General features: G+C 46.2%; 1 protein-coding gene across 1 annotated transcript; it reads left to right on the top strand.

The window, feature by feature from the left end:
* The first annotated feature begins 18,083 nt into the window (after positions 1–18,083).
* On the top strand, positions 18,084–66,415 carry LOC105717697 (heparan sulfate glucosamine 3-O-sulfotransferase 3B1). Its single transcript, XM_012453039.2, has 2 exons — positions 18,084–18,637; positions 62,359–66,415. The coding sequence occupies exons 1-2, from the start codon at positions 18,084–18,086 to the stop codon at positions 62,975–62,977; spliced, it is 1,173 nt and encodes a 390-aa protein (XP_012308462.1). The 3' UTR covers positions 62,978–66,415.
* Positions 66,416–71,596: the final 5,181 nt, after the last annotated feature.

The following is a 71,596-nucleotide window of genomic DNA, read 5'->3' as shown; positions in this document are numbered from 1 at the left end:
CACTTAATTGCTTTTATGACTTTGAGAATCAACAATTTGTTGGCCGTTTACTGTAGGTCTAGAATTGTGCCAGGCACTAGGGGCAGGATTGGAGGAGGACTTCAAAGAAGTGGAAGAAAACTGATCTTTAGGTTGTGAACTAAGATAGACATAGGGAAGAAAATTCACAGCACAGGAGAGGAATGGCTGTGTCAGTGGTGGTCTGTGGTCCACACATCTCTCTAAGGGGAGACTTAGGGAGCAAGAGGCTCTCATGTGGGTGAATAGTGACAGTGCTACAGTCTAGATGACCTGCACCAGGAGGTCACTTCACTTTGTGGAAAATTGATGTTCTCTTTTATAAAAAGGGATTTTTTTTTTTTTTTTTTGAGACAGTGTCTTGTTCTGTTGCCAGGCTGGAGTGCAGTGGTGCAATCTTGGCTCACTGCACCGCCTCCCATGTTCAAAGGATTCTCCTGCCTCAGCCTCCCAAGTAGCTGGGACTACAGGTGTGTACCACCATACCCAGCTAATTTTTGTATTTTTAGTAGAGACGGGGTTTCACCATGTTGGCCACTCTTGGCATGACTTGCCCACCTCGGCCTCCCAAACTTCTGGGATTACAGATGTGAGCCACCGCACTCGGCCAAAAAGGGATGTTTTGACTCTGTGCACACAGCAGTCCTTTCCACCCTAACATTGTCATTTCTTTTTGTCTTCAGGAACTATCAGAAAGGAAGGAACAGGAGCCAGAGGTTAGAAGTTGGAGTTCTGCTGTCTTAATCCATGATGCAGACTTGTGTTTGGCTCATACACGAATGGCTCCACAGCGCTTTTCAAATTTTATTTCAAATTTGCAACACTTAAAATCAACTCATGTTTAAAATTCAGGTGATTTCCATAACTCCCATTTTCCAGCTTTGCTGGAAGAATTGGATCTGACAACACCAGGCAATATCAGTCTGGAGGTATTGCCTATCTTTTTTTTTCTCTTTGGAGTCTCACCTGTCGCCTAGGCTGGAGTGCAGTGGAGCAATCTTGGCTCACTGCAACCTCCACCTCCCAGGTTCAAGCAGTTCTTCTGCCTCAGCCTCCTGAGTAGCTGGGACCACAACTGCCCATCACTATGCCCAGCTAATTTTTGTATTTTTAGTAGAGATGGGGTTTTGCCGTGTTGGCCAGACTGGTCTCGAACTCCTGACCTTGGGCCTGTTGACCTTGGCCTCACGCTTGTTTCTTACCTGGCCTGTCTGTGTCTTAGACCAAGTTTCCAAAACAGGTGTAGGGAGCAGAAAGAATTCAAAATGTATCCTGCAGGCAAGTGATTCTCAGGGGAGCATGTGGATATGGGTGTGGGTGTGGGGGTCTCCCCAGTGGGGTGAAACCTAGCAAGGTTTTCCAAGCCTGGAGGTTCTGATGGTATCCTCCCTTCATATTTTTAGCTGAGAATCACTGGGCGTCACAAGCGACAGCAAAGAGCATCCCATCAGGGCAGGTGAGGGGCATGTATTGATCATTTCAGTGATGATAGCAAGATCCAGTGTTCACTAAATGCCTGCATAGGACTGTCACTGCTCTAAGCCCTTTACAAGCATGACTGACCCCGTTTTACAGAGGAAAGGGAGGCATGGAGAGATTAGTAGGTTTCTAAAGAGCTCTGGATGGCAAGAACAGAGCTAGATAGTCTCACTTCAGATGAAACCAAGGTGAAGCAAGTTAACAGAAGAAGAGAGCTGGGGCTGGGCACAGTGGCTCACATCTGTAATCCCAGCACTTTGGGAGGCTGAGGCAGGCAGATCACCTGAGGTCAGAAGTTCAAGATTAGCCTGACAAACATGGTGAAACCCCATCTCTACTAAAAATACGCAGATTGGCCGGGCATGGTGAAGTGCTCCTGTAATTCCAGCTACTCAGGAGGGCGAGGCAGGAGAATCGCTTGAATCTGGGAGACAGAGGTTGTAGTGAGCCGAGATCGTGCCACTGCACTCTAACCTGGGCGACAGAGCGAGACTCTGTCTCGAAAAAAAAACCAAAAACAAACAAACAACAGAGCTAGATAGTCTCACTTCAGGTGAAATCAAGGTTGAGGGCCACAGATGTGTACAACTAAGGAGCACCCCAGGGCTTTGAGTGGGAAGGCGACAGGCAGAAATTGGTGCGGTGAGGATTGATCTGGATGGGCCGAACAGAGCCTGGGTACTACACACTGACTGAACTGTTGATAATGGCTGCAAAAGCAATTTCTTGCCAAGCACTTTCACCATTAACCTCCTCAAGATGAATTCTGAAGGAAACCAAATAAGAGGCAGCTCTGGGTTTTGTAAGTCAACCTCTTTTTTTTTTTGTTTTTTTTTTTTTTGTGTGTGTGTGTGTGGTAGATTCACATTTGTGCTTTTGTGCCTCCCAGATAGAAGCAGGGGTGAAAAGTGTGATTGTGGCCTCCAGAAGTTTAAAAGCTGGGCAGACCCCTGTGGAGACAAAGCATGTCCTTCAGTTACATAACTGATATATACGGATGGCTTATGAAAGTCAACATCATTATTTTATACTCACATGCTTACCTCACGCAAAGTACCCAGCATTCCTATTTCAAAAGGGTTTCCCAAAAGCTCAAAGTTTGGGGATTCATAAAGTGCTAATGGAAGTCAATGGGAAAGTCATATTCCTTGCCTGGCCAATTTTTCCATAATGCACTTAGCAAAGTGAAGGAGACAAGTCTAGCATTTGTGACGACGAGAGACTCACTTATCTATTACTTCAGCCTGTTTGGGGACTTCTGGGAATTGAAAATGAGGAATAGGTTACAAAGGTGATTTCCAGAGGGAGAGAGAGAGTAGAAAATGGAAAAGAATGGTCAGAAATGAAAGGGGAGAATGCATCAGCAGTGAGGTGAGTGTGGATGATATTTCCAGTGGAAATAAAGGGACAGTGACATCCAGCATGGAAACTTCTGGAATCAGCAGCCCTTTGGATAAGAAATGGAGCAAGGGATAGTAAGCTTTGCATTTATTAAAACCAGGTTGGTGAATCTGGTGAGTGACTATTCACAAAACAGGGTAGAAAACACCTACCTGACTGCAGGGAAAATTCCAGGGTGAACATGTCTCAAGATTTAGATGCAATCCCACATTATATTTCCATGGATTTGGTTTGGGAAAAATCCCTACATGACTTCAGCAAGTCTGTGGCTGTTGGTGGATCACATACAAGGGCCAATAACTTCTTGCCACTTTAAGAGGAATCGGATTGAAATGTATGCAGACCTTTGGGAGATAGGTTTTAAGAATCACTGATGCCCCCAGATACCTCGGAGGATTTTCTCTTCGATTAAAATGAAAAGGTTCCTTTTTAGCCAGTGCATAAGTAGAATCTGGTTCAAAGGCTCTCAAACTGCCACCTGCTACTTCAAAAGCTCTTTCAATTCCCCGAGCAATTTACTTCAGGGCAATTGAACTCCTGGGTGTGGTTTCTACCATTTTCTAACTGTGCTGTCTCTGTATGAAGGAAGAATTAGTTTCTGAAGGTAGGTTTTCAGCACAGACCTGTTCATGTAGGTGTTTGTTAGCCTTTACAGCTGTGATGGTGAAGGTGGAAAAAAGGTCCCATTTTGATGGCTGAAAAATACAGATAGGCCAGGATTTTAAGGGAATTGATCAGAAATTTGGATTTTCATCCAATTTTAAAAATTGAATGTTGAAGTGATTGAAAATTCCTCATCAGTGGTACTGCAGATGAGTTTGCAGTCCTCTAAACTGGGCTCAAGTATAAAGCACACTAATCATTAGGAAAACACAAATTAAAAATACAATGAGATACCACCCCACTTTCACTAGGATCATTACTAGTTAAAAAAAAAATACAAAAAAATCACAGGTGTTGGTGAGGATACAGAGAAAGTGGAAACTTGGTGTTCTGTGGTAGGAGTATAAAATGGTGCAGCCACTGTAGAAAACAACATATTATTTTCTCAAAAAATCAAACATAGAATTACCATATGATACAGTAATTCCAGCTCTGGGCATGTGCACCAAAAAAATTAAAGCAAGATTTCAAAGAAATAGGTGTACATCTATGCTCATACCAGCATTCTTACCAATAGCTAAACAGTGGAAACAACTCTAGTGGCCATCAATGGAGGAATAGATAAGAAACATTTGGTATATATATAAATGGAATATTATTAATCCTTGAAAAGGAAGGAACTTCAGACACATGCTACAACATGGATAAATCTTGAGGATATGCTAAGTGAAATAAGCCAGTTACAAAAAGACAGGTATTGTATGATTCCACTTGCATGAGGTACCCAGAGTTGTCAGATTCCTAGAGACAGAGTGGTGGTTGCCAGGGGTTAGGGAGAGGGAGGAATGGAGAGTTGATGCTTAATGAGTATGGAGTTTCAGTTTTGCAAGAAGAAAAGAGTTTTGGAGACTGTGAGTATGAACGGTGTGAATGTACTTAACACTATGAACTGTAAACTTAAAGACAGCTACCACAGCTAGAAATAAAAACTAAAAATAAATAAGAAAGAAAAGGAAAGGAAAATGCTAACAGGGTGATTCTCAAACTTGAGCACACAGCAGAAGTCACCTGGAGGTCTTGCTCCAGTAACACCAAGTGCTATAACACTGCTTTTTGAACCAGTTCCCAGGTGATGCTAATACTGCTGGTCCAAGGACCACACTTTGAGAACCACTGCTTAAGGGTTCCATAAAGTGTATCTTTTCTCTTTCAAAAACAAAGGGAACTTGCTGGATTTTTTGCAAACAACCCATGATACCTTTGTAGAAATAGCCACATTCTACAAAGTGAAATTGAATTATTGCTGAACTTGTGCAATGTATCAGGCATATTATTAGGCACCTTACACATACATTTTACTTTAATTCTCCCAAGCTAGTCTATTTATTCGACAAATGTACATGGAAAGCCTGTAAGCAGGTATTTTCCTAACAGAAGAGAAAGATGATCCAATGAGTGAGCAAACAAATAAAAACATTATTAAATATTACCAAGAGTACTGGGAAGAAAAAAAAAATGGAATTGAGCTGGAGAAGACCTACCTTTAATAAAATGATCAGAAAAGGACTCTGAAGAGTGCTATTTAAACTGAAACTAAAGGTTAAGAAGGAGACAGTCATTCAAGATTGAGGGAAAGAGCAGTTACAAGGAGAGGAATTAGCAGTGCAAAGGTCCAGTGAGGAGGAAAACACTTGGGATATTTAAGGGGTTGAAATAAGGCCAGTGTAGCCGGATTGTAGTGATCAACTAGAGTGTTGACGGGATGAGTTGGGAAGGTCGGTAGGAGCTGGGGCATGCAGACGTTTGTAAGCTGTGACACATTGTGAGGACTTGAAGTATTTTGGGAAGACACTGGAAACTTATAAGCAGCAAAGCAGATATGGTGAGTTTTTTTAAAGCTCTTGGTGGCTGTAAGACAGCTGGTAGATTGGATATGGAAGGTGGAGGGAAGAAGGAAATCAATGATTCATCCCAGGTTTCTAGCTTGAAAACTTATGAGAGATAAGGATGAGGGGAGCAAAGTTAGTGTGAAATCAAGATTCCTATCGTGACTAAGTAAAATTTGATGTTTCTGTGAAATGTCCAAGTGGAACTGTTAATATTCATTGGACGTTATGAGTCTAGACCTCAGAAAAGAGGTCTGGGCCAGGCGTGTAGTTTTGGAGTTATCATAATACGGAAAGTATTTTAAGCCATTGGACTCAGCATCATCATCTAGGACCGAGCTTCTCAACCTAGGCAGTTTTGACCTTTGGGGCCAGATAATTCTTGGTGGGGTCAGGGAGGAGGGCTGTCCTGTGCATTGTAGGATGTTTAGCAGCATCTCTGACCTTTACCCTCTAGATGTCAGTAGCACTTTTCCCAGTTGTGACAACCAAAAGTGTCTCCAGGTGTTGTCAAATGTCCTGTGAGAAGGGGGTGAAGACAAAATCGCCCCTGCTTGAGAACCACTGAGCTTGGAAGCAAGCAAGTATGGAATATGCAGAGGAAATGAAGATGAGACATAGTGAACAGTTAAGTGTCTTAACTTAAAAAAAAAAAACAGAAGCAGGGCGTGGTGGCTCATGCCTGTAATCCCAACACTTTGGGAGGCCAAAGCGGGCAGGTCACCTGATGTCAGGAGTTCGAGACCAGCCTGGCCAACATGGCGAAACCCTGTCTCTATTAAAAGTGTAAAAATTAGCTGGACATGGGGGGCAGGTGCCTGTCATCCCCGCTACTCAGGAGGCTGAGGCAGGGGAATCACTTGAGCCTGGGAGGTGGAGATTGCAGTGAGCCGAGATGGCACCACTGCACTCCAGACTGGGTGACAAGAGCGAGACTCCATCTCAAAAAAACAAAACAAAACAACGCAATGTTCCAACATCATGCCCCAATGCACAAGTGCTTCTTACAACTCCACTTGAGTCATGATTGCTGATGTGTCATTGGACAAATCAAGGCACATGGTCAAACCTGTGTCAAACAAAATTAATATGAGAGATGAACATGTCGGGGTATAAATGCCAAGTGGTGTGGATTAATAAGGTCCGTTAATATAACCATCTACCACAACCTCCAGAAGAATATAGATACCATCTATAACTTCCAAATCAAGAAAGAAACAAAGGGTGGAAATTTGGAAAACACAGTTCTACACAAGATAGGAAATTGGGGGAAAAGAAGCAAAGATAAAGGGTGGTAAATAAAATGGTAGAAATAGGTCCAATGATTTTATTATTTGAAATATAGAAAGGGATTCAACTCTCTCTGTAATACTTTATTTAAAAATAAGTTAGGAAGGCCAGTTGCAGTGGCTCACACCTATAATCCTAGCACTTTGGGAGGCTGAGGCAGGCGAACTGCTTGAGCCCAAGAGTTAGAGACCAGCCTGGGCAACATACTGAAACCCTATCTGTACAAAAAGTAAAAAAACAAAATTGTGGTCGTGTGCCTGTAATCCCAGGTACTAAACAATAAAAATAAATGCACAATCAATCCCTGAATAGAAGACATAGAGGAACTGTAAATACACACTGCTGAATGAAAGAAACCAACCTGAAAATGCTATATATTGTCTGATTCGAATCGTATGACTGTCTTTGTTCACTTGTGCTGCTATAACAAACTGCCTGAGACTGAGTAATTTATAAGGAATGGAAACGTATTTCTTATAGTTCTGGAAGCTGGTAGTCTAAAATCAAAGTGCTGACGGGTTCGGTGTCTGGTCAGGGCTGCTGTCCACCTCTGTGACATTGCATTGTTGTTGCATCCTCTGATGGGAAGAACACTGTGTCCCCCATGGGAGGGACAGAAGGGATAAACAAGGACAAGCTCCCTGTTCAGCCCTTTCATAAAAGCACCAAGTACCATTCATGAGAGTAAAGCTCTCACAGCTTGATCACCTCTTAAAGGCCACACCTCTTAATACCATCACATTGGCCATTAAGTTTCAATATACTGATTGGGGGAACACAATCAGATCATAGCAATGTCATTCTGGAACAGGCAAAAATATGGAGACAGCGATTGCCAGGGGTTAGTGGAGAGGGAGGGATGAATAGTCAGGGCACAGACAATTTTTAAGGCAGTGAAACTATTCTGTATGGTGGATACATGTCACTATACATTTGTTCAAACCCCTAGAATGTACAATACCAAAAGTGAACCCTAATGTAAACTGTGGACTTTCGTTAATAATAATCTATCAATATTGACTCATCAGTTATAACAGATGTACCACACTAATGCAATAAGTTAATAACGGGAAAGAGTGTGTGTGTGTGTGTGTGTGTGTGTGTGAGAGAGAGAGAGAGAGAGAGAGAGAGTGAGAGAGAGAAAGAGAGATGGTTTGGCTCTCTCTGTGTCCCCACCCAAATCTCATCTCCAGTTGTAATCCTCATAATCCCCACATGTCAAGGGAGGGACCTGGTGGGAGGTTTCCCTCACGATGTTCTCATGATAGCAAGTGAGTTCTTGTGAGATCTGTTGGTTGTATAAGTGGTTTTCCCTGCTCTCTTCTCTCTCCTGCCACCTTGTGAAGAGGGTGCTTGCTTCCCCTTTGCCTTCTGCCATGATTGTAAGTTTATTGAGGCCTCTCCAGCCATATGGAACTGTGAGTCAATTAAACCTCTATCCTTTATAAAGTACCCAGTATCTTTATAGTAGTGTTAATACTGTGTGTGTGTGTGTGTGTGTGTGTGTGTGTGTGTCAGGGAAGATATATGGAGACTCTCTGTACTTTCCACTCAATTTTTATGTAAACTGCTCTAAAAAATAAAGCTTATTACAAAAAAAGTGATGAGAAAGAATAATAATTCCCTAATTCTCAAAGAATTATGAATAACCTGACCCTTCTGAAAAACAAGTAAGATTAAAGAATAGACATGTTCATATGAAATGCTAAAAACAACAGAAGAAAAAGAAAAGAAAAGCAACCTGTTGACAAATGTCAAAAAAGAGTGAAAGAGAAGAACAAAATGAAGAAATAAAAAAAGAATGAAAATAATTGAATTTTTCAGAGATCACCTAGACAGGCTAAAGGAAATGATACACACATTAAAAATTGGAAAACATCTAAGATTTGAAATTATTATACAGAAAAGTATAAGCATGGAAGACAAAGGAGATATATTGTGTTCATAATTAGAATAGTCTTATGCTGCTTAATGACAGGGATATGTCTGAGAAATGTGTACTTGGCCATTTTATTGTTGTACAAGCATCATAGAGTATATTTACATGAACCTAGATGGCATAGCCTACTACACACCTAGGCTGTATGGTATAGCCTATTGCTTCTAGGCTGCTAACCTGTGCAGCATGTTACTGTACTGAATACTGTAGGCAATTGTAGCACAAGGGTTAAGTGTTTGTGTATCTAAACATGGAAAAGGTACAGTAAAAACACAGTATTATACACACACTGGGGTCTGTTGGGGGGAACAAGGGGAGGGACAGCGGGGAGTGGGGAGTTGGAGAGGGATACAATGGGGAGAAATGCCAGATATAGGTGATGGTGAGAAAGGCAGCAAACCACATTGCCATTTATGTACCTATGCAACAATCTTGCATGTTCTTCACACGTACCCCAAAACCTAAAACGCAATAAAATACATATTTAAAACAAAACAAAACAAAACAAAACACAGTATTACAATCTTATGGGACCACTGTCTTATATGTAGTCCTTTTGTTGACCAAAAGGTTGTTTTGGAGCACATGACCATGTTCTGAAAAATAGAACAAAACAAGCAAAGTAGAAAAAAAAAACCTAAAAATATACTCCTTAAGTGGTGAGTAAACCATACAGCTGGAAAGGCATATTCTGTTTCAATTAAAATTGACATGGAAAAGCCAACATCAAACTATAGGCTAGTGAAGTTATTCAGCTTTAAAAGTAGCGGATAACTTGAGTCAAAGTTTTGGAAAAGCATGTTTTGCAAGCTTCTTCCCTTCAATTCAACCGTACAGATGCCACAGAAGCAAGAGATCCCAGACTTTAGGGTGGGGAAAACACCAGAAGCCTTAGGAAGGTAGGTTTTTGTATTTCATTGTGGGGAAGAAAAATTGTACCTAGAGTAGAGGGGAGCCAGTTGCCACAATAGGAAATAGGTCAGGGAGGAGCTCTGTTTCCCCACCACCTCCTCTACATGTAATTACGATTGCAAGCAGCAATCAGAAATTACAAAGGCTGGCCGTAGCTCACGCCTGTAATCCCAGCACTTTGGGAGGCCGAGGTGGGTCAGGAGATCAAGACCATCCTGGCCAACATTGTGAAACCCCATCTCTACTAAAAATACAAAAATTAGATGGGCGTGGTAGTATATGCCTGTAGTCCCAGCTACTTGAGAGGCTGAGGCAGGAAAATCAATTGAACATGGGAGGCAGAGGATGCAGTGAGCCGAGATCACACCACTTCACTCCAGCCTGGGCAACAGAGGGAGACTCTGCCTCAAAAAAAAAAAAAAAAAAAAAGAAATCACAGTATCATCTGGGGTGTGGTAGCTCACATCTATAATCCTAGCACTTTGGGAGGCCAAGGCAGGAGGACTGCTTGAGTCCGAAAATTAGAGACCAGCCTGGGTAACATAGTAAGACTCTTGTCTCCACAAAAAATAAACAAAATTACCTGTGGTAGCACACACCTGAAATCTCAGCTACTGGGGAGGCTGAGGTGGGAAGATTGCTTAAATAGAGTTCAAGGCTGTAGTGAGCCATGATGGCACCACTGCACTCAAACCTGGGTGACAGAGTGAGATCCTGCCTCAAAAAAGAAAAGAAAAGAAATAATAATAGTACCCTGAGCTCAGGTACTTACAATTTCCCTGACGGCAGAGTCATCTGAAGTTGGTGGGAAGAAGGTTCTATAGGCAGTAGTTGAGCCCCATTGACAACTCTGGAGTTCCTGTTACCCTAAAAAGCACATCGAGGGGGCACAGGCCACAGCCTAGAATTTTTGTCCTTCCCAACTAAATGTGATCTAAATAGCTGATAATCCCCAGGAACATGAGCTCACTGAGAAAAAATAATTGACAATTAAGGCATGCAAACTAACAGTTAAAAAAAATCGAAATACTAGATATAACACGTGCAGTAGTTGAAATAAAATATTCAATGGATGTGAGAAATTACAGAATGAATACAAAGAATGAACTAGCAACATCCTATGCCAGTAGAGAACAAAACAAGTTTCATTCAATGCTAAGTGGAAAGAAATAGGACATCATAACCTAAGATTTTCTACTCTGTCAAATTTTTTATCATGTATTAACGGCAACAGACAGACATACTCAAGCAGGTAAGACATCAAAAAGCACAGCATCCACGAATACTTCTCAAACAACAATGACCAATAACCAATCATTCCATGAACTCCAGCCAACCATAGTGTATCAAAAATGAAGTTCTCAGATTTCTTGGCTCCTGTGGGTCACATAAACATAAAACTAAAAGTAGAGGACTCAAGGAATTGTAGTTAAGACTACAAATATTATTAATCTTGATTGAGTAAAATAAAATGTACACTGCTTATTTTTTTTTTAAGTTGGAGGAATAAAAATAAATATGTATGCTAACTTACCCATTTTTTAAAATTGAGGAGTGAATAAATACTGTCTACAAGGAAAATGTGTAGCTTAAAAAACGACTCCAGACACAGGCATTGCACTGGTTTTGGGTTTTTGTTTGTTTGTTTGTTTGTTTGTTTGTTTGTTTTTGAGACAGAGTCTTGCTCTGTCACCCAGGCTGGAGTGCAGTGGTGCAATCTCAGCTCACTGCAGCCTCCACCTCCCAGGTTCAAGCGATTGTCCTGCCTCAGCCTCCTGAGTAGCTGGGACTACAGGTGTGCGCCACCACGCCCAGCCAATTTTTTTTTTTTTTTTTTTTTTTTTTTTAGACAGAGTCTTGCTCTGTTACCAGGTTGGAGTGCAATGGCACGATCTCAGCTCACTGCAACTTCCACCTCCTCGGTTCAAGTGATTCTCCTGCCTCAGCCTCCCGAGTAGCTGGAATTACAAGCATGCACCATCACGCCCAACTCATTTTTTGTATTTTTTAGTAGAAACGGGGTTTCTCCATGTTGTCAGGCTGGTCTCTAACTCCCAACCTCAGGTGATCTGCCCACCTTGACCTCCCAAAGTCCTGGGATTACAGGTGTGAGCCACCATGCCCAGCCTCTAATTTTTATATTTTTAGTAGAGACAGGGTTTCACCATGTTGGCCAGAATGGTCTCGATCTCTTGACCTTGTGATCCACCCCTCTTGACCTCCCAAAGTGCTAGGATTACAGGCGTGAGCCACCGTGCCCAGCCTGCACTTTCTTCTTAACTTTGGAGGTACCATTTAGAAAATCATACTCCAAGGGATAGAGAGACATTTATAACTTCAATCATTTTTAAATTGACATTACCTGTAATCAGTGTTCTTAAGAAACATACACTGATAGAGAGCAATCACCCATATGACAGAACATTGCTCTTTAATCCTGCCATTTGGGAAAAGAAAGGAGAGGAGGAGGGGGATGTATACATTTTTGCTTATTGCAGACAATGTTTGGCAGTTTGGGGTCAGAGAGAGTCACATTCTGTATTTCTTACAGAATTTGATCCTTTTCGGGGCTTGGATAAAGTTTTCATCATTGAAGAAAAAAAAACTAGCTTAATAAAAAGAAAATGACAGGTGAAAGGTTAAAAACTGTACATATATTTTGCCATGAAGAGAAGCAAAAAAAAAAAAAAAATAGGAATATGTTTGGATGCTGATGGGAACCATACTATAGAGAAGGAGGGGTGCAGGCTGGGTTCCTGGGGAACTGTACAGGAAGCATATAAACCGATGCATACAGCACCACACCTGTGGAAGAGAGGAGGAGAAAGCAGATGTGGGCATGGGGAGAACGCCAGCTGTGATGGAGCGCAACATCCTTTGCCAACCCCACGGGAAGCTCTGGAGCTTGGACAGCCCTTCAGAAATGTCTGAAGTTAGGCTGGAAAGAGCAGGCCTTTAGTTTCTAATCAGTCACTGGCTGGGGCCACCTGAGAAGCAGCATACCTACCCTCAGCCTCACTGCTCTCTGCAATCCTGGAGAGGAGGAGGCAGGAGGCTGTGTTGACAGCATGCCAGCAACTGGGGCAGCAAGTCCTTCATTGATCCAGTGCTGGTGGCCCATCAGTGTCCACCACAGGGAGATGACTCAGGAACGAGGAGACGGCAAAGGCTGAGAAGCAAAACACTACTGGGGTTCACAGTCTCATGGAGCTAGCCTGCAGCTTCCTTCACTATGACAGGGGTAGAGTGCCAACTGGTATGGAGGTTTGGTGGTGGAAGGGATATATCGTCCCCTGTTAGCATCTACATACTCAAATAAACTTTGAGAAATGCTATCTCTGGCAGAAGAGAAGGCTAAGAAATGTTTGTCTCAGAGACTGGGAAAGCAGGCCTCCTGGGGACACTTAGGAGAGTTGCAGGGTACCTTTGTATGTCCATAGGAGTGGGAAAGTTAAAGCAGGACCAGTCATTTCTATCATGATTCCCTCCGTCAACTCAGTGGCTCAGATCGGGAAACTTGAAGGCAGAATTGTCCTGGAGGATTTCCAATGCTGGCAGAGTATCCTGGAGGAAGAGAGGGGCTGGAGGTATTTGTAGGAGAAGAGGACAAATGGAGGACGTCTGATGGCTGGTGGTATTGAGGCTCAGAAGCATTGTACAGCTTGACCAGATTCGGAAAAGCAGTGCAGCTGTGCTGTATCATATGCCAGGGTCCTGGCAGGAAAGGCATGGCACCCTCAGCTGGGTAGAGGAGCATGTGACTTACAAAAGAGCTGGAGGAGGAGAGGACACCAGGAACGGCCTAGTGCCTTGGCTTTGGAGCTGTCTTTGCTGTCCTAGGGCTGAAGCAGGAGGAGAAAAATCATAACAGAACCGGGTGACTGCCAGGCTCTGGGGAGAGGACTTCCCAAGAGGAGCCTGGACTTCCAGGTAGGGGAAGCAGCCAGCCCTCCAGGAGACAGCCAGGAGACAGCCTGCCGAACAAGGGCCTCTCCCTCAGTCTACTCATCCTCCCATTCCCTGTCTCATTCTCTAGGAGACAAGGGGGTCTCCGGCCCAGAGCAAGATGCCTTACTCCCCATGGCACAAGTCATCAAACCAACCTGGGCATCAAAATCTTATTTATAAGCTAAAAGCCGTCATCCTTCTCGTGTGGTTTGCAGAGGACTCCTCATACATGGCAGCGCTTCCTGCGACAATGCCCGAGGGTCCAACTGGGACTGGAGAGTGCACCATTCCCAAGGCGCAGTGGGAGCTCGCTCAGGGAAGCGTTTCCTCCCTCTCCGCGGAGCCTCCAGCCACTCTTACAAAGAATTTCTCCTCCCTGTGGTCGGCTTGGCCAGCGGCAGCCGCGGAGCTGCGCCAATGCCTGCCTCTGGCCAGGGGTTCAAGCGCGCAGAGCAGCGCCCTGGGCCCTTGGAGGAGAAGGGGAGATCGCGGCGCCCGGGACATCCAGGAACTCCGACGACCGCGGCCTCCCCGCTAACCCCCAACGAAGGTACAGCGGGAGTCCAGGCCGAGATCAAGTTCCCTTCCCAGTGCGCGGGGGAGACAACTGGCTGTGGCTGCCCCCGGCTCCGCTCTCGGCTGTCCCGCAGCTGCGAGGCCGGGACCAGAGCGCTCCCTTCCGGGCGGGCATCGGAGCCGCTGCGGCGCCGACCGCTTTGCACGCCCGCGCCGCTGAGGAAGGCGGAGCTCGCTCGCAGCTGCTATCCCCCGAGGGGCCGCCTGGCTGGCGAGGGGCGCGGGAGGAGGGTCCGGATTCCGGTGGCAGGAACTGGGACTCTGGGCCACGGGTTCAGGCGGCCCCAGGAAATGCCTGCTTTGCGGTCCCGCAGCGGGTAGCGGGGGAGCTCGGCCCCGGAGGGCGGCTGCTGGGGAGGTGGAGCTGGTCGCGGGGCTCCAGCAGCTGCGGAGCCTCCTATACCCAGCCTAGAATCAGGGGAACTTCAGGCGGAAAATACTGCGGGGACATTTTGGCTCAAGTCTCCCATTCTACAGATGTAAAATTTTAGAGTGACCCGATTGGGGTTATACAGAGAGTTGTTGGTAGCAGGACCTGGGGGAAGAGGGAGAGGAGAAGGCCCCTGTGGCGGCCCTGCCCTGTCCTAAAGGAGAGTGGATGCCTCCCAGATTAGAGCCCTCAGAGGCCCTAGCTGAGCGCCCGCCGTTAGGTAATGCCAAATAAACCAACCCAAATAAAACATAAACCTTAGAGGCATGCTGAAATAGAATTCTCTCTCTTCTACATTTCCGAATGCAAACATTTTGAATGAGTTTGTCAGAGGTAAACGTTTTCCTCGGTTTTAGTGGTAGCATTTTGCTGATGCCCAGGCTCCAAGCGTGGGGAACCCCGCAAAGGTTAAGGGCAGACGCTCAAACTGGGTTCACGGTTAATTTGGCTACCACCTCTGTCCAGGTTTGAGCCTTGAGTTCTGCATCGGCGGAATGGGAAGCTGGATGGGAGAGATGGCGCTTGCCAAGGGTGGACCAAGAGCGACCGCGCGCATGGGAATTTCACCGCGCAGCCTGTGATTCTCGAGCGCAATAAGAGGATCAGCTGAGTGGGAAAAAGGGCCAAAGCGTCGGTTCGCCGCCCAAATCCTCCTCTGGCGCCGTTTCCCATCCCGTTCAGGCGCTGTCCAGGCCCCAGACGACCCTCCGACTTTGCCCAGGGAAGGCCTCGCGGCGTGGTGCGCCTTGTGAACTCCCTGTTGTTCTCAATAATGGGAATTGAATGGACGCCGGGTGGGCCCGGCCAGAGACTTAGCTGTGGGAGCTCAGCTCTTCGCTGCACTCAGAGCAATTTCCGACGCCCACATCTTTACCTCCACTCCCTCCTTCCCTCAATCCGCCCCCGGAAAAAAGGAATGCCAAATGTATTCAGCTGGCTAGATTTGTAATTGCTCACTTATTAGACTTCACTAATCCTCAGGATAGGGACCTTTTTTATTGGGATTATCAAAATCCTTAAAACACTGAAAGACTTACACCCAGGCAGGCCTGAAGTTAGCCACGTGGGAGCTACAGTTCGCCTAACACACACCTATACAACATGAATTTTCACCTAAATAACATAAAATTTGAATACAGCCCCTACGGAGACACTATTTCCTCTTCACATTTCCAAGTAGAGTCAGGCTAGTGCTCAGAAACGTATTTGTTCTCATGTTTTAGAAGATTAAAATAAATTAATTAGGTTTAAAAATTAAAGGCGAAGAACAAACACAACGGTGAGAGAGGGAAAGAAAAGCTAGAGAGAAGTTATTGCTGAGAATATAAAAGCAGGAGGGTATTCCTCTGCATAATTTATTTCTCCCGCAACAGTTTAGTAAGGAAACGTCTTGGGCTCATAGTAGTTACAAAGAAGTCACCCGTAGCACAGCCGGGGCGCACGGGTCCGGTGGAGACCGCTATGCTATCTGAATCGTCTCTGACCATTACTGCTGCTCAGGCACATTTTCAAACCAGAGGTGCTTACGTTGTCAATCTGGCTTTCTCATCTTGCTTCCAACGGTGGGGGACCGGACCCAAGGTGGGGCTGCGTAAACTCGGGGACACTTAGGAACATTTACTCAGGAAGGGAGAGTGAGAGGGGCCGGTTGCTGGCGGCTGGTCCTGGATCGCGTGGTCGAGGGACCAGGGCTCAGGTCGGTTCCGCTGCGCCCGCCTTCGCAGTCAGTGAAGTCCAGCGCGGGCGGCGGCTCCCGGTGAGTCACTTCGTGGGTGACAGCCCCGGGGGTCGCTCTGGAGTTGGAAGGAATGTTCTGTCCCCGGAACCGCTTGCAGCCAGGAGTTGGAGGCCCTCTGGCCCCGCAGAGGCTGGGTTGCAGGCATCGAAAACTTCCTGAACACGACCAGTATGAACTTGATCCCGAGCTTCCGAACTCCAAACGCCTGGGCAAGAATTCAGCAAAGCGCCTCACTGTTCACTCGCACTTCCCCCAGCTGTTTCTTGGAAGACAGGCTTACCCGCCCCAGTCCCGGGTGGGTCATTTTGCCAAAGAAAATGGGGTTGGGGGTGCCTTTGAGTAGACTTTCACTATTAAATAAGTGCACTTCAGTGATGGATTTGTTCCAAATTGATGTTTGACTTAAAAAAAAAAAGCGGTAGCGAATGGCAGCACGAAATAATCAGTGTCACAAGCCAGCAAATCAAACTGTCTCCTAAATTAAGGCAAATGTTGACTTTATATCTATTCAGGAAAAAGGGGAAGATGGAAAATTTTCTCAAACCTAACGTCTCCAACAAACTCATATCAGATAAAACTTCCTACACGTGACTCCCACGCACACGTTTCGACCAGGAAACTTTTGTTTACTAGACTCTCTCTTCCTGTTAATTTCTCCGGTCTCTCCTTTCCCTTCCCCAACTTATTTTCGGCAGTTTGGAAGGCTGGAGATTTTTCTTAAGGACACTTTACACTGATCCCAGTTAACCGGCAGGCCAAGGGAGAGCAACACCTGGCAAAGAATAAGAAACACACACACACACACACACACACACACACACGAGTTGACAGCGATTTGTACTTAAACTTCCGTGCCCATGCCTGCCCCAGACAGGCCTCCGAATGAGTCCCCGGCGTGGGTTCGGCGGGTTCGAGTGCCTAGTGCATCTCTGCCCCTGCTCTCCCCTCTCCAACCGCCTCCCTACACTGCAACAAGTAAGTATCATGAAACCGCCTGTGAAACATCTGGATGGAGACTCGCGTCCCAACATCTGGGCAACTACAGCCAAGGTTGGCTCCTAGGGAGAGAGTGCGGAAATGCGTGCGGGTGCGGGGACGCACCACTCTGTAGGGTAGGACCTCTCCCAGCGCTCGGTCACTGCAGCATTCTTCCCATCATCTGCTCCTGTCACCAGCCCCTAACTCCGCCCCTCTGGGCCCGCCCCTTGTTCTGCAGCCAATGGCAATCCCCGACCGCCCGACACCGCCCAGAAGCCTTTCCACACCCCCACGTCCCGGGAGCGGGTTGGCTGCTGAGCGCTCGGCGCAGCGCCCGTATTTGCATGGTGTTCGGGGTTTCTGGTAGGTAGAGCAGCCCGTCACTCTGGAAGGCCAGGACCGCCCACTCCACCTCTGTCCCCAGCTCTCTTCCTGCGCAGTTCGCCTCCGCAGCCTCTGCTGGGAAGTGCCGGGGCTGCTCTCGAGGCTCAGTTCTTAGGACTGCGAGGAGGCAGCCCCGGCGTGCGGCAGTGCGCACCGTCTAGAGTGGCCAGGGCGCGGGAGTGCAACGTCCTCCTGGCTCCAAGCGCGTCGTCGCGCCCCAGGAGCAGATCCTCCGCCAGCGGTTACCGCCGTCCCGACTTTCAGTTCCAGTTGCAGCTCCTGCCAGGCAACATGTCAAGAGCCGCCGCCGCTACAGCTGCCGCCGCCACCTGGGGAAGAGCAGCAGCAGCAGCAGCAGCAGCGGCGGCCGCGGGCACGCGGGGGCTATAAACCGAGCCGCCCGGGCTTCCAGTGGGCCGGGAAACCCTCTCTGCGCTCACTGCCCGGCGGGACCCACGCCATGTGCTGAGCCATGCCCCTGGCCGCGCCCGCGGGCAGCGTATGGGGCAGTGCCTGAGTGGCGGCCGATCTTGCCTCGATGTCCCCGGCCGGCTCCTACCGCAGCCGCCGCCGCCCCCGCCACCGGTGAGGAGGAAGCTCGCGCTGCTCTTCGCCATGCTCTGCGTCTGGCTCTATATGTTCCTGTACTCGTGCGCCGGCTCCTGCGCCGCCGCGCCGGGGCTGCTACTGCTGGGCTCGGGGTCCCGCGCCTCACACCCCTCGCCAGCCCTGGCCACGGCTCCAGACGGGACGCCCCCCAGGCTGCCGTTCCGGGCACCGCCAGCCACTCCACTGGCTGCGGGCGAGGAGATGGCCGAGGGCGCTGCGAGCCCGGAGGAGCGGAGTCCTGAGGCACCGGACTCCCCAAGCCCCATCTCCAGCTTTTTCAGTGGGTCTGGGAGCAAGCAGCTGCCGCAGGCCATCATCATCGGCGTGAAGAAGGGCGGCACTCGGGCGCTGCTGGAGTTCCTGCGCGTGCACCCCGACGTGCGCGCCGTGGGCGCCGAGCCCCACTTCTTCGATCGCAGCTACGACAAGGGCCTCGCTTGGTACCGGTGAGTTTCCCCGCCAGGGGCAGGGGCTCCAGTGGGGATTCCGACCCTGAGCGAAAGGAAACCAGGAGAACGATAGGGAAATGGCATGGTTACAGCTTCGGACCGCCGGGGGTGGGGCAGGGAAACCACCGCGGATTGCGGCCCGGTGGCGCCGCGCATCCTGTCCGGGTGCAGTGCGGGTTGCGCCCCGCTCAGTTCTCGCCACAACCCACAGAAAGTTCTCGCGGAGCGCTGGCAGCTCAGTGGTCTATGGTGCCCTTGAATTAATCAGGCGACCTCGCCGCAAAGAAGAGGGGCAGCAACTGAGACCGCGCTCGGCAAAGCGAACCACCCTCTAACCATGGCGATACCGAGGCTAATAGTATTTTATGACTCAGTTTTAATTTTTCCTCGCGGAGCCGGAGACGCTGGGAATGTTCTGCGCCCCTCTGGTCGGTCTCCGCCCTCAGCCAACTTCTAGAGCAGCTTCTGCTTCCCAGATGGGGAGAGGGGGTGGGGGCGACGGCGTCCCGTCCAGGCCGCTGAGTCTGTTAACTTTTTGTTACAGTCCGCTTGCTTACCGGAACCCCAGGGGGTTCAGACCCTCTTCGCTCGCGAGCCGCCTGGGCTCGGGAGGGTGAGCTGGGCGGGTGGCCGGGCACCTCCGCCAGGCGGGCGGCGCGCGGAGAGTGGAGCTGTGCTGGTCCCTGTCGGGCAAAGGCGCGCACTGCAACCGGCAGGAGCGGCGCGCGGCTTTGAAGGCGTCCAGGCCCCCGGGCACCACCGCCCGTTTCCGCCTCCCTGGCCTCGGTGCTGGGATAGCGAAAGCAAGGACGCGTGTCTCCGCGGGGATTTTACACGTCCGGGGCAAAGAATATTCGGGGCCCATTGATTGAGAAATGAGGGTTGCTTCGAGGTCGCGGTTTCCGGAAATTCTGTTCTCGAGTCGGGTTGCAGGTCATGTTCCAAAGGGACAGCGGCCCCGGGATCATAATCGCACCCCTGCCCACTGCTTTCCGCAGCTCCTGGTCTTTGGGGGTAAACTCTTGGGTTGCCTGGGCTTCGGGTAAGGCGCGAGTGGGCAGGAGGTCTAGACTCCGGCCTCGGATAACTGTCTCCGACTAGGGGCCCAGGTACCGGCCCCCACCTCTTCGTTGGGGTCTACACCCGCAACCCCAGCCAGCACGACGTTCAGGCACCCCTCCAGGCCCAATTAGCTTCACAGCAGAGGCTCGAGACTTGGGAAAACAAAAGAGGAGAAAAGAACTGAACCCCTCCCCCGTCCCCACCCCACTATCGGGACCTGGGTGGGATGGAGAATAAAAGTGGGCTGACCTCGCGGATTAAAACCGCTCTTTTCCCAGCCTTGTCCTACCCTGTCCCCTTTGTCCTTAATGTTTTATATTATTGTCAGGAGTTGCCTAAGTCTCGAGGTTTAACCAGCCGTGACAGTCACCCTTCCCACCGTTCCCGGGCTGTAACGCATTCTCGGGACACTGGTGGATAAGAATGCGGACTCTGGAGTCCGACGCCTGGATTCATGTACTGGTTAGTCGCGTGAACCTCGGTTCTCTCATCTGTGCAGTGGGAATAATGCAGATTCTGGGCAGGGATGGGGAGAGTGAATAGGCTGGTAAGGTCAGGTGCCTCGCAGGCACGTGAGGGCCGCTCGAATTGTTAGCTATTGTCATCAATTGTGTTGTTATTCCCACCACCACTCCCCACGTCCTGGGATAGTGATTCCGGGGCCGGGTGGCAGGCTATAACTAGCGCCCTTCCAGGTGGAATCCGCCAGAGCCCGGAGGCAGCCTAGGCTTTTCTGAGATCAGACACACTTGGGGCCGCGTTGGGAGGAACTGGCAAGAAAAGGATTGAACCCTTAATATCAGGCAGTTTTGAAGCACCTGGGGCAAGCTATGGAAATCCCCATAGGAAAACTCACGCAGTCTTTTAGGAGGCTGCCCTCCACCTGCCACTTCCCTTTTGATTGACTCAAAAACGCTGAATGAAGAACGAAGTCGCATGGAAACCCTCGCCACGCGCCTGCAGCGGAGAGCGCAGCCCGGGAGGTTCGGGTGGGGACTTCCGCCCGGGGGCTGCGCGGCGAGCGGCCGCGCACCGGGACTCGACCTGGGAGTGGGGGTGGCGCCAGGGTTTAGCTGGGACGCGGGAGGCGGGAGGTTTTTCGTCCTCCCGAGCCATCTCCCTGAATTGATAAGCGTGACTCCCGAGACCAGGAGGCACAGGGCCCGCGGCGGTGGCCCGGCGGACCCGGCTCTGGGAGCCCACTGCAAGTGCCGCAACTGGCCCCAAACACTGCGTTCTTGTACTACACCAGCAGTGCCCGGTGCGGCCGCAGGGTTGATGGATATTTTCCCAAGGGGGAAAAAAACTTTTAAATACTATCTGTTTACTTAAAATTTTTAAATTTAGAATAATTGATGGATGTCTGGGCAAAGGTACGGACGTCACAATGATTTTGATGGCGGCCTTTTTAACTTTAAATAGACCACGCCAGGAGGCGACTCCTGACCTACAGCGCTTTACCTAAAATCTGGTGCCCAGAGTGCACCCTTCGCCCTCGCTGGAGTTCCCTCCTCTCTGCCAAGCTTTGCTCCGTGCCAGAGGTGTGCTCCATTGTATCTCCGCTCTGTCCCTGCAGTCAGGCAACCAATGGGAGAAGAGTACAAATAGTAATTAACCAGGGAGAGTTGCAATTTAGAAGCCTGGTACAAGTCCTCAAGAACTAGAGAATTTGAGAGTGGGGAGACATTTTGAAGGCATTAAGGACAAAAACAATGGGCACGGATGGTTGAGTCTAAGGATCAGCATCGTAATCTGTTAGAGAACGAGGTCGTGGCTGTCTCTGTGAGTCGTTAATGGGTTTAATTGGTTGATATACAGCCCTGCTAGTGGCCTAACCAGTAGCTCAGGGCCTGGCGGATTTGCAGGACATCTCGGAATTTGATTGCTCTTCCTTTCACTTGGCAAAAGGAGACACCATTGGCCGGATCCGGAGGGGTCATGGTGAGATGGAACCCACCGAGGCGGTGCTCAGAGCTGCCCTGCCACTGGTCAAAGTGTGGGAGCCTTTCCACCTCCTTAACCCTGCAAAAATCAAACGTGCTAGTACGGACTGTCCATCCACACTGGATCTCCAGTTGGCTTTAGTCTGCGAGGAGGACTCTTCTGGGTTGACTTTTCCAATTCATTATGCAGCCCTCTTGATTCAGGCCTCCCAAACTTAGCAGGCACCGATGGAGACCCCACAGAGCGGCTTATCAAGCAGGCTGATGAAACTGGCCGTTTCCTTCTGTTCCTTGGCCCTCATAGTGTTTGAGAAGCATGGGGCTGTGGTTCAGAACTTCACATGTGCAAAGGTGGAGAAAACACCTGCCCTGTCCATTTAGGCTTGGGATGTCGATTTATACTTTGAATGGTCAAAAATTAAATCTGTAAGTTTTAAAGTTTCTCTTTGTGATTTTACCCCAGTGTTGGTAGACATTCTTAAATTTCAATGTCCTCAGTTTGGGAATGAAGTTAGCCAAATATCATGTAATTATTATTTGTTATACAAAAATATGCCTTAGACTGTACAGCGGGAGAAACTCTCTCTCCCACCTTGACTCCCCTTTCCGTTCTGGGTTATGCAAAATCAGCTGACAATTTAATGCTGTGGCCAACATTAAACAAAGTATTGTGTGTGTGTGTGTGTGTGTGTGTGTGTGTGAGAGAGAGAGATAGTAATGGTGGTAGCTAACACTTACCGAATGTGAATGTTTTCCCTATGTGCCAGGCACTGTTTCAAGTTTTACAGGATTAGCAGATTTAATCCTCATTACAGTTCCGTGAAGTAGGTACTTTTACAGATGAGGAAACACAGGCACAGAGAGGTTAAGCAATTTGCCCAAGATCTCACAGCTGGGAAGTAGCAAAGCTATATACCAACCCAGGCAGTCCTGCTCCAGAGATTATTCTGTGCTTCACTTCTTCACTTAAGTGATTGAAGCAGGGTATTTATCATATAGCATGGGTCCCAAACTGCGTTTGCTTTAAAAGAGTTTGACAGCTTTCTGACATGACTTTAGTGGTCTCAGTGCACGTTGCAGATTTTGTCATTCGCTTTAAAAGAGTATCAGCCCCAAACAGGCTAATTGCTACATCTAACACTGGTTAATAACTAATGTGAGGATAATCACACCAACTGTGGCTGTTTCATTTTTGTGCAAAGGACGGTTAGAATCAAGGGAGTCACTAAAACGACCAAAAATCCCTCAAGCATCCAGACAGAGAAAACATAGCGAGTGTCCCTCTTGAGATTTATTCTCTGCCATTTGCCCTTTTTAAGGCTGGGAGGATGTGGGGTTAAATGATGTGTTCCAGAACTTCTTGGAATTAATTTATTTGTAAAACGTAGAGTGTCCCCAAATCAAGTTCATGAATAATTAACTTGTACTGATTAACCAGCAGAAAATTATAGCTAACACTTTCAGCAGATTCCTTTAGAATAAAATTAAAAAACGCTGTAACTTCAGAAATCTCTCTCTTGAAGGCTAATACCTGAAAATAGCAATTTTCCCTACATTTTAAATTTAACAAATGCTGAGAAAACAAAATTGCCCCCTATTTTTCTAGTCTACTTCAGAAAACCTAGCAAAGACTGTTTCTGTCTTCACTGAGGGAAATTTAAGAAAAGATCTGATTGGGGATAATCCATTTTGAAGTAATTGCACTCTCTCAGTCCCAGAGTTTAAACCAAGTATGTAACTCACTTCCAAGATGCTGGGTGAAGATAAAAAAAAAAAATCTACATTTGTATGCAACAATTTGAAATACAAACCATCATGTTACAAAGCTGTCAAGATTTATTAGCAAGACAGTGGAGCATGTGTTGAACTCTGTTTTTAATTAGGCACCTAAATTAGAACATAAAATGGTTGATTAATCTTTTACAAGTTGAAGGGAAAATATAACATAAATTAACCTAATCATAAGTGTTTTCCCAGATGCTCAGAGTTAATAAAATAGTCAAAATTTAATAGCAACCCATTTGTTTTAGATAAATATAATGCTATAATATATGAATTAGATTATACTTGTTATCTTCCAAATGATACATTATTATGGAACAGTCTCTAAAAATTAGGTTGCAGTACATGTCTTAAAAAGTGTTTATAAAAATAGAAAACTGCAATTCAGAATTACATGTTGGCTAAGCTAGATTATGTTTTTTAATGGAAACTGATAATTGAAAATTTATAATTTAGCATAGACTAGCATCTGTGAAAGATATTTTTCCAGCTAAAGTTGTGTTGCTTGAAACTTTAAAATAACCTGTCACAGCTTCTGTGTTTCAAGTTTGGTGTTTTAGTCTGAAAAAAAAATTTATTTTTAGTATTTCGAAAAGTCAATGTGTCACATACCCTTAGTCCACATATGTATGCTAATTTATCTTTTTGTTGATAATATGTTGTAGGAATAAGGTTTTCTGGTTATATGAAATGACTTTTTGAATCACTAAAATTATTTGTAATTAAAAGCACACCAGGAATTTTTAAAAAGACAAACTCACCAGTTAGCTAGTTTTCTGAATCAGGGGAGGTGGCATTTATTTAAAGCTTCAGAACTGAAATATGTGACTCAGGCTGCTTGCCGACTGGTTTCTATGTCAGTAGTTTTTTGAATACTTTATGTTCTCACTCTATGAACATGGAAATTAAGTTGATTGACAGAAACACAAAATGCCTACTCTAAAGGCAGAGCATAATGAGCATTTCTTTTGCTGTGAATAGAGTTAGTTTCCAAATAGGACGCTACCTCTCTCATTTAACAGTCGATGATTTCAGACAGTAAGAGAAATTTCAATCCTAGGCTGTTGGGATAGTCAGGAATTCCAGCAAAATGAATCCCCCAAGTATGTGGCATATTTTCAAGGGTAATGAAAACAATATGCTGCCTACCTCGAATGAAAACACTTGCCATGACCGAAAAGAAATGAGATACTGATATCTTTGAAAACTAATTGTAAGTAGAGCATGAAACGTTTTATACATTTAAAACATTACCTTGTTGGAACTCTTAGATTTCTTTCAAACTCTGCCAAAATAAAACTAACATCAAATAAAACTGATGTTAGTGCATGTTGATTTTTATTTCTGATTTTTCTTGTCAAGAGATTTGGGGAAAAGTTTAGGATGTGAGAACCAATTACCATCTTAATAAAATGATAATAAATAATTTTTATTGCAGCCAAGAGTCTGTATGTTAAAACACTGTTAGTGCTAATAAAACCCACCATTAATTTTATTTGTACATAGATAAGAGTGGTATTAATTTCCTTTGTAAGTTCTTTTAAATGTAAATTTCAAACTCATTTCTGTAACCTGAAAAATACTGAAAATAGCTTGTTACTGGGTCATTCAGAAAGTGTACTTCATTGTGTCATAGATGAAACATACTTAAATAGCAAAGTTGTAATGCACAGTTTTTGCCCCCCAAAGATTGCTGTTAGTAAAAAGTAATAAGAGCGTCTCTTTGGATTTAGAGCTGGTTAAAGAGGACTGAGAGTTTATATTTTCCAGACAGTAAAAAAAGTACATACACCATACATCGTTGGAGTAAGATATTTTTGTTCTTCATGTGGCAAATGTGAAAAACTAAGACTGATTTAATATTGAGTTGATTGTGTTTCAGCTCAGACTCTCTCGCCAAGAGGTCAGTATTTTGAACGCCATTGCCTAGAAGGTGAACGATTCCATGTGTGTCCATGAAGCACCTTACACGTAGGATTCAGAATCCCTGTTTTCTCCCAAGTCTTTGCCCCACACTACTTAACGCGGTTATACTTGCTTAGAAACCCATAAAATGCTGAAAGATGGTTCTGGGCACTATGATGTTTGAGAAGCAAATGGAGAGTGAAAAAAACATTGGGAAGAGCAGTGAAAATCACAGTATTGATTTAATGAATGGAGCTTGGAGGAGAGCCGCCCCCTTTTTCAGATCTGGGGACGGAAGTGTCCAGCAGGGCCCCAGCGGTCCCAGACGTTGCCACGTGTCCGCTCCTTTCGGCAGCTAGAGGGGCGCTGGCTTGGACAGCCCGTTCTAGAAGGGTGGCCGGGGGCGCTGCCACCGGCGGGGGAAAAGGCTCCGGGCGCTCGGCCTCGGGCATCAGTCGCCGCGGCCCTGGTGTCGCGCGGGATCGCCTCCTCTAGCCTGGGGGCCGCTGAGCCGGAGACAGATGGCGTAGCTTCTCCGTGATGGGGCAGGGCCGGCGGCTGGGACTGGGGCCGCTTTCCCCGCCCCTCTGCCCTCCGGGTCGTCGGCCGTGGCCACGTGACCAACCCCGCCCTCCGGCCTCACCTGTTGGGCTGGGCCCGGCAGAGTGGCCCGCGCTCGGGGTGGGTGGTGCCGGCGGGACCGTCTTCGCGCTGATTGGGTGGAGGGGCTGCGGGGAGCCCAATGGTGTTTCGCCTGCGAGGAGAGCCCCGCCCAGAGAGGCGGACTGAGCGGGCGCGCCCCGCCCCCGCCGAGGCTGGCCGGGCTGTTCCGCCGCTCAGCTTCGACTCCGTGCTGCTGATTTGGTCCTGGGCTGCCTTCACTTTCCAAGTCGAGCCTATCAGCTGATCTATCGTGCTCTCTTCCTTTCGTTCCCCTCTCTTTGTCCTGTCTACACCTTCCTGCACAAATCCTCCTGCCTTCTAGAGCGAAGATGTCTGTTCGCTGAACGTTCGGCTCTCGAGTCCTGCAGGGAGCCCGCCTCGCCTTCCTGCAGCCCCGGCTGTCGGGACAGCGGCCCGAGCGGATTCTTTACAGCCGGAGAGGACACCCCGGCTCTTTCGGGCCTTATTCTGGGTCGGGGAAGCGGGAGGGGTTGCTGGCAAGAAAGTGAATCCGTTTGCGACGAGCACGTTTCTTTTCTCCCTTTCCCCCCTTTTCCCCGCCCCCTTTTCTCTTAGGGGAAAGAAATGGATAATCCTCTTTCCAACCACTTCTATAGTGGGTGCCTGTAAGGCGGTTCCGTAGATTCAGTAGATAACAGAAAATACCTTCATTTCCATAATGTGGGCCATTAAATGACAGAATAGAGAGAAAATGGGAAGGACTGGGATGGAAAGGAGAGGAGAAAAAGGAAAAGGCCGGTGACTCTCAAGCCCCCTCCGATTCCTGAATCTCACCTGGGCTCAGACCGAGTGCTCCGTCCCCTGCCCCAGCACCTTCCGCGCTGCTCACACACTCCAGGCCCGTCCTCCTAACCCTAAGCCCTGAGCACAGGACCCTGCAGCCGCTCCTGCCCAGAGCAGGGGAAGGAACGCTCCCCTGGACAGCCTCAGAGGAGAGAGGGGATATCTCCTCGTGGGCACTCACAAGCCCACCAATTCAGCGCACAAACGCCCCAGCCTCTGCGGATAGGCTTCCTCCGTGGTGGCGACAAGAACTCTCGTGGATTTGAAAGAGGCAACCTTTTCCTTGCATTTCTAAAGGCCTGTGTAGATGAATGACCCGTATGAAAAGGGCAAGGCAGGAAGTGCACAGAAGACGTTGCACGTTGCTGCATGAGGTATTGAAGAAATACAAGATTTCTTTCTCACTTCCATTAAAACACAATCTCCCTGGGGAGAGACACACAGAGCACACAATTAGAGACCAGTAATTCTCTTCCAGATCCCTCCTGGTGCCTTTTCCTAGCTGAGCAGCCTCTCCCTACCGGCCTGGCCTTGTGCACCGGCAACTCTCCAGGCTGGGTTCAGCCCTTCCTCTTGATGTGTTGTTGGGCTTGTCCCTGGTGCCCTCTCCTCTGATTGTTCCAGTCTGTCTCCAGGCACTTAGCATATGCTAGTGCTGCCAGTTGACACAGATTCACAGAGTAAACATCCTGTTCCCACTGAAGATCCCCAAGTGGGTGGGTGGATGGATGTGGGAAGAGATGGGGTAAAGAGAGAGAGTAAGGCAGTGATCATTACCTTATCATTGATTTAAAATACTTATTAATGGAGGAAGCCAAAGGTGACCATTTAAAATCCTTTTCTATAGTCAATGAATAATACATTCATATAAATTATGTTTACTTTTTCATTCATCTAACAAAAATTTATTGAGCACTTTTTAAATTTTTTTTTAAGACAGGGTCTTGCTCTGTTGCCTAGGCTGGAGTGCAGTGGCACAACCTCTACCTCCCCGGCTCAAGCAATCCTCCCACCTCAGTCTCTTGTGTAGCAGGGACTACAGATGCACACCACCACGCCCGGCTAATTTTTTTTGTTTTTTTTTTGAGACGGATTTTCACTCTTGTTGTTCAGGCTGGAGTGCAATGGCTAGATCTTGGCTCACCACAACCTCCACCTCCTGGGTTCAAGCGATTCTCCTGCCTCAGCCTGCCAAGTAGCTGGGATTACAGGCATGTGCCACCTCGTCCGGGGAATTTTGTATTTTTAGTAGAGATGGGGTTTCTCCATGTTAGTTAAGCTGGGTTAGAACTCCTGATCTCAGGTGATTTGCCAGATTCAGCCTCCTAAAGTGCTGGGATTACAAGCGTGAGCCACCATGCCTGGCCCACACCCGGTTAATTAAAAAAAAAAAAAAAAAAATTTGTAGAGATGAGATCTCACTGTGTCGCACAGGCTGGTCTCAAACTCCAAGGCTCAAGCAATTTGCCCTCCTAAACCTCCCAAAGTGCTGGAATTACAGGTGTGAGCCACCACGCCAGGCCCAGACCTTATTTTTAGAGCAGTTTTAGGTTCAAGGCAAAATTTAATAAAGTACACAAATTTCTCAAATACCCATCACTCCTACATATGCACAGCCTCCCACTATTAACATCCTCTACTAGACTGGTACATTTGTTACAATTGATGAACCTGCATTGACTGACACATCATCACTCAGGGTCTGTAATTTACATTAGGGCTCACTCTTGGTGTTGTACATTCTAGGGGTTTGGACAAACGTGTAATGACCTGTATCCCACATTATAGTAGCATTCAGGGTAGTTTTACTGCCTCAAAAATCCCATCGGAGCACTTGCTCTTATCTGGTGCTCTTATCAAGTGTAAGCAGCACTTAAAGCACTGAGGAAGTACAGGAGCCATGAACTTGTCCCTGAGAAACCTGTCTTAGTTGGTAGACTGAAATCTACGGGCTTGAGGAGATCTGCAGGCAATTTAAGTCTGATTTTTAATTTTTATTTTTGAAATCATTTGTCCTACTAAATCACAGGTAAATCTAAAAACCATTTTAGGAGGAAGCGGAAGCATGAGATAAGATAGTACAAATTGTAAAGTGTGATTTTGCATTTTACATTTCTAGGAGCTTTCCAAAGAGAGCTAAGGAGATAAGAAGGGGGCCAGAAAGTCAGTGACTGTGTAATAAAAAAGGAAAAAATATGTCAGCCTCAGAAAGCCTCATCCCAGGGCTTGCTGTGTGCAGGCGAGTGGGCCAGGCGCTTACTTAATCTTAACAGCGATGCTTCCTGTGTGATTTCCCTTACTTTCCAAGGGAGGAAATGGAAACTCATAGAGATTGCCTAAGGTCATACAGCTGTATCTGTAGGTGGCTCTACCTCCTGGACCTAAGAAGAAGGGAATGCCTCCCTGAGGGCCCTTTAAACTCCACAGCTCCAGGCTGTCTGCCTGGCTGAAATTCAATGCCATGTTCCTTCTGGACCAGTTTAAGCCATCTCTCCTGTTGTTTCTTTCCTCTTGACTTTTCCACTTAAAGCGTTTCTGAGATTTGATTTTTTCATCCCTTTTTCTGTCTCTATTCTCTTTTACCCCCCACACTCGTTCCTGGCCTGTCTCTGTTGCTCTGATGTCCATGTTGATGGTGGCAGTCTTCAACCACGCCAGCACTTTCCTGCCATCCCTGTAGCCCTTGCCCCAACATCTGTGCAATTGACTCCCCATCTCTGACCGAGGTCTCCTCCCATCCCCTCATCTACCAACTCATCCCTTCTCTCCCACCTGCCCCACAACTACGCCACTCAGATTCTCAGCTCTTGGGATCACACTGACACCCCCTACACCTTACACTCTGTGGCCCATTGCATCTGAGCTGCATCGTCCAACACCGTGAACACCCCGCCCCCACTCCTCATGGAGACACCGGGTTTTGTACTGTCCCCAGTAGGTGTGCATGAAGATGTGTTATATAAAGACACCTGGCCCACCCTGACTTTATGCGCTCCATGGAGAACTTGGCCCTTGCTTGCTCTGCAGCTGCTGGCCCTGCTAGTCGCCACCCCTTACCTGTGCCAAGAACGCTTGTGTGCATTGGTTCTCTGCAGGACATACTTTTCCTTGAAGCTCCAGTTAATTGAGCTCTCCCTACACACAAGGAGAAACCTCAGAGATGACAGCATGCATATGAACACCACTCCCTTAACCACTTTTAGACATGGCTTTATTTTTACACCTTCACCAAGACTTCCCTCCATCATTTCTGATTTTTTTGAGATGGAGTTCTGCTCTTGTTGCCCAGGCTAAAACAGGATGGCACGATCTTGACTCCTGCAACCTCTGCCTCCCAGGTTCAAGCGATTCTCCTGCCTGAGCCTACCAAGGCATGTACCACCATACCCGGCTAATTTTGAACTTTTAATAAATGTGGTTTCTCCATGTTGATCAGGCTGCTCTCGGACCCCTGACCTCAGATGATCCACCTGACTGGGCCTCCCAAAGTGCTGGGATTAAGACGTGAGCCACCGCTCCTGGCCCCCTCCATCATTTCTAAGGAGGTGCTGAGTTATCTCTTTCCAGTATTATTTGAAAGAAATTTCAGACATTATATTGTTTATAAATCTGTGGGGTTTGAGTTTTTATTTAAATTTGTTACATACTTATAGATAAGTGTACAAATCAGAAGTGCAGAGTCTGATGACTTTTCACAAAGCAAACACACAAGTATGTCGTTGGTAATAAGCACCAGGATCGAGAAGTGGCAGTTCAAGAACCCCCAAAGCTACCTTTGCATCCCCTTCTGGTTACTGGCCCCATCCCAAGGACAACCACTGTCTCACCTTCTATCTCTGCAGGTACTTTTGCCTGTTGTTGAACTTAATATAAGTGAAGCCAAGAGTAAATACTCATGGGGTTTTAAAACATGCAAATTTGGCTGGGTGCGGTGGCTGACACCTGTAATTCCAGCACTTTGGGAGGCCGAGGAGGGTGGATCACCTGAGGTCAGGAGTTCAAGACCAGCCTGACCAATATGGAGAAACCCTGTCTCTACTAAAGATACAAAATTAGCTGGGCGCGGTGGCGCATGCCTGTGGTCCCAGCTGCTCGGGAGACTGAGGCAGGAGAATCGCTTGGACCTGGGAGCCAGAGGTTGCAGTGAGCTCAGATTGTGCCATTGCACTTCAGCCTGGGCAGCAAGAGAAAAACTCCGTCTCAAAAAAAAAAAAAAGCAAATTTATTGGCTATGTTGGCAGGTTGGGAGGTTTCACATACAAATCCACATTTCCTGGTACTTTTATAAAGGATCTGATTGTGCCATGCCTGCCTTTCTCAAGGCGATGAATGGCTGGACGTGGTGAGCTCCTGGGCCTGTGGATGGGGCATCTTCCCGCATTCCACCCTCCCTGGCCCTTCCTGTCTCACACTTGGCCTGCTTCTCTCCTTTGTTATCAGAGCGGGGAGCTGCAAACGGTTTTCCCACTTTTTTCAGGTATGCCCCTTTCAGGATTAAATTTCCTCAATCCGGTTCATCATGAACATTCTTGTTAGAGTTGGCAGGAGCTTTTATCTATTTGACTTTTTCATTTTATACGCTTGTGGGGATCCCAGATGAGTCTGTGTGCAGGTCTGCTTAGCTGGCTGCCAATTAAAATCAGAATCGCTGTGATGAAATCATTTTCAGTGACATCCTTCTCCTATTTTTTACTTTTTTAGTTCCCTGACTGTCTTTTCTTTTATCGGGTTTCCCAGTTGGCAAATCTTAGGGTTAGCCTTTTGCTGTGGATACTTTGTGATGTGTCCTACTCAAGTCACTCTGTCATTCTGGTGTCAGCAGAATACCCGACGTATACCATAGAAATTGGACCCAGCAGTGTTTCCTACACCAGTGCCCAGCCAACTCTGCTGTAGGACCAGGTTTTTCCAAATCACTGTGGCTCAATATGTTGTCCTACTGCGTGTGACAAGCACACAGATCATGCCATGTGCCTCCTACTGCACAATTAGCAACACACACACTGGCCAGTGAGCTCATTGATCATGGCCTTGGATACTGTCGCAATGTCAAATTATTTATCATAGTTTTAAATGCTTCCTCTCAGGTTTTGCATGTATCTCCTCCAGGACAGTTTGGGGGTCATCTTGCAGACTACATGAGATGCACTATTCCACTATTCCAAGTTTTTTCAGTGAAGAGAAAGTTCTTCTGGGTGCAGTGGCTCATGCCTGTAATCCCAGCACTTTGGGAGGCCAAGGTGGGTGGATCACCTGAGGTCAGGAGCTCCAGACCAGCCTGACCAACATGGCGAAACTCCATCTCTACCCAAAATACAAAAAATTAGCCGGGCGTGGTGGCGGGCGCCTGTAATCCCAGCTACTCGGGAGGCTGAGGCAGGAGAATTGCTTGAACCTGGGAGGTGGAGGTTGCAGTGAGCCAAGATTGTGCCATTGCACTCCAGCCTGTGGGACAAAATCGAGACTCCATCTGTCTTTAAAAAAAAAAAAAGATTAATACTGTAGCTAAAAGCAAAAAACAGTATTTATAAATTAAAGTAAATAAGTGTTTGTTTTAGGCCAGGTGCACTGGCTCACACCTGTAATCCCAACACTTTGAGAGGCCAAGGCGGGCGGATCATGGGGTCAGGAGTTCGAGACCAGCCTGACCAAAATGATGAAGCCCCATGTTTACTAAAAATACAAAAATTAGCTGGGCATGGTGGTGGGTGCCTGTAATCCCAACTACTCAGGAGGCTGAGGCAGGAGAATCGCTTGAACCCGGGAAGCAGAGGTTGCAGTGAGCCGAGATTGCACCACTGCACTCCAGCCTGGGTGACACAGCAAGACTCTGTCTCAAAAAAAAAAAAAAGGAAAAGAAAAATTAATAGGTATAGCGGTATAGTGTAGAAAAAAAAGAGTTCCATGTTAGCATTTTAAAGACCCTGAGAAATACAGTAGCTAAAAGGAGATTATACATTAAATAAATGTGTGTTTCACCTAGCATTTTCCCCATGAGTACAGAATCCTCCTCTCATTCATACCTACCAGCATTCTGAGCCACTGTGTCCATCCAGATGCCAACTTGGGCCATATTAGCCAAATAGGACTCTGAGGTTTCTTGTAGTTCTGAGAGTTTGACCCTGATCTTGTGCTCCCGCTCTCTCTCTATCCACCTTTACCCCTTAGAGTAGGCCTCCCGTTCCTGTAGTTTGAACTATTCATCTCCCACACATCTCCCACTGTGATGCCATCTCAGACCTAATATGGCCGCACACTCCCCCGGCCCCAGATGATTGCTGCCAAAGGAATAAAGAACAAGAACTGGAGTTGTCGTACATCAAGGGCCCTGGATAAAAAGTGGCTGAGGCTGAGGGTGAGGCCAGGAGAACAAACTCGCTGATGAGGATTTCAAGTCGGGTCTTGCCGAAAGCTGCTTTGGTAGGCGTCCTCTTGCTGCTAGTCTGTAAGCTGGCTAATTGCAGGTTCAGCTTATGTCTGTGTTCAAAGGTAAGTGTTCTGTGTCGGTGGTGTTTACGGAACAAGATGTTTGATGGTGCTGGAAAGGGTGAAGCTTTTTTCCACCCTGCCTGGCATCGTGTAGCCCTTGTGGTCTGTGTATGTTTTGTGCTAGCACTGAGATGATTGCTCACCCTGGGTGTAATGTGGAGATCTTCACTAAGTAACGTGAGTGCCACATGTAAACATTGGCTGCCTTGGGCTGAAAACAAAGCCAATAACTTTTTTAAAAAAATGCCTTTTCCCCCTCTTGTGTGGCCAAGGGGGACACTTAAAAGTGTTCTGCAGTTCAAACAGCACCGGAAGCAAAGAAACTTTCAGATTAGGTGTCACTGGGAAAGGAGGCGAGTGGAACCTTTTAAGAGAGAGAGATGGGGATTGATTTACCTGTTTGTATAAAACTTAAGTTACAGGGGTATCTGGATTTCTCCTGCAAGCACTCTAAGCTTGCCGTAGTTATCTTAGTATCACCTACACTTGCCATAGATCCTCCATACTTGGGGAAATTCTAACACCTGCGTGGATCACCTGCTCACCTCTACCTGAGCCCTTGCTGAGCAGGAGGCGTTTGCCAAGGACATTTCACATGATCTGCAGGTGAACAGTTTCACACCAGAGGGGGATCCCCTATTGTATGTACTCGACTAGCTTTTCATTCTTATCACACTTCCCTTCCTATAAAGTTACTTATCTCTTAAAGGGAAATTTAACACCCACCTTCTCTTTCTGTGCGGCCTTGTGAAAATCAGGCAATAACAAGAGCAGCCTTATTGCCAGGGTATGAACAGAGCATCTAGATGGCACTACTAGTGGAAGATAGTCTTGTCTGCCATTCATTCATTCATTCATTCATTCATGATTTTGTCTACCAGACAGTTTTGGAACACCTGCGGTAGGCAGGCATTTGGGAAAACAAAGTTTTAAGCCATTGTCCAAATCCTCGAGGAACTCACCATCTTAGTCGAGGGGCCATGGAGAGGGGTGTATAGAACAAAGTGAGAAATGCTCTAGGAGCAGAGAGAGAAAGAGGCCCAGAGAAAAGGCCACCAGCCGGCTGGGTTCTGAAGCATGGATAGGAGCTTGCTGGCTGTTTGTCCCAGAAGGTGATAAAGACATTCAAGGCAGGGAGGTTCTGTGTGAAAAAGGCCCAGAGAAGCACAGAAGAGCACTGCAGCTTGGGCCTGGGATTGGAGGAGAGAGGATCCAGGAGGCTGGCTGGGAGATGGAGAGGCTGGAATGTCACATTAAAGGGAGGATTTATTCTTTTTTTGAGACAAAGTTTCGCTCTTATTGCCCAGGCTGGCGTGCAATGGCACGATCTTGGCTCACCGCAACTTCCACCTCCCAGGTTCAAGCGATTCTCTTGCCTCAGCCTCCCGAGTAGCTGGGATTACAGGCATGCGCCACCACACCTGGCCAATTTTGTATTTCTAGTAGAGACCGGGTTTCTTCATGTTTGTCAGGCTGGTCTCGAACTCCTGACTTCAGGTAATCCACCTGCCTCAGCCTTCCAAAGTGTTGGGATTACAGGCATGAGCCACCATGCCCGGCCAGAGAGGGCTTTTATCCTACAGACAAGGGAGTCTTTCAATCTAGCAGAGCTCCTACACCAGAGAAATTCACAAGCTTTATATAAGTTGTGAATTCAAATTATTTTCAAGGAAAATTAAAATATTTGTTATTTCAAGACAGAGAAAGCAAGAAAACACGTAGATGGTTTACTAAGATGAACCACGTTTAACCATGCTGGGTGATTCGAGTAAGGCTCTCAAAGGAAAAAACAACAGTTCTTGATGGTGTTTGCAGATATAGCTGGGACATGCTTCCTCATCCCCACTCATTGCCCTTGCAGAATCCACACATCCCTCTCTCTGCTGCCTCCCTGCATAGCCTGGATGACTGTCCTAAGCGCCTTCATTCTGTGGTTTGAAGGACTGAGGGAAAGAGAGCCGTTCTTCTCCAACTCCTAGCTCGGCTCCCCAGGCCAGCTTCTCCAGCCCAATGGTGTGTAAAGGCAGGTGGTCTGCAGGGTGGGCCCTGCCACCTCTCCTGTCCCTTCATCAGTCCTGCCGAGAGAGGATCCCTGTCATTCTTTGGGAGGGGCATGCCAGCAGGCACAGCGGGAGAGGGGATGAGGGGATGCCACGTGGCCACTGCTCTCTGGCTCGACCAGGAAGGGTTGGAGCGAACCTTCGCCCTCTGTCTCAGAATTCCGAGCAGTCTAAAGAAACTTTAGACTCCTGCTTGCCAGCACTCTCAGCCTGATTTAGTCCTGTGCCCATCACTCATTGTGAAGGAACTCATTTAAGTTTGGGAAACTTCCATGTTAGCATATAAAAGCGATTGCAGTTATTGATCAGCTCTAGCTCAGAATTGGGTTGCCCTGATCAGATCCTATTTCTGTTTGGAGGAGAGAGAGAAGAGAGGCTGAGAGGTAGACTCAGGAGGGCACAGCCAGGAGGCAGCTGGTTAGGGGCTGCCAGTGTGTCTGGGGAGCCCCCTGCCCTGGCCGTGTCTCCTTCCCATCTGTCTCCTCCAAGGGAATGTTCAGTCTTTCGCTGTTATTTTTAGGGTGGTGTTTTCTTCCAGTCCCAGCTGGAACAGAAGTACAGAACAGACCCATGACTATTTTGTGTTCTGTGAAAAGAGCATTTGCCAGGCAGCAGATGCACTGGCTTCCTCAAGACTGAAGCTGTTGTTGGTTTTGAGGACTTTAATGGAAGCCACCTCATTTTACCCAGATGGTGTCTTTTGGGGATGTGGGTTTGGGGGATGGGAAGTGCAAGAGCACATCGGCGAGGGCGTGAGTTGTTTGTGGTTGATCAGCCTCCAGATGTGGCCAATGGATCGTAGGTTCCAGAAGCTCAGGCATGGAGGGGGACACTAGCAGATCGTAGGTTCCAGAAGCTCAGGTGTGGAGAGGGGCACTAGCAGACAGCAGCGGTCTGGGCTGCAAGTAGAGATGCTCTCCAAGCGATTGCAAGCTCAGGTTCAGTGGTGGGCTTAGACTCTGTCTCACATGTGACCTCCATCAACAGTTTTCCAACTGCTTGTCAGTTACATTCTGGTTTGGATTTGTGCTGTTTTTTCTCAGTTATAAAATCCCTTGGCTTCTCTTTACTCAATAAGAGTGTATTGAGAGGACAGGCATCGTGTACCCTCCTCCCGGACGAAACCATCGTTAGGGCAGCCCCTGAGGATTGATTATATCCTCAGGAAACCAGCAGTGGACACAGGGAAGAGGTGGAGGAATCAGGTTGATCCCAGTTAGCTCCTGGTTTCTCTGTATTTGAATGTCCACTGATTTTACTTTTGTTCCTTAGAATTTAAGTACCGACTTTATTAATTTATTGAGCATCTACTCTGTATCAGGCTCTGGGATTCAAAGATTTGTTCATTTCACAAATATCATTGAGTGCCTTTTTTTTTTTTTTTTTTTGAGACGGAGTTTTTCACTGTCACCCGGGCTGGAGTGCAGTGGTGTGAGTCAGCTCATTGCAATCTCCGCCTCCTTGATTCAAGTGATTCTCCTGCCTCAGCCTCCTGAGTAACTGGGATCATAGGCACGTGCCACCACTCCCGGCTAATTTTTTTTTTTTTCTGTAGTTTTAGTAGAGACAGGGTTTCAATATGTTGACCAGGCTGGTCTCGAACTCCTGACCTTATAATCCGCCTGCCCAAAGTGCTGGGATTACAGTCGTGAGCCACCGCGCCCAGCCTGGGTGCCTATTTTATGAGCACTGTGCCTGCCCTCCTGTAGCTTACATTCTAGTAATGAGATGGGCAGTAAAGAAATAAACAAGTAGACTAATAAAAATATAATGTCACCAAGAGTGAGGGGGATAGACAGTTTTGTGGGAGAGGGCAATGGGAGAAAAGGGACACTGTAGACTGGAGATTGGGAGGGCCTTTTTTATTTCAATAGTTTTTGAGGAATAGATGGTTCTTGGTTACATGGATACGTTATTCAGTGGTGATTTCTGAGATTTTGGTGCACCGGTCACCTGAGCAATGTACACTGTACCCAGTGTATAGTCTTTAATTCCTCACCACCCTCCCCCCGAGTCCCCAAAGTCCATTATATAATTCTTATACTTTGGGGCAGGAGGGCCTTTTTCAAGAGGTGAAAAGTAGAAAGATAAGGACTGAGAGGGTCCAAGAGTCAGGTCTTAGTGTGAGACACCAGTATATGTGAGGCTCTGTGAATGGAAAGGACAGGACCTGTCCTACATTTTAGAAAAACCCTGACTGCTTTGCAGAGACAGACGGTAGAGCCTGAGAATAGAAGGAGAGGGTGAGACGGCTAAGTTCAGTCGGGCATGATACATGCAAAAACAGAAGTAGTTCAAAAAACACAGATCCTACAAAGGGAGAATTTTAGTCTGTCTAGGCGGGGAGGAGCTGCGCTGGGAAGGCTTCAGAGAGGAGGTGACATGGGAGTGAAGTTTTGATGGATGAATAAGAGTTCATGTGCAGATTAGATGGGAAAAAAGATCTTGGCGGAAGGAATGCATGTGAAAAGGCAAGGAAGTTCCTGTGAGAAAATACGGTTGGTGCAGGGAAGAACCAACAGAAACGAGTGACAGCATGAGGGAGATCGAAGATTTTGTAAGCAAGGCTTACCATCATGGCATCAAAGGGTAACTGTACAGCTTATCCTGCGCCTTTTTTTTTCTTTTTCAAGTATGTCAGCACAGAAGTGGGAATTGTAAGATGCTGTTTAATAGCATTAAACAGAAATTGCTTTTGCTGGTGATCAAAAAAGATGCCACCCAGAAAACAGGGCCAGGGCTGGAGATGCTGTCAGGATGTGTTCCGGGATCCACGTCCTCAAATCTGGTTGCTTTCTGCCTGTCTGGATGGAGGCTTTAATTAGGTTGAAGCCATGTAATTAGAAATTCCACTTCTCAGCTCCTTGGACCTACAATAGGAACAGCCCCGTTGGCCGCTCAGTTCCAGCATTCAGTTCCAGGCTGCCGGTGCCAAAATGCCAAACCTGGTAATTAAGAGGTGGCTCTGCAGGCACACACCTGTTCTGAGCGTGCAATTAGTGCCTGCCGCCCTTCTTACTGAGCTTAGCCCTCTGCACAGACCATTTGCAGGGATGGTGGGGTGTACGTGTGCAACCTTCATTTACTGTGCTTTATCTGATCATCAAAGTAAGAAAGTCTCACTCCTTTTGTTGTTGTTCAAAAGAGAAATTGTAAAGGAAGACCAGGTTGGAGTGCCTGAGGATGGAGTTTGGGCAAGCATTTGGTGGTGGAGTTTTTTCCCCAGGATTGCTCACTCATCAGACGCTTCCCCGTCTACATTTTGGGTTTATAGCTAGGCTAATTTAATTTCCAGCTGAGAGGCTACTGCCCAATATGATGGTAATCTCAAATAGTTAATGAGCTAGAAGAGGAGGCAGCCTATTGGACTGATTCTGGCTCCTCAGCTCAGTGGTTTAGTAGTACTAATTTATTGGCTTGTTTGTCTCCTGGTTTGAGAGGCTTGTTCAGCCTGGCACAGCTTCATGTATCTTCCCTCTTCTAAAGATGGATTGAGCTTGACTTCTGGCCTCTGAACCTTTAGAATCAGCTCTTTTTTCCATTTACGCACTTGGTTTATTTAAAGGGAAGGAGGAGAGCAAAGGGGATACCCTGGGTTAGTTCATCAGCCCGCGATACCTGTAAAGCACATTGTGAAATTCCAGTCTGTTCCTTCTTTCCAGCTGGGTCTGTATCACCAGCAGAGCCTTTTAGGTGAGCTGCCTCGAGCAACTCTGGCTTGTAATATTCCAGGATTTGGGCAAGTGGTGTTTTCCTTCCATAGAACACTGATGCCATTGAAATAAAATACAGGCTGAAGTATGTAAAACAGAATAAGAATTGAGACAGAGGAATGAGGGCTGTGGTTTGGAGAGGCTAATCTGGTTATTTTCAGTTTCGTGATCATTTCTTTCAGTGGGATTGAGTGAAAAATGAACTCCTAAAATAAAGGAATTAGTGTGGAAGTGCAAAGAATCAGTAGGACATTTATCTTCCACTATCTAAATTAATTTTTCTCTCATATATATATACACACACACACACACACACATCATCATCATCATAATCATCTATTTTATATATGTATATATCAAGTGCCATTTATCTCATTATAATTTATAGGCCCCATAATTCCAAAAAATTAATTTAAACCCAAACCTTTTTTTAATTGTCAGTAAAGGAAGATGAAAATCTCTTTAGAAAGAGGGTGGGTAATTAGAGATGAGTGAGAGGTGGGTGGTTACTATATTTGAGCATTTTGATCTAGGAGGTTCTTAGAAATGTAGAGAAGTGGGATGAGCATGAGACTCAGAGTTTTACATTCTGGATTCAGAGTCCCTGCTTTGCAGTCGCCCAGTAATTCATCTGGGGCCACTCAGTCTCTCCTTTCTCAGCCTCACCATCCCTATCTCTAAAGTGAAGGAAACAACCCTTCATTCCTATTTACATTGAGCCAATGAGATTCTGAATGTCTAGTCCTTTGTGGTGGGTAAAGTGCTATGCAAGTCTTAGAGCCGACATCACGATGGCCAAGGCAGACAGAACCATCTTCTGATAAAAGGGAAGACTATTTATTCTTTCCAAGAGGCAAACTTATTTTTCTGTAGCATGAACTTTGAATATTGGGCTGGACAGTATCTTTGTGACTTCACAAAACTGTGCAGACTCATCATTTCAGTGCTTAATAAAATACAAAAGCAGATCTCGTGTGTATAGTTCAGGCAGAGTGTTTGGGTGGGCCTATGTGTTATGCTAACCTACCAGATAGACGAAGTCTAGAAAACCTAGAAAAGTCCATGTCCTCTCTCCCCCATTCGCTGACCCCGAACACAGATCATGTCAGCCAGGCTTTTGACCAACGGAACAACCAGTCAGTGGCTGGTGGACAGCTGCTGGGCTGTGCCGAGGCTCTTAATCTGGGTTCATAGTTTCGCCAGGGTCTGTGAACCTCTTGAAGTTGAGAACTAAGAATCAAGTCTATGTCTATTCCCAGGCTGGAGTGCAATGGCACAATCTCAACTCACTGCAACCTCTGCCTCCTGGGTTCAAGTGATTCTCCTGCATCAGCCTCCTGAGTAGTGGGATTACAGGCTTGTGCCCAGCTAATTTTTGTATCTTTAGCCTTTCTGGACCCAGAAAAAGACACGAAAATTGCATCTGTCTAATTTTTGTATCTTAAGCCTTTCTGGACCCAGGAGCCCTTTCCTAGCCTATAATCTGAGGTTATACTTACCTTCTCTCAATTTGATCTGTTTTTACACATGGACACAGGATTGAAACCTTCATTTGTTTATAACATTTCTTGGATGAACACCTAAATCTAACAGAACTACCTGGGTTGCTGCTACTTCTGTGGGTGAATGCAGAGCACAATAGTATAATGTCCTTGATCGACTTTGCTTTAAAATCGAGACCATGTTGGCCAGGCTGGTCTCGAACTCCTGACCTTGTGATCCACCCACCTCGGCCTCCCAAAGTGCAGGGATTACATGCGTGAGCCACCTCACCCCACCGTGTATATGTCTTATATCTACGTTTTGCCGCACAGAGGGTCTATCCCTTTACTTGGATTCTCTGCAACCCCTAAAAACTGCAGAGCTCTGCTCCTTGGGTACTGCACTGTGGGATTTGCATACCTTTTTGCAGTCAGCAAAGGTAGCATTCTGTTGTAATATTTAACAAGCCCTGTTTCTGTTCTGAACAAGTGAAGAATCATCTATCTTCAGAGGAAGGAGGAGCCCAGGAAAGGGGATCCTTCCTTGCATAGACGTATTTGTCTCATAAAGAAAGCTATTCCAATTCCAGATTCATTGAGATACCTTCATATTGGGGGTAAAGAGGGTGATGACTGTGCCAGCTTTAAGGAATCTTTGTAGTCAGTTGGTTCCGTTCCTCAGTTTGTTACCTGATAGTCCTGACTGTCTCCAAGTGACAAGTGAATCGATGTATGTTTAGCAAACCCAGAAAAACACTGTCTTTGGAGAGGTTTGAGCTTGAGTAATTTCCAAAACGTGCTAATGGGGCGATAGAGACCCCGGCTCTTGTTCTCTCCTTCAGGTGGTGTTTGCTTATGGGCTTAGTACCCTGTATTCCCAGCCCAGGGAACTGGAAATTGATTCATTTGGGAAAGTAGCAGCTTAAAGGTCTTTATTTGATTTTGTTAGAGAATAGAGAATACCACTGAACTTTTCAGAGACAGGCAGTAATTATTCTTGGTGCTCCCCCAACCCCTGCCCCCAGCCCCAACCTAGGCTGACTCATCTGCCCAGAATTAGCCTTTCTGGACCCAGGAGCCCTTTTCTAGCCTATAATCTGGGGTTATGAGGACCTTCTCTCAGTTTTGATCTGTTTTTACACATGGACACAGGACCAAAATCTTCATTTGTTTATAACATATCTTGGATAAACACCTAAATCTGCCACCCCAATCCCTAAAACTATCTGGGTTGCTGCTTCTTCTGTGGGTGAACCCAGAGCACATTAGTGTCATGCCCTCAACTGACTTTGCTTAAAAATCGAGGGTGCTCCTTGTCTCCACTTCTTTTTCCACATCTAACCTGCTACTGGCTTTTCTTTTTATCTTCCTTTAAAATATTTATCTGATTATTTATTTATTTTTAGAGATGAGGGTCTTGCCATGTTGCCAGACTGGTCTTGAAGTCCTGGCCTCAAGCAATCTTCTAGCTCCAGCCTCAGCTTCCTGAGTAACAAAATGTTTGGAATGAGCTGCCCCTTCTTTTATATCCCCACTGTCCCCTCCCTATTCAGATCTACATCATTTCCTTTATTTTTTTATTTACCTTTGTGAAAAAGTACTTATGGTAGTTTTTTTGTTTTTGTTTTTTGATTTTTAAAAATATCTTTTAGAGACAGAGTCTTGCTCTGTTGCCCAGGCTAGAGTGCAATGGTGTGATCATAGCTCACTGCAGCCTCGACCTCCTGATCTCAAGCGTTCCTCTTGCTTCAGCTTCCTGAAGAGCTGGGACTACAGGCATGCCATCATACCTGGCTAATTTTAAAAAATATTTGTAGAGCTGGGGTCTCCACAGTGTTACCTAGACTGGTCTCAAATTCTTGGGCTCAAGCAATCCTCCCATCTTGGCCTCCCACGTTGCTGAGATCACAGGTGTGAGCCGACATTAAGGTGGTTTTTAAAAATGATACATAAAGAACAAAAGGCACATAAAATATGGCAATGAAAGAAGAAAACCAAAAGTGGGGATATAAGATGGACTTGGGAATTGTCCTAAGAAATGTACCTCAAATGACAGTGGATCTGATTCACAGATTTCTCACAGCCTTTCAAAAAAGGTAAACCTTAATTACACAAATCACAAAAGCAAGCTGTTTGCTCAAAGGGAAACATGAGTGTTCTCGGTATTAAAATGGCTACCGACACAGATAGAGTCCCTCCATGAAGCACGTGGTTAATCCAGCCTTTTTGCTAAAGGATACTTTTCTTAGAAGAACGTAAAAATCGTGACTCTCATCGAAGTATACAATGACCAGGTTAAAAAAACCTTATTTCACTCATTATGAATGAAGGAACCAGGCAAATGTCACCATTGGTTCAAAGAAGTCAAAAGAATACAGATTTACCTGGACTTAAATTGACAAACAGGTCAGAAACTGACTTCTTCCACGGAGCAGAGCAGGAAGTGAGAAGAAAGTCCCTAGGACTCCCACCAGAAAGAATTTATTTGTATATCTCTGGTCAAGAATCAAGAATTATATTGGATTGCTATATTGCTGTCTGTATAATTTAGAAAGTTGCAGAGTCTCTCAAAGGCAATAAAAGGCTGGAGTCAGATAATCAGTGAGCATGTACTAAACAATGCAAGCTTTCCACTGGAGATACCCAGTAATCTTTTTTGCTTATTCCAAATTTGCTTATTCCAAATTTTAAAAATACTGGTCTTCTGCAGGCTCGCGGAGTTGATCAGCTCAAAGCTTAAGGCTGTTTAAGATATGCTGCTGGTTAGCGCCGGCTCCCTGACACCTAACACAGATTTTCATGTCACTAACCTCCTACATTTGATGTGACTTCTCATTGCCTCAGAGGTCAAATCCAAATTCTGTCTAGCATTTATTCTTGAATTTATTTACCCTTCCTTTATCTAGCAATTGTTTATTTTTGCCACAGTGCAAATAAGTCACAGTCCAGTCCTCACACCCCCCCGGAGGACTGCTGTAGCAGATGGATAGAGGTTATGATGACTCTGTGTGTGTGTGCGTGTATGTGTGTGAGTGTGAGTGTGCACACATGAGTGTGTGAGTGTATGTGTGTGCATTTGAAGGATGTTGGGAAGGTAATAGTTATAGTTATGAAAATGGAGTGTATAGAAATGTATTAGAAGGAGGAGGTCCAGAAAGAATATTCTGGGAGGAGGGAAGTCCATGGGGACCAAGAAACCTCATGACCCACTGGAGGAACCACGGGCACTTGCTCATAGCTGGAGTAAAGCAGAATTGGGAAGAGGGTTGGAAAGAGAGCGAGGGAGGAACTCAGAATTCCCTTGGAGTGAATTCACATGTGCCCTGCCAGGGAGTTTGCAGATCAGCCTCAACACAACGAGAGGCTATGAACATTTCCAGATTTGGCTTTTGGAAAGATGTCTGTGGAAGCAAGGGGTGGAGGGATGGGCAGAGTGGGTGAGGGTATTCTCAGCCTGTTTTCCAATCCATCTTTCTAATCTTATTTGCCATCATTTCTTAAAAACAAATACAAAAACAAAAAACTTCAGGCTAAGTGGCCCAATGGCTGTCTCATTGAGTAGGCTTCGTTCATGATTCTGAGTAGGAGCATCTTTTGTTTCTGATGTCTTCACTTCCACCTACCCTTGGGGCAGACACAAAGAAGCTTCAGTTGTCCCAACCCCAACCTCTGGGTGCCTCTTTTTCTTTTTCTTTTTTTTTTGAGACAATGTCTCGCTCTGTCGCCCAGGCTGGAGTGCAGTGGCTCAATCTCAGCTCGCTGCAACCTCCGCCTCCTGGGTTCAAGCGGTTCTCCTGCCTCAGCCTCCCTAGTAGTTGTGATTACAGGCACGCACCACCACGCCCGCTAATTTTTGTATTTTTTAGTAGAGACAAGGTTTCACCATGTTGGTCAGGCTGGTCTCGAACTCCTGACCTCAGGTGATCTGCCCACCTCAGCCTCCCAAAGTGCTGGGATTACAAGCGTGAGCCACTGCGCCCCTCCTGGATGCCTATTTTTCATGTTTCTCATTTTTGAGTCAAGTATATCTCTTGGTAAACCTGTGTGTGGAATTTCTCTCTACATAAACAGGAAGCCCCTGGAGGGTAAGAATCATCCCATCAGCAACACTTACTGGCCATATTACTGACCCATTCATCATCATGACAAATAGGAACTTAAATTCAAGTTTGCTTTTCTCTTGCTGCTACCTAGGAGACATTTGCCATCACTTGAGGAATGCCTGGGAATGCAAACTATCTTTAACAATAATTAAGGCAAAATAATAAGTAATAATTAACACAAATCTGCTAATTAATGCAATTTTTCTCATTGTTATTAACTGTAACCATTTATTAGTTTGAACAGATGTTGATTACCGGCCACCAGAGGTAAAGCATCCCAAGTTCAAGGGGGAGATGGGCTCACAATGTGCTGTAAACCACAGGTAAAATAAGGAACTCTGATCTTATCCCATTTATGGTGTGTTTTTGCTTAGCATTTACGTTTAAGACCTTTATGGGTATATCCACTTAATGTGATTGCGTCACTTAATGTAATGGATGTGACAATACATGTATGTATCATCTTTGGGCATCGGGATACTGGGACCATCACCCTTTTGAAGCCTGGCCCCACCTGTTTGTTATTCCAAGTTGCCCTCGATTCACCCCTGAGTCTCCTGACATATTTGCACCATGACTTCCAGTCATTAGTTTTAAGCCTTGCTAGTCGATTCCTTTTCTTTCATTCATTTATTTGTTCATTCAACAAATACTTTGACGTGCTTGCGATGCCTGGTGTTTTGCTGTTTTTCTTGTTTTTTTTTTTTTTTTTTTTTAAGACAGAGTCTTTAAAACTCATAGTCCAAACAAATACAAGGCAAAACAAGGAAGGCAGTAAGTTTCAATTAAAGATTTTGTTCTTAGAAATGGTCACGAGGCTTCAAAATAGTCACAGCGTCAGTTTCTCACTGGGCCAATGCAGGGTAAAAGGCTAATCTCACTTGTAATTCTTAGCAGCTCTCTCCCTGACGGTTTAGTTACTTAATCTCCTCGGCGTTTCCAGTGTTGTTCATTAGGGGTGGAGAATGTGACACGAACGGGAATGCTTTGTGTAAAGCACAGAAGAGTTGCTGGAAATTTTAAGACTCACCAGTCAGGCAACATCATCTACCAGAAAGTTCCCATAGAATGTAACGAATAATCACGGAACCTGCTGAAATAATGCAGAACATTTGTCCTTAGCTTCAGCCTCCAGTGCTTTTCATCTCTCATATTACTGGATGTGAAATGCACAAGGCAGGCTGGACTCTGTATCCGAACCTGTTGCAAATGTATTGGGCTTTTAGAATAAATGATTGACCATGACAATGAAAAGATGAGAATTTAGGGGAGGTTGGGCTTACTTTTCTCGTGCTGAAAACTGATCCTGGGTAGCATCTAAATGTCACGAGCTGAGAATTCCAAAGAGGCTGGGGAAGGGGGTGTGGACTTTAATTGATGGGTGTCCAGTGAGAGTTTCCATTGGCATCGCTGTGTCTCTTGTTTTCTTGACACATCTTTTGGTCAACCTCAAGCACATGGACAAGCCAATTTAAGAAGAAATAAGTGCTGATGACAAGAAGGAGTTCGAGATGAGAAACAGTAGCCTCTTCTTTGTAACATCTCCAGGTTGTACACTCTCTGGAATCTTCTCTCTGGTTAAAAAGCGCTTCTTTTCCACCAGGCAAGGTGGCTCACACCTGTAATCCCAACACTTTAAGAGGCTGTGCCAGGTGGATTGCTTGAACCCAGGAGTTCGAGACCAGCCTGGGAAACATGGCAAAACCCTGTCTCTACAAAATAAAATAAAAATAATACAAAACAAGAGGCAGAAAGTGCTTCATTTCTTTTCTAAAATGTTGTTGAGCTATTTAAAGCCTGTGATAACAGAGGTTTATCGGCATTTGCTTCCCTTCATTTTAGTTGAACTCAAGCTTCTATCTTCAGATTTTTATTGATTTAGTGACTTTATGCTGTTTTTAGTGGATAGCCATGAAGTGGGGTTCTGTTGGTTGAGCATAAGGGAAGCAGAAAGCTGGATGGAGCCATTATCCTAGACTTCAGTCAAGTGCTGGTTGGAATTTCTCATGTCCCAAACTCCTGCTGGTCCTGCACTCAGGAGGTAGGGAAGGTCACTGGTGATATCAAATCTTCTCCACAGTGGTTGTTTCTTTTTAGTGGCCTCAGATGGACCCCTGCCCCTAAACTGGGGCTGTTTCTCTCCTTCTCAACCTAATTCTCTGCCATGTTAAAAAAAGAAAGAAAGAAAGAAAGAAAGAAAGAAAGAAAGAAAGAAAGAAAGAAAGAAAGAAAGAAAGAAAGGGCCAGGCGCAGTGGCTCATGCCTATAATCCCAGCACTTTGGGAAGCCAAGGCAGGGCAAGGTCAGGAGTTCGAGACCAGCCTGGCCAATATGGTGAAACCCCGTCTCTACTAAAAATACAAAAAATTAGCTGGGCGTGGTGGCAGGTGCCTGTAATCCCAGCTACTGGGGTGGCTGAGGGAGAATTGCTTGAACCTGGAGGCGGAGGTTGCAATGAGCTGAGATCACACCACTGTGATCTGCCTGGGTGAAAGAAAGAAAAGAGGGAGGGAGGAGGGAGGGGAGAGAGGAGACAGGAAGGAAGGAGAGAGGGAGGGAAGAAGGAAAGAAGGAAGGAAAGAGGGAGGGAGGGAGGAAAAGAAGGGAGAGAGGGAGGAAGGAAGGAAGGGAGGGCGGGAGGGAGGGAAAGGAGGGAGGGAGGGAGGGAGGAAGGGAGGGAGGGAGGGAGGGAGGGAGGAAGGCAGGAAAGAAAGAGAGTGCTTGTATTAAAAGCTGCCTCATTTCCCAATCCTCCTTGACTGATCATCCAGTTCGTTCAGTGATGTCAACCCCAGAAGGAGATTCAGTTTTCTTTTGTCTCCAACATCCTACAGGGGGACTGAGAAGGAGGGTAGCAATAAATGGAATCCCTCATAGCACAAGGGAAAATTATAGGAAATCCAAACTCTTTTAAATATTTGTTGTTACATGAGCCTTTAAATTTAAAAACCAATTTTATGTCCCTTCTTCCTTAAAAGCATTTCTCTCATCCAGAGCCAAATGCCAGTGGAAACATGAAGAGGGGATGCAAGTGGGATTCATCCCACCTTACCCTTAGGGAGGATTTTGCTGCTTTCAGAGTGTATTCACCTACAAACTACACTGGATTCTCGGAAGAATTTTTTGTAAAAGCAGCAGGACAAATGTTACCCTTTTACAGATGAGGAAAGACAGCACAGAGATGTTGTGCAACTTGCCCGAGGCCACACAGCCTAACCTTGAACTCTACTTTTCTTTTTTTCTTTCTTTATTTTTTTTTTGAGACAGAGTCTCTTTCTGTTTCCCAGGCTGGTGTGCAATGGCACGACCTTGACTCACTGCAACCTCCACCTCCCAGGTTCAAGTGATTCTTGTGCCTCAGCCTCCCAAGTAGCTGGAATTACAGGTGCTTGCCAGCATCCCCAGCTAATTTTTTGTATTTTTAGTAGAGACAGGGTTTCACCATGTTGGTTAGACTGGTTTCAAACTCCTGACCTCATGATCCACCCTCCTCAGCCTCCCAAAGTGCTGGGATTACGGATGTGCGCCACCGCGCCCGGCTCTCCACTTTTCTTTTAATTCACTAGGCTGAGTGCCTCATTTTAAGGTACATTTGACCTTGAGGTGTCATCCATCTGAATGACACCTCATGCGATGGTCTGTAGGAATGCCCTTGAGGTGCATTTTGTACATATTCAAACATCGAATATTTATAGAAGCTCTACTTAACATATGCCAGCTTGTGCCATCCTCTTGCTGGCTGTAGGAGGAAGTGGTATGTGGGGAGTGGTGGGATAATAACTCCCTCCACTTTAGAGCTATTTAAAAGTTTTGTTTTTGAGATGGAGTCTCACTCTGTCACCCAGGCTGGAGTGCAGTGGCGGGATCCCTGCTCAGTGCGACCTCCACCTCCCGGATTCAAGCGATTCTCCTGCCTCAGTCTCCTGAGTAGCTGGGATTACAGGCACACGGCACCACCTCAGCTGATTTTTGTATTTTTCATAGCGGGGTTTCACCATCTTAGTCAGGCTGGTCTCGAACTCCTGACCTCATGATCCACCTGCCTCAGCCTCCCAAAGTGCTAGGATTACAGGCATGAGCCACCGTGTCTGGAACTATTTAGAACTTTTACACCTAAAGTTATTAATAACTTTAGAGCTGAGAAACACCCTTTTAAACCAATCTGTTAACTTTTATACAGGGAGAACTGAGCTCAAGCTTTGAGTGCCTTGTCCAAGTACCTCTTGTCTGTGGCAGGGCAGGAACTGGAACCCAGGCTTTCATATGCCCAGTGCCCACTCTGCTTTCACTCTGAGCATTGGGCAGCCCCTCCCTTGGCCTGTTTCTCTCCTGGTTTCCGTGTGTGTGTGTGTGTGTGTGTGTGTGTGTGTGTGTTGCTTGGGGGTGGGGGTTTAGTGATTTTCATCATCTCCCTGTTGACTGGTGTTTCGGAAGATCTGTCGGTGAAGACCTGTTTACAAACATTTATCCTGTGCTACCAAGGGCACAAGAGAAGGCTGCTTTTCTCAGGAATGAAGCTGGGAGCAGGGAGGGGACTGCAGAGGCATGTGAAAAAGAAAAGCGAATTGCAAGCTGCCCGCTGGAGGAATAGTCCTTTGTTGCCAGGGAAGTAACCCACATAAGGCTGGAGCCCCCACGGGCCCAGAAAAAAGAAGAGTGTAACAGACAGGGATGCTAGGACTCATCAGAGAGAAAACATTGGCCCAACATGTGCAGAGAAGAATCTGTCCAAGCAGGAAAGAGCAGAACCATTTCAACTGCGGTTGGATTTTGATGCCCTCCTCCCCTTCTTTCTGAGTACTCAGCTCTGCCCCGCCCCTGGCCATCGGCAGCATGATTTTACTTTCTAAAAAGTCTGCTTCCCAGAAAACTCTTATTCTTTTTTTCTAATGATTTTAAGTTGGATTTTGTTTTGCTTTTTTTTTTTTGTCCCCCGGGGAAATAAGACACAGGATCACTGATTTCACATGATTTGCCCCAGCATACAGCGAGGTCCCGTAAACAGAAGCAGTACCCCAGAGAGCTCACCCACAAAAGACTATTAGCTTTTAATTGAAACCCTCCCTCCGCCCCCACCCCCAGCCCCTTCCAGGAACAGGAACTTGCGGCCATTGTGAAGCAGGGCCTATAACCAAGGATTCTGCCCCTATGAAAGGGATCTTGAGTTGACCCAGAGAAGCGAGATGCTCTTTTGCGCCCCACCCCCTTATGGTATTCAGGGGCTTTTCATTTTCTGAGCAGTATTGAAATTCTAGGACAATGGAGACCAAATCCTTGCGGTGGGGGCTGGGGGCTGGGCGTGGAGAAAGGAGAGAGGGGCTGGAAGAGGAGGAGGGCTGGGGAGTCCATCCTTTGTTATTTTTCTTCTTTCCTACCCATTACCTTTAAAACATTTTAAAAAGGAAAGGGAAAAGGCCCTAGTAAACTTTTAATGAATAATGACATCACTTCCGGGAGCCCCAGGGATCCTGCTGCGAAACCTGAAATTGATAGCCAGTAACTATTTACAATTTCAGTTCAAATTATTTTAAACCCTCCCAAAGGAGTTCTTTGATATGCAAACATCTCCCCCAAATGGAGATCATTATTTATGGAGATGTGGGCCTTTGAAGGGCACTCTCAGAAAGGGTGGGCTTTGAGGCTTCCCAGGGAAGGAAGAAGGTTCCAGATAAGGAGTGGCGGGGCTGATACACATCTTCCGCCCAGCCGCCTCCCGCCATACCCCACTCCCGGGGATGAAAGCTGCTTTAAAGAAGAAACTTCTCCGAGTTACGATCTGCAGTTCAAATTACAGCTCTCCTCTGTCATTGTCCCCATGACTGTGTGAAGTTTTCTGGGAAAACTTCCTTTTCGCATCCCTGGCTGGGTGTCTTATCTTTCAGTAGAAGAAAGGGGAGAGGAGAGACTGTAACCTTTGTCTTTTTGACCCCTGAGGTTCCCTGTGATGTATAAGGTCGTGAGGTGGAAGTACCCTAGGGAGTTTTTTGGGGGGTAAATACTTAAGGTTAGTACATTGGCTTTCAGAGAAGACAGTCGCTTAGGCAGGCCATGCTTGGTACTACAGAAAATGCTGTGATTAGGATTGTAATGACCCTGCGGTCTCCTCTTTCTTTTTTCCTTGGATTTTTATTTTATTTTATTTTATTTATTTATTTGTTTTTTTGAGACGGAGTCTCGCTCTGTCGCCCAGGCTGGAGTGCAGTGGTGCGATCTTGGCTCACTGCAATCTCCACTTCCCAGGTTCAAGCAATTCTCTGCCTCAGCCTCCCAAGTAGCTGGGATTACAGGCACAAGCCACTACACCTGGCTAATTTATTTTTTTATTTTTAGTAGAGACCGGGTTTCACCACCTTGGCCAGGCTGGTCTTGAACTCCTGACCTCATGATCCACCGGCCTCGGACTCCCAAAGTGCTGGGAATACAGGCATGAGCCACCGTGCCTGGCCTACCTTGGATTTTCTTATGAAAATGCTTCAACGCGTTGTTCTGGAGTAGCAGATCCCCTCCCCCCAAAACCTGTCAGTGGCTTCCACCTCTAGGACTTGCCTGAACGCTGGGAAGTTGGCTTCTTGGAAGTGTCCTCTACCCTCCCCAATCCCCAGCTAACCTATAAATCTGCATCCGCTCCCACGGCCCTTTCAAGCTGGTCTCCTGGGTAGGTGTCAGGATCTCCCTGGGATGGGAAGAAGATTGAGCAACTGGTTCAGGGAATGTGGAGCCTGAGATAAAGCACTCAGCTTCCATCCCACTGGTTCCTGGGTCCCTCATTTCCTTTATTATCGCACTTCCGCAGGGAACAGAGCAGGAGCTAAGGCCCCAACTCCAAAGGGCAGAGGCCAAGGAGGGGCTTGGGCAGCCTCCATTCAGCACAGTGAGGGTACAGAGCAGAGTCCCTGATAACCAAGGGGGCATCCTTTTGGAAAAGAAGACCTTTTATCGTTTTTAAAAAATGTCTTAGGTTAAGACATGCTAACTTTGACAAATCTCAGTTTTACTGAGTAGGAGGAAGGGTTTTTCTTTTTCCTGAGGGGTTTCAAGACCAGCAAAGCTGCTCATGCTCCCTGTATCCCAGGAAGAACCCACAGCTCCAAGAAACCAGGTGATGACAATAATACTTATGATGTTGGCCTTGGTTAAGGGGTGAGACCCTGTTCTTCCCCAGAGGAGAAAAGGATTGTTCTCGTAGGAAAGAAACTAAAGAGAGAGAGAATCTGTCAAAGAAAACCGATGTAGGCCGGGCACAGTGGCTCACACCTGTAATCTCAGCACTTTGGGAGGCTGAGGTGGGCGGATCACTAGGTCAGGAGTTCGAGACTAGCCTGGCCAACACGGTGAAACCCAATCTCTGCAAAAAAAAAAAAAAAAAAGAAAAGAAAAGAAAACTAGAGCCAAGATCATGCCACTGCACTCCAGCCTGGGCAACAGAGCAACACTCTGTCTCAAAAAAAAAAAAAAGGAAAAAAATGTCTAAATCTCTATTGACTGTTTTCTCATTTCAATCGATATTTTTCCCAAAGCAGTGTCAAAACAAGGATTTGGGCAACCTTTGGCCTTCTTGAAGGGACTTGTAAAATCTTCACTGGAAGAGGCCTCATAAGGGGATTTTTGGGGATGCTGGAATTGGGTTCTGTATCTTGATGATAGTGGTAGTTACATAATTCTATGTATTTATCAAAATTATTGGAACTGGACACCAAGAATGAGTTTTACTATAAGTTAAAAAGTAAGTTTTAAAAAAGGAGGAAAAGACTCTTTGTTGGAGTTCAGAAAACGTGGAGTGTTTTTGCAACTAAACAAGGAAGTCATTCCCCTAACGGAACAGGAGGAGGGGGTGGGCCAAATGTTTCCCTTGCTCTTCCCAGTTTTCCTCAATTGACTTGGAAGACTGAGCCTCCCCGTAACTCAATGTGGGCTGCAGTTTGTTCTCCTCTCTGAAGCACATTAACTGCCATCATCTGTTTTACATAAATTCCCAGGCATCTGTTTGCCTGTTGTGAGTTAGGTTACACCCATTTCAATAATATTCTTTTTTATTGTTGTGTCATTTACCAGTTCAAACAGTAACTTCAATTGCTGAACTATAGGAGTTAGGGATATCACCCGAGGAGAGGAAGAAGCAGAAGAAGAAATTAGGGCAACATTTGGTACTGGGTAATATCAGAATTACAGGGTTTTTTAGAACGGCTCTGGTTCATTTTAATTTCCTACACCTTTAGGCTTCAAGGTTGGCTTTTAATAGTCCAATTCTAGCAGCAGCATTTAAGAACCCCAGTGAGAGTTGGGGTGCTCAGTGGTAAAGTTTCATGTTTCTCCAAAGCCCTGAGACCGCCATTCCCCAGTGAGAAATGACTTGGCAGGAAGTCAGCTCATCTTCTCAGCCGACTTCTCTCTTCTGGGGAGGAAAGGCAAGGGGCAGAGGCTATCTCTAACTGAGGATGGAAATTCTAAATCCTCAGACGTGCTTCTGAGCATCCTGCCTCAAGATTGGGAAAAAGGAAAACAGGAATTTATGCCATTAATTCATGTTACTTTCATGGATTTTTTTTTCTTTGAAAGGAGAATTTCATGTCTTTTTTTCCTTTTCCTTCTTTCCATCCTTTCATTTATAAAGAAAAGAGTTTATTTTTTTTTACAGTTCTGGAGGCTGACAAGACCAGACACATTTGCTGGTGAGGACTCCGTTGAGTCCTGAGGCTGCTTAAAACATGCCATGGTGAGGGGCTGAGTGCACTCATGTGACCTAAAAGAGCCTTGAGTTTCGTTTGCAGCCACAGACTCCTATAAAAGCATAAATTAATAATCTAATACTAGTATCATTCTTCACATCTCTGTTTTTTTCTGCTTAGGGTAATATTATTTAACTTTTGATGATGAAAGAGTTAGATACCTCTGTTAGCTTTTCGTTATCACACCAGTAGAGGTGGCCTTATCTTTCTTCTAAGGTTTCCTTTCATTTGCTTTGTTTTACTTGTAGCTTGACAGTTGGGTAACCGACTGTCAGAGGGGTGTGTGTGTGTGTGTGTTTAGGGGTAACAAGTATCTTAGCCTGCTTGGATATTTTTTTTTTCCAGATAGTCTTTCTCCATCATCCAGGCTGCAGTGCAGTGATAAGATCTTGGCTCACTGCAACCTGTCTCCCAGGTTCAACTGATTCTCCTGCCTCAGCCTCCCGAGTAGCTGGGATTATAGGAGTCCACCACCATGCCTGGCTAATTTTTTTTTTTTTTTTTTTTTTTTGTATTTTTAGTAAAGACGGGGTTTTGTTATATTTTCCAGGCTGGTCTTGAACTCCTGGCCTCAGGTGATCTGCCCACTTCAGTCTCCCAAAGTGTTGGGATTACAGGCGTGAGCCATCACACCCAGCCTGCCCGATTGGAATGAATTTGTTCTTTTCTCTGCAGTTTGTAGACCATCAGGACACAAGCCCTCCTTGCCTCTGGGAGGTGGTCTACAGGCAGTTGAGTGTGTGATCCTCACTCCTCTAGCCTTGACTCAGATAGCTTGAATTAGATGAACGACTTTCAGTTCTGCTGACAATGTTGTTTTCTCATTTTTCCCCCACGATGGTGTATCTCCATACCCAGAGTGTCACCACTTAGGTGCATGTAAATATCAGAGGAATAAATGACTACAGATCAGGACAAGCTCCAGGCCCACAGACACCACAGAATAATGGTTTCAATCCTGGTTGCACATTAGAGTCATCTAAAACAATCCCATGTTGAAGCCCCACCCATCCAGGGCCTGATTCAGTGGGTGTGGGGAGGAGCCAGGCATTTAACACCTGTTAAAAGCACCCTGCATGATTTAAAATGCAACCAGGGATGGAAGTGACTGCCACAGAGGTGGCATATACCTTTCTTTGTTTTTTTTTTTTTGAGATGCAGTTTCTCTCTTGTTGCCCAGGCTGGAGGAGTGCAGTGGTGCCATCTTGGCTCACTGCAACCTCTACCTCCTAGGTTCAAGTGATTCTCCTACCTCAGCCTCCCAAGTAGCTGGGATTACAGGCGTGTGCCACTATGCCTGGCTAGGCTTTGTATTTTTAGTAGAGATGAGGTTTCACCATCTTGGCCAGGCTGGTCTCGAATTCTTGACCTCATGTGATCCGGCTGCCTCAGCCTCCCATAGTGCTGGGATTACAGGCATGAGACACCGCACCCGGCCTGCCATATACCTTTCTTGAAATATCCTTAAACAAGTTAAAAGCCTGAAATACTCCAAATCCTTCTGGTTCTCAGAATCATGCTCTATGGGCCAGTTTTTTGAGGCCCCTGGTGTTCCTGGAAGTTCATTGCGTTTGTCATCCCCAAACCTTAATAGGGTAACAAGTCTGCTTTACCCTTAGGTTTAAGTGAAGAAATAGGATCTTTCCAGAGTTCTGTCACCCTGTGTTCATGTGGACCTGGCTAGTATCTCCTGGGCTTGTCCCAAGGAATCCTCTTGTGAGCATTGTGTCTTCCTTAGCTTTGGACTGGAGATGCTGTCTAGTCTATCCCCGTCAGCCTCACAAACATCTCTTAATGATATGTGCCAGGTTTATGTGCTTTTCAAAGAGATAGCCCTTCCTGCCCACGCGGTAAAGAGGGCAAGAAGAGGCGGGGCCGGGGTTGCTGGAGAGGAGGTGCTGTTGCAATGACTGGTAATTGTCCAGACCCCACAGAAGGCAGTTAAAATGGGAATAGGTAAATCAAAGAACCTTATCGTTTCAAAATGGGACACTTATTTGAACAATTATGATCGGCAGTGATCTGATTAGCACTGAAATACCTACTATTAGGATACTAATCTCTGAATGAAAGGAAAAAATACAGGTATCTATTTAAAGAGAGGACAGGCGTGTAGCTCTACGTGTTCTAAATCATTTTAAGAAGAAGCAAAGGAGGGTTAAGAGAGGATCCTCATGAATGGAAGGAGGCACATCAGGAGACCTGACTACAAGTCCCAACTCTCTGACTGGCAGCCGGTGACCCAGCTCCAAGCAAGTCACCCTCTCTTGTTTAGACTCAGTGTCTTCATTTGACTTGGAGATTACAGTAACTACTACAAAGGCGTTTTGCGAGGGATCAAATCAGATGATGTAGGTGAAAGTTCGCAAGCTCCGGGGTGCTATATAATTACGAGCTCTGACTATCCCTTTGAGAAACTGGCTTTCATAATGAGCGACTCAATTAACCTGCATCATGTGCTCACTCTGGAGGCCAGCCTGGGGCTGGATAGGCCGCTGGGCTTGCTGGGATTGCTGGGATGGGAACGCAGATTCCATGTGAGAGGGTCTCACCCTCAGCCACATCCTCATTCTTTTTCCTCTGTCCCACTGTTGAGATCAGAAAGGTCTCTGAGAGTGAGGGCAAGAAAGCGTGACCAGAGGAGGGGCAGAGGAAGGGAAGGTGTGCCCAGTTAGTGAATGGAAAAGACTTGAGTCCAGGACTGGGCGGCGGTGGGGTGAGGCTGGCAGAAGAAGAGCAGCCAAAGGGGCATAGAGGGACCTGCCTGGATGGTTCTGTGCCAGGAGCTGTTCGCCCACTTCTTAGGCTGTGCCATGCTTCTCACTTGGTATGACAAAGGCTCTTTACTTGACCATACTTGAGTCTACCTCCCAACCTCCTCCTAGGGCCACCCATGCACATCCTTGTAAAACCCAGTCTGAGCGAAGCCTCCCGATAAGTCATTTCGGCACAAACTCCTCACCCCTGACAGCTGATCAGGTTCCTCAGCCTCCACCATCCCCCAGGTGATGTCTGCTCACCTTGGTCTGTCTTCATGGAGAGTCCTATTAGATCGATTCAGCCAGAATTCCCCTTACCCAGCATGGCTCCTCATAGTAATTTTCTACCCACTGACCCCCACCCTGCTCCTTGGCTATAAACCCCACTTGCCCATGCTGTATTCGGAGTTGAGGCCAGTCGCTTGCCCCTTCACTGCAAGACTCCATTGCAGTGGATCTCTATACCTTTCACAACGGTCCTGAATAAAGTCTTCACTACTGTGATTTAACCGTCATTAAGCTAGGCGCTGTGGCTCGCACCTGTAATCCTAGCACTTTGGGACACCAAAGCAGTCAGATCACCTGAGGTCGGGAGTTGGAGATCAGCCTGACCAATATGGTTAAACCCCATCTCTACTAAAAAAATACAAAATTAGCCAGGCATGGTGGCGCATGTCTGTAATCCCAGCTACTCAGGAGGCTGAGGCAGGAGATTCACTTGAACCCGGGCGGTGGAGGTTGTAATGAGCCGAGATCGTGCCATTGCACTCCAGCCTGGGCAACAAGAGTGAAACTCTGTCTAAAACAAAAACAAAAACAAAACAAACAAACAAAGACAAGTGTCATTGGGTAATTTTTTCTCGGCTCACTGCAACCTCCACCTCCCAGGTTCAAGCGATTCTCATGCCTCATCCTCCCGAGTAGCTGGGATTACAGGTGTGTATACCACCACGCTCAGCTGATTTTTGTATTTTTGGTAGAGACAGGATTTCACCATTTGGCCAGGCTAGTCTCGAACTCCTGACCTCAAGTGATCCACCCACCTTGGCCTTTCAAAGTGCTGGGATTACAGGTATGAGCCACCAAGCCTGGCCAAGTAATTTTTTCTTTAACAGATGGATCCACAGGGGCATACTGGGGAGAGGCCAGGGTCTGAGCGCAGTGCCCACTACCTACCGATGTGCCCCTAGAAGCCTTTGGAGAGGGCGCAGGAGGCATTTGCCAAAATGATAAATTCCGTTGTTCATCTCACTTCTCAGCCAAGCATACTGAAGAGAGAGTGGCTCCAGAGCCTCTGCTGGACAAGGGCTTAGAAATCTCTCTCTCTCTCTCTCTTTTTTTTTTTTTTGAGATGGAGATTTGCTCTGTCGCCCAGGCTGGAATGCAGTAGCCTGATCTCAGCTCACTGCAATCTCCGTTTCCCAGGTTCAAGCAATTCTTCTGCCTTAGCCTCCCAAGTAGCTGGGACTACAGGTGCCACCACGTCCAGCTAATTTTTGTATTTTTAGTAGAGACAGGGTTTCACCATGTTGGCCAGGATGGTCTCGATCTCTTGACCTCGTGATCTACCCGCCTCGGCCTCCCAACATGCTGGATTACAGGTGTGAGCCACCGTGCCTGGCCCCAGAAAGAAGTCTGTTCCCCTGGCTCCATTATTTTGACAATAATCCAAATAAATTCTGAGGCTCCTTGCATGCTTTCTGACACATGTAGACAAACACCAGACTGTCCTGGGGAGAGGGGCCCTTACATGGGTTAGGGGACCAGAAGGCAGTCGAGCACAGTAAATCTGTCCTTGGCGCAGGGAATCTTATGATTGATCTCTCGTTTCCTTTTTACTAGCTCTATTATGTGGTTTCTTCTCGACAATTGCCGATTTAGCATTCTGTGCAGCTACTGACAAGCCTTTCTTTAGGGCCAGTGAGGAAATGCAGGCTGCAGAGTTGAGGGAGGGTAGCGGACCCCAGGAAGGCTGAGAGAGGAATCCAGCATTCTGCACTTAGCCCCTTCCAGGAGCCAAATCTCCCTCATTGCCCCACTGTGGGGTAGAACTGAATGAGTGACAAGTCCCCTACGTGCAAACCTTGCTTCCTTATGTCCTTGCCAAGATCCTGTCAACAGAAGATAATTGATAACATTTTCCTAACAGCCTACTAGGTACCAGGCTGGGTACCAAAGCTAGCTTTGCATTTCCTTCAAAAGCCCTAAGAGGCAGACATCATCTGTTTTTTTTTTTTTTTTTTTTTTTCCATTATTCAGATGAGAAAACTGCAGCTTGGCTAGGTTAAGTGATGCGTCCCCCCGGGTCATACACCTTAGTAAATGGAGGTGCTGAGAGTCAAACTTGGTGGCCTGACTTCCAAGCCATGTTAGGTCAGACTGACACCGAGTAGGACCCTAAACTGCCTTCTCTGCAATGGCACTGAGGAACGCTGGGGTTTGGTATTCCTTCAATCGTGGTGATAACGCTTTGATTCTGAATAGTAACCTCTTGTAAACTGTCTAGTTGCAGATGGTTTAACACAGGGAAAAAAGGACTTGGGCTTTATCTGAATTGACCTGCTTTTTAGTCAAATGCAAAATAAGTTGCGAGCTGGGACTTCCTTTAATCCTCAATCACATTAGCCTGATGACACTGCTACATTAATGTAAGTGGTTAATGGACAAAGTGGGTCAATCCAGCTTTAACTCAAACCAGGCCTGACTCCAGTGCTGCTGAGGCAGTCTTCCTTAAGGGAAAAACACTCTTCTAACTCCCTGTTGGCAGTCAGGAAGAAGTGCCCTCTCTCCAGGGAATTGCCTTTTCTGGCCAGTATTAGATAGGGGAATTGTGGTCTCAGGGGATTAAGATGCCTTGAAGCTTAGAATGCCTCACTGAGATATAAATATTTGGTCAAAAATAATGTGGAAGTTGTCTTTTTTTTTTTTTTTTTTGAGACGGAGTTTCGCTCTTGTTACCCAGGCTGGAGTGCAATGGCGTGATGAACCTCCTGGGTTCAGGCAATTCTCCTGCCTCAGCCTCCCGAGTAGCTGGGATTACAGGCACGCACCACCATGCCCAGCTAATTTTTTGTATTTTTAGTAGAGACAGGGTTTCACCATGTTGACCAGGATGGTCTGGATCTCTTGACCTCGTGATCCACCCTCCTCGGCCTCCCAAAGTGCTGGGATTACAGGCGTGAGCCACGGCGCCCGGCCTGTCTTTTTTTTTTTTTTTTTTACTTTTAATTCCTGTGGCTAGGCAGGAATCAATCAGAAATCTCTATTCCATAGCAGATAGCTAATAGACGATGTAGCCCCTAACATGGTATCTAGAATAATTTAGCAGGCACCCAATAAATTATGTGACTTGTAAATAATAAGTTGTCTGATTGTAGATCTGTGACCAAAACTTAGTATCCACTTAGTTATACCTCCTTTTGATGTATACACACTAGCTTATACACAGATGCTGAACTTTGGTCTTATCATATGCATAAACTGTGTATTGAGCAACTCGATGATAATAATAGTAGTAGTGGCTGATATTTGTCAAGTATATTCCATATGTCAGGAATGTTCTAAGCCTATTATAATTATTAATTGTTTAATCCTCATTAAACTTTCATGAATAGGTATTGGTAGCTACATTTTTGTGGATGAGAAAAAGAAGCCCAGAAAAGTTAAATAAATCATTCAAAGTGGCATAGCTTATAAGTGGTAGAGACAGAATTTAATTAAGCCCAGGCAGTCTGACTTTAGAGCCCAAATTCTTTAACTAATTTAAGGAGCTAATTTAAGCTAAACTGACTCAGCTTTATGAACTTCATTTAATTTTTTTCCTTTTTTTTTTTTTTTTTTTTTGTGACAGGGTTTTGCTCTGTCACCAGGCGGCAGGCTAGAGTGCAGTAGTGAGATCCCCGCTCACTGCAACCTCTGCCTCCCGGGTTCAAGCCATTCTCCCGCCTCAACCTCCCACGTAGCTGGGATTACAGGCATGTACCACCATGCCCAGCTAATTTTGTATTTTTGGCAGAGACGGGGTTTCACCACATTGGTCAGGCTGGTCTCGAACTCCTGACCTCAGGTGATCCACATGCCTTGGCCTCCCATAGTGTTGGGATTACAGGCATTAGCCACTGCACCTAGCCTTATTTTTAATAGCAACTATATGAGGTAGGTGGGATTATTTGCACTTCAGATATTATGATCCTGAGGCTCAGAGAGGTTAAGTAACTTGCCTCATACACAGCTAATGAGTGGTAGAGAGGGATTCAACCCTAGGCCCATTTACAGCAAAGCCCATACTCTTAACTCTTAATATTTTCGTTCAGGACTTACCGATCAGCCAGACTACGTATCCGTTCATATAGTTATTGGATGCTTGCTATCGTTCCAGACACCACGTTAGGTGCTAGGCATTTAACAGAGGATAAGACCACTGCAGTCCCTGCCTTCATCTGGAAGTCTCTTGTTCCGGGAGACATCTCACCCAGCACTCTTTCTTTCCTTCCTTCCATTTCCCATCTCCTGAGGTGTAGCAGAACGCGAAATCTCTAGGCATTTTCTTTTGCATGGGCGCCAATTTTTATGTCCTGCTTCTTCCCAACATGGGTCATCCTCCTTATCCAAAGTTGCCTAATTCCTTGTCTCCGGTCCTTCCCCCTTGCCCCTGCTTGCCTTGTTTGGTGCTATTTCTACTTCCTAGAGCACTTTTCTATGGATTCACTTGAAAACATTATATGGAGTGGAGTTACAGGATCAACAGACCCCTTACATCTATGTTCTGGACTCTCTGCCAAATATTTTACAGCAACAATTACGTAGTCATATAGCAGAATCTATGTAATAACAAATTTTGCAACCTGTTTTATAATATCAGCTGGATTCACGTGGCTTTTGACTTCATTTTTTGTATCCAAGGTCTTACATCATGGATTTGTATAGTTAATGTGGTTGTGATTTATCCCCATAAAACTGCATTTTAGTCCAAATACCATGAACTGTATGTACCGTAGGTTGTAACGGTGTCGTCTACATGATTTTGTTGAAATTAATGCCATGACAGATATCTTACAAGTTATTTGTCCTAATGGAATCCATTAGAATGGAATCCATTTCCTAGTGGAAATGGAATTTGTTTTTTTTCTGTTGTTTTTTGTTTTTTTGTTTTGAGACAGAGTTTCACTCTTGTTGGAGGCTGGGGTGTAATGGCGTGACCTCAGCTCACCGCAACCTCCGCCTCCCAGGTTCAAGCGATTCTCCTGCCTCAGCCTCCCGAGTAGCTGGAATTACTGGCACGCGCCACCACACCCAGCTAATTTTGTATTTTTTAAAGTAGAGACGGGTTTTCTCCATGTTGATCAGGCTGGTCTCGAACTCCTGACCTCAGGTAATCTGTCCTTCTTGGCCTCCCAAAGTGCTGGGATTACAAGCTTGAGCCACCATGGCCAGCCTGTTTATTATTGTTGCTGTTTTATAATTTCAACTTTAATTCAGATTTGGGGATGCATGTGCACATTTGTTACATGGGTATATTGCATGAGGCTGATGTTTGGGGTACGATTGATCCCATCACCCAGGTAGTAAGCATTATTTTTGGAGGTTTCTAGAGTTGTGTCTTGGGAATTTCCTCATGGCACGTTTGTATCAGTTTACTTACCTGTTTCACTGGAGTTTTTGCTGCTGTGTCCTTTGTTGCTTTGTGGAGTAAAGGCTTTGTCAGCAGTCACTGTGATAAAGCTGGAACAGCTGGGCTGGGCCCGAGGGATGTTTTCCTTCCAGTGCCTACAGTACATTTGCCCGGGCTTGGTAAGTGTGGGAAGGCAAAATAGCGCCAGGACTCATGGACAGTGAAACCTCTGGCAGTCCTGGGTGCTATATTTTTAGGAAAGGCACTTATCAGAGGCCAAAGGTTTTTCTATTTTGGCATCAGATGCTTGGGCCAATCTGAAAGCTGAAAAAATAAGGGAAAGGTGATCCCCACAAGAAGACCTTAGAGAAACACGTAGCTTGCTCTTTCTACCTTGCACGAAGGTGCCTTCGTGTTTCCAGTAGACGGTACCTGCCCTCCAAACCAAATGTGATGCTAATGTACCTTTTGGCTCTAAAGTTCTACTTGTATTTTTACATGTTTCTACTACTGCTTCCAGAAATAAGAGGGAGCTGGGATTCGAAGTGGTGACCTTGAGACGTGTGGCCAGAGAGGCCTCACCTTCTGACCCCAGTTTGTTTGCTTGCTTTTCTCAGGGACCTGATGCCCAGAACCCTGGACGGGCAGATCACCATGGAGAAGACGCCCAGCTACTTCGTCACGCGGGAGGCGCCCGCGCGCATCTCGGCCATGTCCAAGGACACCAAGCTCATCGTGGTGGTGCGGGACCCGGTGACCAGGGCCATCTCGGACTACACGCAGACGCTGTCCAAGCGGCCCGACATCCCCACCTTCGAGAGCTTGACGTTCAAAAACAGGACGACGGGCCTCATCGACACGTCGTGGAGCGCCATCCAGATCGGCATCTACGCCAAGCACCTGGAGCACTGGCTGCGCCACTTCCCCATCCGCCAGATGCTCTTCGTGAGCGGCGAGCGGCTCATCAGCGACCCGGCCGGCGAGCTGGGCCGCGTGCAGGACTTCCTGGGCCTCAAGAGGATCATCACGGACAAGCACTTCTACTTCAACAAGACCAAGGGCTTCCCCTGCCTGAAGAAGGCGGAGGGCAGCAGCCGGCCCCACTGCCTGGGCAAGACCAAGGGCAGGACCCACCCCGAGATCGACCGCGAGGTGGTGCGCAGGCTGCGCGAGTTCTACCGGCCTTTCAACCTCAAGTTCTACCAGATGACCGGGCACGACTTCGGCTGGGATTGAACAGACCCGGGCCGTGTACCTTACCCACGTGGCTTATATATTGACAGAGATTATATGTATGTAAAATGTACAGAAATCTATTTTATAATAATTTATTTTTAATTCATAAGCAATTAATTCACTAAGCTGCCTAGCCACACTCTTTAGAGAGTTAGCTTCATAATCTGTTAACATTCCAAAGTGTTTAACTCTTAATATTTTGTTCTATGCTTCACAATTGATGGTGCTTCCATTTGTTTTTTCTTCTCCTCTACCTATTATATTTAAAACGAAGAAAAGCACAACTTGAGATTTTTGTTGTTACGGGTATTCAGCCTTCAGTTGCTGTTTGAGTTCTCCGGTCGCTGCCTCCGTGTCCTGCCTTGGGACTCCCATTCCGGCTTCCCTGTCCCGTCCTGCCTGTGTACCTAGTAGGAACGCTGAGCTGCCTCAACAGGGCTGTAGGGCAGACCTCATGTAGCAGCCTCCTTCCAGATGTGGTGTCAGGTCCGGTGACGTCGCCTGAAAGCCACAGCACTAGGGTTCTGTCCCTACCTCCACTCAGCACATGGGGGAATCCCTCACTACCTTTACAGGGACATCCACATCCTTTTAAAGTCAGAATACTAGGGTCCATTGACTTCAGCTTTTAATTTTGAAGGATGGCCCTGTATCCTCCTCTGCCCCATGCCCTGGTTCACGAACCGGTTTGAAATGTATGCAGATTGTTGCCCCCTCTTTCCCAGGTCATGTGGTGAGATGCTTGGGTGCTGCCTTAGAAATCAAGAAGATCTCCTTTCATTTGCATGAGTGGCACCATGCTGCATTCTCCTGGCGGACAGTCCTGCTTCAACACACCAAAGAATCCCATAGGCTAGCAGAGCCGCTGGCACAAACCGAGGGCACTGGGTGTGGAGACTCAGAGGGGTCAGCTGCGTCCCTCGGCATCAGTGCCTACCAAGGTGCTGCTAGGTGCAGAGGCAGCCAGTGTTGGGCGGTGGGCTCACAGTCTCAATAGGGAGAAAAGACAAAGGCCCCCAAATGACAGGCAGCCTGGCAGAGGAAGGGAGTCTCACACCTCAGCTTAATGCGTCTTTGGAATTCCTAGCTCATGTCAGAATGACATCTCAGAGTGATAATATGGTCGGTAGCCAGTGGCCAGACAGCAAGAACGAAGAGTGGCCCTTGTAAAAACAGGTCGAAAAAGCTGGCCCCATGTTGCCTGTAAACGCTTGAGCCTGATGCTTGTACAGCTGTCCCTTGTTGTAGCCAGGTCTTACAGAAGGGTTACCAGCACTGTCACTGCTGTGCAGAATGCCCTCCCCATGCCTCTCTGTTGATTTATAACAGTTGGGTTACCATATAGCAATATAGAGGCAATTGAGTAGCCCTATAGTAATATAGGGTCAGTTGGTTAAACATATAGCAATATCACATAATGACATGTCTAATTTAACCTCAGTTTTTTAAACCAGAATGCTTCTACCATCAAATAATTGTGATTTCAGTTATATTTCAATCACGGAATATATGGGAAGATATACATATTGTCAAAACGGTTGAGATGGGATAGTTACAAAGGACGCTTTTGTATGTTGTATGGGATCACCTGCCTGATAGTGTAAGAAACGTATGAAAAGAGGAAAAGATCATTCATTTCTAGAAACTGATCAGAGATGTCACTGGTCTTTGAGTGATTGATAATCTGGTTTGTATTTGCCCAAAAGTTTTAGCCTAAATCTAGCTAGCTTGCAATTAGCATCCAAACCATCCTGCTTAGGTTCTGTTTTGGAGGAAGCTCATCGGGGGATCTGTGGATTTCTTAGGTTCTCCATGTTCTCTGATGTTATATTCATTTCATAGCTCCAGAAAGTAGTGTGGGACCTGCCCGTAGGAGAACACCATAATCATAGCATGGTTCTGCCTTGTCCGTGAGTGGGTGTGAAAAACACCTGCATAAGTTGCTAATTGGTTGTGTATTTTTTTCATTTATTTGAAAGCAAATTGAGAACACCTCTTTTCAGTTACAGCAAAACATGGCTTGAAGTTAAAGGCAATATCCAAGTGCTTCACCTGGTCTTGCCCTCTCTGCTTTCTGGCCACTCTGATGGTCTGATGGGGATCTTGATGTGGAACTGCAGAATTATTCAGAGGATGGTATACAACAAAGCCATAGGAAAACATGCAGGAGCTTTCCCTGCTTCTGGTCCCCACCCACTTTCCAAGCTGGACCATGTTTGATTAAGTTGTTTATTCCTTGCCTTAAAATAAAACTGAAACAGGAAATTTTCTGGTAGAAGGAGGGTCATTTAGTCATGAACGCTGAAGTGGGTCAAAATTCTATTCTGGGTCAAATCCTTGAATTCAAACAGATGTCCATAATTAGTACTGATGGAAGAGTGCAAGTTTTTCTATGAAAGACAAATAAATCAATGTGCATCTCTTCATAAGGGTCTGATGGCTTAGAGTTCCTGACAGATCTGGATGCAGCAGTTTCTGCCAGAACTCGAACCCCATCATGTGATGGTTATTACAAAACCCGCATGTCTTCCCCCTGCAGAAGTTAGGCAACATGGGAATGTAAGCCTTAGATTTCTTCCTGTTCTAGCAATCTGCAAGGCCACCAAACTTAACTTTTTAGCTGCCAGAAGACAAATACCCTTTTCTGTTTTGGCATTTTGTCCTGGGACATGTTTTGTGCTTCCTCCAATTTACAGGAAAAGCTCTGATATTCATTCATCGGAGTACTTTTTTTTTTCTCAGTTTTTGGTTTCTTTTCTCATTTAAAAACAAACAAAAAGGTCAACAGAAAATAATTGGGAGGTTTTAATTGTTTCTATCTATTTCATGCTTTCCTTGCAGTGTTTGAACATTAGTCTGTTAACTTAGTAGGTGGTACCCGGAAAGGTATTTTAAGTGTAGTGACTGTTTAATAAATGCTTCATTGGATGATGGAGGAGGAGAAATTGTTTTCTTCCCAGGATTCTCTTTGGGGATCATTTTAAGTGACAGATACATTTTAGATATTCAGAGAAACAGTTTCAGATCCTGCCAGGATATTTTTGTGAAAAAGGAAAATGGAAGGTTCCAGTGAACTAGAGACAGTACGTATCTGAGATGCTGACACAGAAGCTAATGTGATTTTTCTTTTCGGCTTATCAAGAGGATGGCCAAGCAAACTTAAAGGTGTGGTTAGATGTTTTTTCACTTTTGTGACATTAATTTATGACTGAGTTTCATTCAACCCAGTAATCTAAAATGCTGTGCAAATTCTAGCAGTATGTCTTCTATAACTTGGATGTTAGAATAGCCAATATGTACAAAAAGATTAAATCAAGTATTTTGTCCTATGTATAACACAAATTAATTTTACACAGAGAAAAATGTTTCTAGGAAAATGAAATTCTGGTAATTCATACTATTTCTTTGTATGAACAAATAAAATATATTTTGCCAACATGTGGGTACCTTTATGTCTTCTTCAGTATTACAGAAGGACAAGGTAGCAATATTTTATTCAATAATCCCACATGTGCATGCGCATGTACACACACACACACACACACACACACAGTCATTCTGAGGGCATGCTGATCTTTCAGATTTTATTTATTTATTTATTTATTTTATTTTTTTGAGATGGATTTTTGCTCGTTGCCCAGCCTAGAATGCAATGGTACGATCTCAGCTCACCACAACCTCCACCTCCTAGGTTCAAGCTATTCTCCTGCCTCAGCCTCCCTAGTAGGTGGGATTACAGGCATGTGCCACCACACCCAGCTAATTTGTATTTTTTGAAGAGACAGGATTTCACCATATTGGTCAGGTTGGTCTTGAACTCCTGACCTCAGGTGATCTGCCCACCTCGGCCTCCCAAAATGCTGGGATTACAGGCGTGAGCCACCACGCCTGGCGATCTTTCAGATTTTAAAGAGTCCAATCCAATATCCAACTAACCCACAAACATTTAAGGTGTTTTTTTTTTTTTAATATATAAATGACTCTGAAGACAAGATCCGTGAGAGGGGCTGGTGTGCCCTGGTGGAGCTTCCCTGCAGCCCCCAGGAATTGCTATCCATTAAACAGGATTCCAAGAATAATGAAGCCACTGCCTGCCCCAGCCTTTCAGTGCCGCAGGTTCATGACAGGCTGAGTGTGCACGGGCAGCCACATGTCACACGACAGGTGCAATGTGAGCACGGCATCTATGGCTGGGTGGGTTTTGATAATAGGTGCCTTCCCTTTTCACTTTTGCAGTGTTTTCCTATTAGGTGGAGATCCTTTTCTGCAAGACAGAAGCAGAAAGTACTCAGACGAGGCAGCATTTCTTGTATCTTTAATCCATCTCAAACTAACTTCTGCTTCCTTTTGACCTGGCATACTATCTGTGCAATTAGTATCTGCCACTTTAACCATTTGATTCACTCTCTGATTTTACTTCACTTTAAAAGGAAACATATTTTAAGTGAAAAGCCATGAGTCTTGGCATCAAGAGGAGATCGTCATTTTAAAAAGGCACAATGAAAGCAAAGCAATGCTGTTCACTTCTAGCCAGATAGTATCACTAAAGCCGCTCTGGCTTTACCTGAGGCTCACTCACTGCTCCTGGCAAAGATTCTGCTGTTCAAGACAGGCACGTAAGTGAGGCTGCATCTTGCCATGAAGAATAAATGGGACTTGGTGAAGGAATGACCTACTCAACGTTATTTATTGTTAAGTCTATGTATGCCTAAAATATGGATGCCCACCCCTCCACCCTCAAATCATCTCTGGTAGTTCTCTTGGTTTTCTGCCATTTTGGGAAATAACTGTGGCTCACACTAAGAAAATGCCTTGGAGAGGCATGGAGTTGAAAATCAGAGGCCGGGCACAGCAGCTCACGCCTGTAATCCCAGCACTTTGGGTGGCCAAGGCGAGTAGATCACGAAGTCAGGAGTTCAAGATCACCTTGGCCAAGATGATAAAATCCCCTTTCTACTAAAAATACAAAAAATTAGCTGGGCGTGGGGGCATGCGCCAAAATCCCAGCTACTTGGGAGGCTGAGGCAGAGAATTGCTTAAACCCAGGAGGCAGAGGTTGCAGTGAGCTGAGATCGCACCATTGCACTCCAGTCTGGGCGACAGAGTGAGACTCTGTCTCAAAAGAAAGAAGGAAAGGAAAAGAAATTAGTCTAGCATTTTAGGAAAGCAGTGGAAAGAAAACCCTGACTTAACTAGCGCAGGGTGTAAGTTCATCAGTCAGGAAACAAGCCTTACTTAAGATTGGATTTTCAAAAGCTAGCATTCTATGGAAACCAGTTTCTTCAAAGCTAGAAATTTGCCACCCAGTGAAATAGGGTGTGAAATAGAAGTTTTGACTTGACTTTGCACCCCATCTCATCAATTTTATGCTGTTTCTACAGAAAGATAAAATGGACCTAAAATCTACTAATTAACCTGATGGCACAGTTTAGAGCAGTAGTCATCAAGCTTGGACAAATATTCAAATGACCTGAAGAAACCTCAAGAGATTCTAAAGCCTGGTTGGGCATGGTGGCGCATGCAAGTAATACTAGCATTTTGGGAGGCCAAGGTGAGTGGATGGCTTGAGCCCAGGAGTTCCAGACCAGCCTGGGCAACATGGCAAAACCTCATCTCTGCAACAAACGCAAAAACCAGCTGGGAGTGGTGGCACACCTGTGGTCCCAGCTATCTAAGAGGCTGAGGTGCCCACTCGAGTCCTGGAAGTCAAGGCTGCAATAAGCTGTGATCTCGCCACTGAACTCCAGCCTGGGTGATAGAGGGAGACCCTGTCTCAAAAAAGGCAGAAAAATAAAATCTGAAGCCTGAACACAGTTCAGATCAATTACATTTAGAATCCCTAGGGGCTGAGGTCCTAACATGGGTGTATTTAAAAAGCTCCCCAAGAGATGCTAACGTGTATACAAGGTTAAAAGCCATTAGTCTGGAGTGATTTTCCAAGTGTGGTCCCTGAACCACAGAGCCATCAGATAGAAACTTGGTAGACATGCAGATTCCTAGTCCCTCCCCAGACTTACTGAATTAGAAACAGATGGTTTTAACAAGCACTCTAGGTAATTTTGACTTACACCCAGTTTGAGAACCACCCAGCAATAACATAGACTTCCTATCTTTTTAAAATTAGAGAGCTTGGACTCTTGATGAGGGCTATTTTCCTCTGTATTATGCTTTCACCAGTGAGGTCAGTTATGAAGCTATCTCTCCATATAACTCTAGACCCCCTTTAACGAAACACCTCCATAGTTGCTGTTGTAGCGTTTCAAATAGTTCCAAGGCTGCTGGGCCCTCTTTTATCAGTCAGCCCCCAGCTGTCATCTATAATTTGTTTCTGGAACTGCCTGAAAGTAGAACAATAGTCTTGTATATCATAAGGCATTTCTTTTAAGAGAGCTAAAAATCTTTTAAATCCCTAATTTCACCTCACCTAGATTCCACCTCCAACAACGTATTCCCAGTGTTTTGTACATGATTAACCATTATTTCTTCTTATCCTTCACAACTGAACACACAGTTGGCTACCGAAAGCACACTGGCCATTCAAGGTCAGAGACGCAGCCTGGCCATCTGGCCACCTTGTTCTCATTTATAACAAGCTCACATAACCCTACAGTCGCTATCATTAGCATCTAGTTTCGTTTTTCCATTCACTTACCATTATGTGCAAAAGATGATTAAATAATCATCTTATTGCACAAAGGCAGCTGTAATTACATATCTGTGGTCTCACAGACAGCCTTCCCCATTTGAGAGTCTGGGAAGTTTTGCTTCTACCCAACAGACTTTTTTTTTTTTTTTTTTTTTTTTTTTTGAGACAGACTCTCGCTCTGTTGCCCATGCCGGAGCACAGTGGTGTGATCTTGGCTCAGTGCAACCTCCGCCTCCCGGGTTCAAGCAATTCTCCTAACTCAGCCTCCCGAGTAGCTGGGATTACAGGCGCATGCCACCACACCCAGCTAATTTTTTTTGCATTTTTAGAAGATGGGGTTTCACCATGTTAGCAAGGACAGTCTTGAACTCCTGACCTAGCAATCCGCCCGCCTCGGCCTCCCAAAGTGCTGGGATTATAGGCATGAGCCACTGCGCCCCGCCCCAACAGACTTTTTGAATGAACCAAAAGTGGCTTAAGGAGCTCAGTGTGTCATGTCTCCTGAGAACGGTGCCTATAAGGAATCGAAGTTTCTTTCCCTGGACCTGACTTTATACCTCCGAGAAGGTGTTAAGGCTCCTTTACATCTTCTCTGTTGATCCTCAGCACCTCCCGCTCTGGCGGCTCCTGTGATATGCAGAAGCTATTTGTAATTCCTCACTTGTTAAGAAATCCTGACCTCAAAACATCCAGGCCTTGCATGCTTTCTGTTCCCATACATTCGAAAAGAGAAGAGAGGAGCATGAAGCCTCCTTTGGAAGCAGTAAACAACAGGAAGCCAGAGCTTCTGAGGAAGGGAGGCGTCGGAGGAGAGGGATGTCCAGAGAAGTGTACTTTGGATAGGATATTCCCTATGAATTGCAACACGAAGAAGCTGAAGTCAGAGGTCAATTCATTCATCCAATATTATTTACCAAGTGTCTATGGCTGCTGGGGACACCACTCTAAACAAGACACACTTCTTGCTTTAAGGAATTTGCATTCCATGGGAGAGTTGAAGGACATGCAACCGCAACGGCAGTGTGACAAGGGCCCTGATGAGTGCCGTTGGGGAGAGGAGCAGGGTGAGGGTGCATGGTAGAGGGAGGGTCGAACCTATAAATCTGGTAAGACGCAGCCATGCGGTGGGATGCAGAGGTAGAGGGAATTATCACAGGCAAAGATCTAGATGTGAAAAAAATACTGTCACAGGAAACTGCAGGCTCTTCGGCAGGGAAGTAGGCTGGAGCGACTGGTGGAAGGGGTTTGGATTGCTCTGGAGGGGATAAACTGAAGATTGTATTGCAGGCAAAGTCAGAGCAATCTGGCTGCTTCTGAGCTCCCAACTCCTTTCTCCAGCTGCCCACCTGACATCTCTATTTGGATGCCTCCAGAAGCATCTGAAACATAAACATGCCCTGAACTGAACTCTCGGTTCTCCTTCCTAAATCTCTGCTAATCTCTCCTTCCAGGAGTGCTCAAGCTAGAAAACCAGGAGTCAGTTTTGACATCTTTTTCTCCCGCATACTTCACATCCAATCCATCACTAAGTGCTATCAAGACGACTTCCAGAAAATTTCTCAAATCCATCCACTTCTTTTTATCTCCTGTGACACTATCAGCCTGCATATGCTACGGTTTTATACACTGAGCCACTGCGGTAGCTTTTCCCCGGGCTCCCGTGATCTGCACCTCCGTGATCTGCACCTCCGTGATCTGCACCTCCGTGATCTGCTCCTCCTGCTCCTCCAACCAAGTTTGCTCACAAGAGCTGGAGGGATCTTTTAAAATCTCAAATTGGACTGTGTACTCTTCCTGCCGTCAGCCCTTACATAGCCTCCAATTATGTTTCAGATAAATGTCAACTCCTTAATGTGTCTGGGAAGGCTCGACTAAGGCTCATTGTATGCTTATGCCTCCTTGTTCCCCCTGCTCCAGCCACATCATCTCTTTCAGCTCCTGGAAAGAGCCATGTTTCCTTGGTGGATGCATTT

The sequence above is a fragment of the Aotus nancymaae genome, unplaced genomic scaffold (genome assembly GCF_030222135.1).
Source record: "Aotus nancymaae isolate 86718 unplaced genomic scaffold, 86718_ANA_hifiasm-v0.15.2.pri h1tg000018l, whole genome shotgun sequence".
NCBI lineage: Eukaryota > Metazoa > Chordata > Mammalia > Primates > Aotidae > Aotus > Aotus nancymaae.
This window is presented reverse-complemented; position numbering and strand designations above follow the sequence as displayed.

What these genes read in the sequence shown, in the direction of transcription:
- LOC105717697 (XM_012453039.2), top strand. Translation starts at nt 18,084, where the DNA reads ATGGGGCAGTGCCTGAGTGGCGGCCGATCTTGCCTCGATGTCCCCGGC. An exon ending in AAGGGCCTCGCTTGGTACCG is followed by an intron (nt 18,638 to 62,358) that starts GTGAGTTTCCCC and finishes TGCTTTTCTCAG; the next exon opens with GGACCTGATGCCCAGAACCC.